The 60948-nt window shown below is 41.3% G+C and overlaps 17 non-coding genes across 17 annotated transcripts; 8 read left to right on the plus strand and 9 right to left on the minus strand.

The window, feature by feature from the left end:
- The first annotated feature begins 14330 nt into the window (after nt 1-14330).
- On the plus strand, nt 14331-14403 carry TRNAR-CCG. Its single transcript has one exon. It is a non-coding gene; the product is annotated as a tRNA-Arg (tRNA).
- Nucleotides 14404-16201: 1798 nt separating this feature from the next.
- TRNAM-CAU lies at nt 16202-16273 on the minus strand. The gene has a single exon. It is a non-coding gene; the product is annotated as a tRNA-Met (tRNA).
- Nucleotides 16274-19203: 2930 nt separating this feature from the next.
- TRNAM-CAU lies at nt 19204-19276 on the minus strand. Its single transcript has one exon. It is a non-coding gene; the product is annotated as a tRNA-Met (tRNA).
- Nucleotides 19277-30859: 11583 nt separating this feature from the next.
- On the minus strand, nt 30860-30932 carry TRNAM-CAU. Its single transcript has one exon. It is a non-coding gene; the product is annotated as a tRNA-Met (tRNA).
- A 1179-nt stretch (nt 30933-32111) lies between these two features.
- Nucleotides 32112-32184, minus strand: TRNAK-UUU. The gene has a single exon. It is a non-coding gene; the product is annotated as a tRNA-Lys (tRNA).
- A 1808-nt stretch (nt 32185-33992) lies between these two features.
- On the plus strand, nt 33993-34065 carry TRNAF-GAA. The gene has a single exon. It is a non-coding gene; the product is annotated as a tRNA-Phe (tRNA).
- Nucleotides 34066-37169: 3104 nt separating this feature from the next.
- On the plus strand, nt 37170-37241 carry TRNAE-UUC. Its single transcript has one exon. It is a non-coding gene; the product is annotated as a tRNA-Glu (tRNA).
- A 1867-nt stretch (nt 37242-39108) lies between these two features.
- TRNAK-UUU lies at nt 39109-39181 on the plus strand. Its single transcript has one exon. It is a non-coding gene; the product is annotated as a tRNA-Lys (tRNA).
- Nucleotides 39182-39686: 505 nt separating this feature from the next.
- TRNAR-ACG lies at nt 39687-39759 on the plus strand. Its single transcript has one exon. It is a non-coding gene; the product is annotated as a tRNA-Arg (tRNA).
- A 2861-nt stretch (nt 39760-42620) lies between these two features.
- Nucleotides 42621-42693, minus strand: TRNAR-ACG. Its single transcript has one exon. It is a non-coding gene; the product is annotated as a tRNA-Arg (tRNA).
- A 505-nt stretch (nt 42694-43198) lies between these two features.
- TRNAK-UUU lies at nt 43199-43271 on the minus strand. The gene has a single exon. It is a non-coding gene; the product is annotated as a tRNA-Lys (tRNA).
- A 1867-nt stretch (nt 43272-45138) lies between these two features.
- On the minus strand, nt 45139-45210 carry TRNAE-UUC. The gene has a single exon. It is a non-coding gene; the product is annotated as a tRNA-Glu (tRNA).
- A 3104-nt stretch (nt 45211-48314) lies between these two features.
- TRNAF-GAA lies at nt 48315-48387 on the minus strand. The gene has a single exon. It is a non-coding gene; the product is annotated as a tRNA-Phe (tRNA).
- Nucleotides 48388-50200: 1813 nt separating this feature from the next.
- On the plus strand, nt 50201-50273 carry TRNAK-UUU. Its single transcript has one exon. It is a non-coding gene; the product is annotated as a tRNA-Lys (tRNA).
- Nucleotides 50274-51455: 1182 nt separating this feature from the next.
- TRNAM-CAU lies at nt 51456-51528 on the plus strand. Its single transcript has one exon. It is a non-coding gene; the product is annotated as a tRNA-Met (tRNA).
- Nucleotides 51529-57735: 6207 nt separating this feature from the next.
- TRNAA-CGC lies at nt 57736-57807 on the plus strand. Its single transcript has one exon. It is a non-coding gene; the product is annotated as a tRNA-Ala (tRNA).
- Nucleotides 57808-60552: 2745 nt separating this feature from the next.
- On the minus strand, nt 60553-60634 carry TRNAS-GCU. Its single transcript has one exon. It is a non-coding gene; the product is annotated as a tRNA-Ser (tRNA).
- Nucleotides 60635-60948: the final 314 nt, after the last annotated feature.

Below are 60948 nucleotides of genomic sequence, written 5' to 3' on the forward strand. Positions count from 1 at the left end.
GAGAAATACCATAGTGAAAGATTGTGACATGAATTGATGAGTCTGTAAATGAAACTGAGATGGAATGATCAGTCAGAAAGAAGGCCAGGAGAGAGTAATGTGACATCCATATGGCCAACAGTCTAAGGGAAGTGTTTCTCCTTCTCTTGAGCCCTCGGTGCCCTTGATATAGATACAGAGACTAGACCTGTGATTTCATTGGCATAGGGAAATTCCTAATGAGGAAATGTTCCTAATACTTCTCTGCCAGTTATAGTCTAATAGAGTTTCCTATAGCAGGGTTTCTTAAACTTTTTCCACTCATGACCCCTTTTGGCCCTAGGAATTTTTACTCGACCCCCAGAATATAGGTATGTAAAATAGGTATACATAACCTTTTAGTGTTGTCAAATTTTTTGCCACCCCCACATTCGGTTATACAAGCCCATATGGGATCAAGACCCACAGTTTAGGAAGCTTTGTGCTAGAGAGTTAAGTGACTTGCCCAGGTTTATATGGCCCATGGTTGTCAGAGAGAGGACCAGAATTGAACTTTTCCTGACTTTGAGGTTAAATTTCCTATCACTTAACCATGCTGTGTCTCTCCTATAAAAGGAACTCCTTAAAAGCTTGTGGTAGTTATTGTTGATGGTGATAATCTACAGGGTGGGCTGACAGTCATGAATATTTTAATAACTCCTTTATTTGTTTTAAATTTATAATACCATAGCATCATATACAGTATATAATAGGAAAAGAAATAACATTCCATGTGAAAAACCAAATCTCATAAGTGAAAAAAAAAAGAAAAAAGAATTTTAAACAATTTTAAACAATTATTAAAACAACCCCCTTAGTGACTTTTGGTACACCTTGCATATCTCACAACTCCCTCAACTTCACAAGGTATCAAATGGTGTCAAACTTTCAAGACATAGAAAGTCCATTCTTAAAGACTCTTGCCTTTGCTCAGAAAAAGAAACTGTGAGAACCAGGGGCCCCTGCCCCCTGCAGAGAAAGAATTCAACTTTTGTGAGGTTTCTAAGGTTGAATTGGTGTCCCAGAAGTTGCCTCGTATTCATGGACCAACTTTAAGTCATGTCAATCAATGGACTTGAATGCTACCAGTCAATTAGCTTGGAGCTGTGTGTGGGGACTACCCCTCTTCCTGTTCCACAGGGAGCTTCTGGTCAAAACTGCAAAGATTTATTTTATTTTTCCAGTTACATATAAGGGTAGTTTTCTTTCTTTCTTTTCTTTTCTTTTTTGGTGAGGCAATTGGGGTTAAGTGACTTGCCCAGGGTCACACAGCTAGTAAGTGTTAAGTGTCTGAGGCTGGATTTGAACTCAGGTCCTCCTGAATCCAGGGCCAGTGCTCTATCTACTGTGCAACCTAGCTGCCCCCTAGGGTAGTTTTCAAAAATTCATTTTCATAAGATTTAAGAGTTCCAAATTTTTCTCCCTCCCTTTCCTGCCCCTGCGACAAGATTGCAACCAGGTTATATATGTACAATCCACAAGTGCTCTTTTTATCAGTTCTTTCTATGGGGGTGGATAGTAAGCTTTCTCATTAGTTCCTTGGGATTGTCTTGGGTCGTTGCCTTGCTGAGAGTAGTTAAGTCATTCACAATTGCTCATTGAACAATACTGCTGTCACTATGCACAATGTCCTCCCAATTCTGCTCACTTCACTATATATCAGTTCATGAGTATTTCCAGGTTTTTCTGGAATCATCCTGTTTGTCATTTCCTATAGCAAAAGACCATTCCACCACAATCATATAGCACAGCTTCTTCCATCATTCCTCAATTGATGGACATTCCCTTGATTCTCAATTCTTAGCCTCCACCAAGAGCTGCTATAAATAATGTTTGTACAATTTCCCCCCCTTTTCTCTTTTTCATGATTACTATTGTTGACTGTTTCCCTTCCATCCTATTCCCTTCCCCATGATATTTATTCTATTATCTATCTTCTTTCATCCTATCACTCTTCCAAAGGGATTTGCTTCTGTCTGTCCCCTCCCCCACTCTGCCCTTCCTTCTTTTGCCCCTCTCTCTTTATCCCCTTCCCCTCCTATTTTCCTGCTGGGTTAGAGAGATTACTCCACCCAACATTATTCCCTCCTTGAGCCAATTCTAATGAGATTGAGGTCTTTGAGCCAATTCTGATGAGTGTTAGGCTCATTTACTGCCCAGATTAAATAGATTACTCCATCCAGTTAGGTGTGTCTGTTAGTCCCTCCTTGAGGCAACTCTGATGAGTTTAAGGTCTTTGAGCCTTTTCTGATAAGTGTAAAATTCATTTATTGCCCTGCTCCTCCCCCATCTCTTCCCCTACTCCATAAGCCCTTTCCTATTACTTTCATGTAGGATTTCACCTCATGCTACCTCTGCCCTTCCCCCTCCCCCAGTGTATTCCTCTTCCCCCTCAATTTAACCCTAAAGATGTCATCATGGGTCAGCTAGGTGACACAGTGGACAAAGTGTCACCCCTGGGTCCCAGCCAAAACCCAGCTACAGACACAAGATAGTCACTCACTGCACGACCCCAGGTATGTCCCCCAATTCCAATTTTTTATAGTTCTCTAGGGTCTTGCATTTGAAAGTCAAATTTGCCATTCAATTCAGGTCTTTTCATCACAAATACCTGAAAGCCCTCTTTTTCATTAAAGTCCCATTTTTTCCTTTGCAAGATTACGATCAGTTTTGCTGGGTAGGTGATTCTTGGTTGTAATCCCAATTCCTTTGCCCTCTGGAATATCATGCCCTCAGGTCCTTTAATGTAGAAGCTGCTAGATCTTGTGCTATCTTGACTGGGGCTCCACAGTACTTGAATTCTTTCTTTTTGGCAGCTTGCAGTATTTTCTCCTTAACCTGAGAGCTCTGGAATTTGGCTATAATATTCCTAGGAGTTTTCCTTTTGGGATCTCTTTCTGGAGGTGATTAGTGGATTCTTTCAATTTCTATTTTAGCTTATTCTTCTAGAATTTCAGGGCAATTTTCCCTGAGAATATCTTGGAAGATGATGTCTAAGCTCTTTCCTTGATCATGGTTTTCAGGTAGACCAATAATTTTCAAATGATCTCTCCTAGATCTATTTTCCAGGTCAGCAGTTTTTCCCAGAAGATATTTCACATTGCCCTCTATTTTTTAAAATTCATTTGGATTTGCTTTATTGTGTCTTGGTTTCTCATAAAGTCACTGGCTTCCATTTGTTCAATCCTAATTTTTAGGCAATTATTTTCATCAGAGAGCTTTTGTACCTCCTTTTCCATTTGGCCAATTTGACTTTTCAAGCTATTGACTTTTTTCTCATGTCTTTCCTGCATCACCCTCATTTCTCCTTCTATTTTTTCCTCTACCTCTCTAACTTTATCTTTAAAGTCCTTTTTGAGTGCCTCTATGGCCTGAGACCAATTCATATTTTTCTTGGAAGCTTTAGATATAGGGGCCCTGATGTTGACATCTTCCTCTGAGGGTGCACCTCATTCTTCCTTGTTACTGAAGAAACTTTCTATGGTCCTCACCTTTCTCTGTCTGCTCATCTTGTCTTTCTTTTACTTGACTTTTAGCTCCTTAAAGTGGGGCACTGTTTCCAGGTTGCGGTATCCCAAGCTTCAGAAGGCCCAGGTGGTATGATTTAAGGAGGATCAGGTTCTTCACTCACCTGGCCTGTTCCCTGGTCCATATATGACCCCAGACCAACTTGCTAATCAACCAGCTTTGTGTGTTGTGGTTGTTAGCTCTGACAAGCCTGTGCCCCTCCTCCACCTGGGCCACTGCTACTTGAGCCTACCTCCTGGTTCCCAGGAGGGGTGAAAAATCCAAGTTCTGCCTCAGTACCAGCATAGACACTTGTAGTCTCCCCCCTGCCCAGGGCTTAGCCCTCTCACCAGACTGTGAGCTTAGTTCCAGATGACACTGGTGCTTCAGCTGATTCAGAGGCTCTGGGAGGTCTCCTTCTCTGGCGAGGCCTTCCTGGGACTGGATCTGTGTCAGGGTGACTGTGGGGTTGGGCTCCACTCCTGTATCAGCACAGTAGCTCCCTTCTTCTGACCTTCCAAGCTGTTCTTGGTTAGCGGATTATTTCAACACATTCTTCTGTGAGGTTTGCTGCTCCAGGAATTTTCCTATGGTATTATTTGGATGTTTTTTGGAGCAATTGTGTCATGAGTTCGAGAGCTCACTGCCTTTCCTCTGCCATCTTGGCTCTGCCCCCTTATTGATTCTATTCTGCACCAACCCCAACATATTGTAGAATCTCTTAAACCATGTTTTTGTTTTTGTTGTTTTTATTGTTGTTTTGTTTGTTTGTTTTTGCCTCTGAGTTAAGTTCAAAAGTTCAACTTTCCTATCTGAGCTAAGTGGTCTCACCAATCACCTTAATTCAAAGAAATATATTGTCTCTACACATTTTACTGCCCATGCACAATTAAGGAAGACCTGTTACCTCATTATATAGCCTTGCATATATATGTACAATTAAGGGAGCTCTATGATCTTACTAATAAGCCCTATAGAATGCAAGTGGACACCAAGATGTCTGTTATCTCTCTTCAACAAGCAAATGGACTCTATCAATCAACTTTTCCTGAGAGCCAGATGCAAAGAGGGGTTGTTGCTAGCTCCAAATGTCCAGCCAATCATGTGTTGTTGTTTTTTTAAAATCAGCTATGATACTTCAGACTTTGTAATGTAACGATTGGAATGACGCCACCTGCTGGATACTTACTGTAGAAGAGTTCTTGGCAGGAGGAAGTGACGCAGACTAGTGGGAGGAGGAAGGAAGAGACTGGCGCTGACTCTGGGGCTCTTTCCTCTGGACTCTGGCGGAGAAGGGAGCTAGAAATGTGCTCTCCCTTTAATAGATAGGAATCTAGGCCTTTTTCTCTCTCTTTACCAAATTCTTATTCTCCTTAATAAATGCTTAAAAGTCTAACTCTTGCTAAAGCTTATAATTTATTGGCGACCACTCATTAGATATTTTAGACAGTTTAGCTAGAATTTTAGCCCTTAACAGATGGCTGACCACGAAGAGGAAAGCTAACCCTCAGTCTTCTTCTGATCTTCTGGTTGGGTAAGAAATTTCCCCTCCCTCTCCCTTTAACTGCTGAGTACTGGCACACTGGCTGTGTTTTCCCTTTAAAATTTTTCGAATGGACCTTTTAAACTCCCTAATTATCCTATTTTTGATTTTAGTCTGTTTAACCAGACAAATGGGAGCTAAGAACATGTTAATGCTTTGTTTTTGTGGATTTTCTATTTTTCTTTTTATTTTTGTTAAAAGAGCCAGCAACTTACTCACACAAGGAAATATCTCTCCCTCTCCCAACCATGCTTTTTCAGAGAAACCTGAAGAGATTCCTGCAGCTTTTCCCAGTTCTAACACTAATTGTTGCTCTAATTTTGCATGCCTGGAGGCAATGACCCACCCTCTAGAAGTTTTTAATCCCCTAGCACCTGGAGGCAAAGTGGGGGAAGAGGAATCCAGGCCTGAGTTCAAAATCAAGTCTGATTCAAATTGCGCTGGTCCCTCCCCTCCTCTCCAAACCCCACCCTCTACTCCTCCCATGGCCAAGCCCATTGCTTCCCCTGCCTGGGAAGTCCAGAGAACTGATGCGCATGCTCAACTTTCTCTAACTACATTTGCAGCTTCAGGCTCAGCCCTTCCCTGGCCTGGCTGTGCTTTTGAGACAATCTTAGAAAACTCTTTAAATTCCAGATATGCTCGTTTTGTTCATAATTTTGCTAACCTGCTTTTGTCTTTAATTAGTAATCTTATAAAGCATTTGTATGGTGAAAAGGCTGACAGACAATATAGAGGGGTTAAAGAAGAAAAACTTAAGCTGAATAAGAATGACAATCAACATAGTTCAAGACTCTGCTTCTTTTGCCATGGAAGGGTATATATTTTACAGAAATGTAGAAGTAAGCAGCAAGGTATTGATATGAGTGTTGGGGATTTTAGATATCGGAATCAAAAGTGTTCTGAATTCACTCAGAGTAATAGTATCAGTTCAGAGGTTACATAGGATTTCTATGCTATTATATATACATTTTGAAATTAATGGTATGGGTTTATTTTCGTAGAGATTTTCCTGCTTTTGAGATTGTGTTTTATACTTAGTTTTTAAAACAAGGAGAATATTTGTAAAAGCTTTTTATAGTCATGTGATCAGGTTTATATTTTATAATACTCTTGTTAATATTAAGTTCATATTCATTTAGATTTCCTTAGTTTGAATTTCACTGTCTTTTATTGTTCCACGTGTATTTTCTTCTATTCATTCATCTATCTAATTTTGAAACATGGTTTTGATTTCATAATACAATGTTAATTCTAGGAGTATTGTGCTCCCATATTCTGAGTTGTTTGTTTTTGTTATTTTTTCTCAACTGATTATTTGATCAAACTCTTTAAAGCATTTCCCTGGCAAATTGTTTGCTATGGCAAGTGTAAATTGATTCTAGAAGTATTATTTTTGATAAGCATATTCCAAAAAAAAAGAGGGGAACATTTGTAAAAGTTTTCTTTGAGATTGTGTTGTGCTTTAACTTTTATTTAAATATGTTCAGATTTTTCAAAAAAGTAATTGTATACTAAGTTAAAAAAAAGGGGGTATTATTTGAAATTGTTGCATAATTATATATTGTGTTCTGAGTCAAGATGTATTCACATTTTTTGCAATCATTTATTATCCTCAATTTTTAAATCCATATGAGACTTGGATTATGGGAACTTATCATTTAAGACATTAATTGCCTTTATTCTGAGTTATCAGATGCCAGTTGGCCAAGATGCCATCCAATCACAAGAGGAATACATGCAAGAGCAGACACTGAACTGTCACATGAGGGGAGACATGCATGAAGTCAAGGTATGGCCGAGGGAACGGCTTTTGACAAATGTTGAGGTTGGATTCTCTTGGTTTAATATTTTATTTTATTTTTCCCCACAATATTGTACAGATGGCTGGAAGTATTCATCCCACCCATCTCACTTCTACACCTGGCTTCCATGCTCCCTCCTATATGCCTGATGCCATGGACATCTCAGTCCCATGCATCTGATTAAGTCTGACTCAGTTTCTTCCAATATGTTCGGTGGCATGGACATATATTCCATCCACCTATTTTAAGCCTGGCATACTGTATGGGCAGTACATATTGCTCAAGTGTGGGAATGCTCATATCCCATCATTTCTCTGTTCTTTTATGGTAACCCCCATAATTATCTCAGGTGTCATGATAAATACAGTGTTGAATTTGGCCTTGACACCTGTTATCAATTATATTAGATTTTTTAATTTCTCATAATGGCATGAGGATAATTAGGCAGATGATGCAAAAAGTGATGAAACAAAGATAAAAATTATTTTTAAAAAATTAATATCGCAGCAATTGTCTTCTCAATTACTCCCCATAAGGGGGGACTATAATAATAATATAATTTTAAAGAATGGTTCAATTTTTGTTTTATTGTATGTTTCACGTGTTAACAACTAAGATTCTGAATTCCCTTAGACATGTTTTTGAGAACTTTCATTGTTTGATTTCATTATTGACAAAGCTATTTTAAAGTTGTGTTAAGCTCAATTTTGTAGGAAATTTTCCTGGCTGATTACCAGCATCCACACATCAACCCCTGAAAAGACTTCCATTCCACGACTACACCTAGAGGACATCTGAGAAAAGACTTTCAGAGACTTTAAATGAACAGTTTTGATTTGTTGTTTTTTTTTTCTCTTTCTGTTATAATATACACCATCTGTAACGTATTCTCTGCAGAGGCCCTCCCTTTGCAAGACTAATGTCAAAGCGTCGGTTCATGAGGACAAAAAAAAAATCGCCCCTCTGGACAAAACTTTCCTCTCTTCCTTTTCTATATTGTTGTTCACATATTATTAGTTAGCAATAGTTATTATATTGTTTTTACTGTTCCGTCAAGGAAACATTTTGTTTCTTGAGGAACAACAGGGGGGACTGTAACGATTGGAATGACGCCACCTGCTGGATACTTACTGTAGAAGAGTTCTTGGCGGGAGGAAGTGACGCAGACTAGTGGGAGGAGGAAGGAAGAGACTGGCACTGACTCTGGGGCTCTTTCCTCTGGACTCTGGCGGAGAAGGGAGCTAGAAATGTGCTCTCCCTTTAATAGATAGGAATCTAGGCCTTTTTCTCTCTCTTTACCAAATTCTTATTCTCCTTAATAAATGCTTAAAAGTCTAACTCTTGCTAAAGCTTATAATTTATTGGCGACCACTCATTAGATATTTTAGACAGTTTAGCTAGAATTTTAGCCTTAACAGAAACCACATTGTTTTCCATCTGTGATGCTTTCTATTCTTTGTTTTATTATACTTCCCCAAACTGTATGACAGTTAGTAAGGCCCACCTTGTAGTTTTGACTTACTGAGGAGTCCAGGAACCATTTTGCTTTTGACTATTAGTCTCACCAATAAAATAAATGTACTTGGAACTTTATTGCCTCTATTAACCTTAATTTTCAAACATAATAATAGTGAGAAAACCAAACCAACTCCAATTTTTATTATCTCCCACATTTTGTACAGCTGCTGGAGTTATCTTGTTTTCTTTTTATTTATTTATTTAAAGTTATGAGTTCCAAATTCTATCCCTTTCTCATTCCTTTCCTCCCTCCCTTCCCCCCCTCCCTGAGGTGGTAAGCAATCAGATATAGGTTACACGTGTGTAATTATGTAAAACAGTTGTCTTATTTTCTAGAGTTAAGTTTAATTTTTAGGTAAGTCATGTAATTTTCCAGGAAGTCATTTTATCATTATTTTGCTAACTGTTTTGCAGGATACAGGTGGATGCAACCAGTCAGAGTCCCCAAACTCTGGAAAGTCCCTAAATCTAAAAATAGTAACTGTACTTCACTGTAAAAACCTTTGTAATTCTCTCTTCAGGGTCCCTGTGCCAAGGGAAGGGGCCCTGGACCCAATTTGTTCTGTAACTGCTTATCTTACAAATAAATAACATAGTTTGGACTTTGTTTCCTCAGTTATTCTAAAACTACTCTTGACAATTGGATTCAATGTCAGGAGACATCTTGGACTTCTACAAGTGAGCAGCTACTTGCCATTAAGGAATGTCCATTTCTGTGACATTTTTTTCACTGCCTGGGTTCTGGAAAGGCTCTCTGACATCTTTAGCTTTCAGCCCCCAACCTTGGAAACCCTATGGGAACAAGAAAGTGGAAGCAGTATTTGAAAGGCAGATTCACTTACCCTTTACTAGGATCTTAGTAAGGCAGGTTCCCTGTTCATGAGGTATCTCCAGGACATATCCAATATAGTCCCAGTTAAGCATTTTATCCTCTCCATTTTAAGTGGCCAGAACAGTGACAAATTGTGATCTGTTGGCAACTTTAGATACACCAATAATTCCAAGTAATTCACTTACAGCTTCCTGTATTTCATATCCTTTGTCTAACCCTGGAAAGATCCAGGAAATTGTAGAAGAAAAAATATCTATGCCTTTTAAAAAATAAGTTACAGATTTTATTTGCATATACTTATACTTATACATAGAGATACTCTTCCCCTCTCCTTGCTCTTCCCCACAATAGAATGTAAACACCTTAAGGACACTGGCTGTTTCACTTTTTACCTTTGTATTCTCACTATCTAGAGCAAAACTTCTTAAACTGTGGGTCATGACCCCATATGGGCGTAACTGAATATGGTAGTGGCAAAAAAAAAAAATCTAGCAACAGTAAAAGGCTATGTATGTGTATTTTATATATCTAGATGCCTGAGGTCAAGTAAAAACTCCTTGGGTGAAAAGGGGTTGCAAGTGGAAAAAGTTTAAGAAGCCCTGACCCACAGAGAGCATTGCCGGGCACAAAATAGATACTTAAATAAATACCTGTCTGGTGGAGTTGAATTTGAAAGCTGTATGATCTTCAATGATAGAGCATGTCTTTTTTTTTTTCCATCTCTTGTACCCAGAAATGTGCCTTTCAGTGTTTTTGAGCCAGTGTTTTTGAAAAGTTTAATTGAATGGAACAAATTTGTTTCCACTTGAGTCCTTGCTGTAACTCAGGAGACTAACCTTATCTCCAAATATACTCATAAAGGCCTCACAGAACATAGAACATGATTAGAATATGAAGAACAGGATTTTCTGGTAATAAAAATATGTGCAATTGCTAGGAGTAATTAACTTAGATATTTACTCCCCCAGGTAATCTTTAAGGCTGCAAATTACAAAGGAATGGCCTAAATGTTTAGGTGGAGGGATTTCCCCAAACTTGAAGCATCCTATGCCAATTAACACAGAGATCTAGATGAAAATATTTGAAAAGAAAAAAAAAGTCATATTCTAAAGTGTCCCTTGCTATGCCTTCCCCCTGTGTTGTGACCTTAGTCACCTACCCATAGTTCTGATTTCTTTCCATTGTAAAAAGATTATCCTGATGCAGAAATGGGGTCATTGGTCTCTTTAAAAAGTTGTCTGGGGGGCAGCTAGGTGGTGCAGCGGATAAAGCACTGGCCCTAGATTCAGGAGGACCTGAATTCAAATCTAGCCTCAGACACTTGACACTTACTAGCTGCGTGACCCTGGGCAAGGCACTTAACCCCCATTGCCCTGCAAAAAAAAAAAAAAAGTTGTCTGAACCAGCTCATTTGGAACAGCGTAAGTATGAAGAGAAATAGATCACAAATTTCCCAATGGTTATTAGTCATATTTGTATGGTTTTTCTCCCCACATTTTCCTCTTCTGCTCTTCAAATATCCAGGAAACTGGGATAAGATACAACATAGCCTAAGTATAGCATTAGGACCCATAGTCCCTGACCCCTTCTATGAGGAAAATGTCCTATTGTAGATCTATGTCAAGGACTAGGAGGAAAAATTAAAGGGCAGGATCAGACAGTGAGAAAATCAAGAGAGCTGCTTATCATTTTGCATTAGCCTTCATCTTTCCCGGTCATTTATTTATTAGGATCTGGCACTTTCGGATCAGTGACTTGGATTTAGGTTTTTATTGGGAATGATGTTTTTGTGTAATGCTATTATCTTGTGTTCATGCCAAGGGCTTAAAATATAAGAGAGACAGGTTTTTTGCATTTTCTTTTATATTGCCAACAGAATTTCAGAGGAGGAAGGATGCAGATCACCTTAGCCTGTGAACTCTTCATTCTGCCATCATTATATGGAAGCTTATTTCTTTCTGTCTCCTATGCCAGGAGAAATCTGTCTCTGAAGGACTTGAGAGGGCTTATTGTGTCATTGTGGGCTCAAAATTGATAAGCGTATTCAAGGAACAAATTCTGTCTCAACAACTTACTAGATATATGACTCTGGGCAAACCACAACTTCTCTCAGCTTCAGTTTCTTCCTCTGTTAAATGGGGATAATGTACCCCACAGGGTTCATGTGAAGATCAAATGAGGTAATAGAGGTAAAATGCCTTGTAAACTTTAAAGAGCTAGACACAAGTTAGCTGCTATTATATTATTGATTAGTTGACTCAGACTTTAGAGAATCGAACCTCTCCATAGTCTATATAAACTTTCCACTAGTGTTCTCATAAGGCTTTCTCTCTAAATCCATCTTTCTTGGTTAAAAATAACAGCAGTTGCCATTTATATAAGGCTTCAAGGTTTGCAGACTTATTACACGTCCCTCTGAAATGATTTTTGAAAGTCTCATTTTCCCTGGAAAGTTGGGAGCCTCTGGGGTGGTTAACTACTCTTCTCTTCTGGGTTAAGACTGGCAGTGGTTTTCTAGTACTATACTTACTAGCCCTCAAGCAGTGCCCTTAAGGAGTACTACCTAGCCCATCTTAATTAGTTTTATTGTTGTTTGTTTGTTTTTTCGGGGCAAAGAAGGTTAAGTGACTTGCCCAGGGGCACACAGCTAGTGTTAAGTGTCTGAGGCCAGATTTGTACTCAGGTTCTCCTGACTCCAGGGCCAGTGCTCTATCCACTGCGCCACCTAGCTGCCCCCCCCCCAATTAGTTTTTAAAAGAGGATACAGTATAGTGGTACAGAAAGAACAGGGTAGAAATTTATGTCCCCCAAAAGCCTGACTTATAGTGTCTCACATGTACATACAGTCCAGGGAAAAGTGGGCTCAGGCTCTTGACAAGGTGGTAACAGCTCCTGGTTAGACGGGATGTTCTTTTCTCCCATTCTGGAATCTTCTTGAAGTTCCTCTTAAAGTGTTTCTGGGTTTGTTTTTGTTGGGCCCTGATAGAGTCATGACAGTGCAATTTACTATACCCCTGAAGCTACCTTACTTCTGTGGGACTAGTCTGTTCTCATTGTCTAGCTGGATGGAATGTTTGTTACTGATGCAGTCTCTCTATGACATGGTCTATGAGGGTGAAGGGGAGATAGGAATGTATCACTCCTTTTGAGTTTACTCCTTCTCCCAGGTACAAGATGTCCATATCCTCAGAGAATATGCTTAAATCTGATATACCTTGGTCCAGTGGTACATCTAACTGTTTCAGTTAATTCCCATACATTTCCTCATGTGATTTCATGCAATGGCTAGAAGCACTTAATTTCTAGAATCTATGTTACACCTTTGATTGATTTAATAAAAGTTGCCTAGGGATTGTTCACAATTAGTTTATACTTTTGATTGATTCAGTAGAAACCTGTAGTGATTGTTCCAGGATAGTTTACACATTGGGTAGATTGATTCCTAAATTCAAAGAGGCATTCTCATCTGATGAAGGAATCAGGTCTTGAGGCATTGTGTTATTTACAATAACTGGGTGAGGGAGTGAAGCTTCCCCTCTTAAACTTTAGATACATTATCTTACCTTACTGGAACAGGCTACCTCTCCCAAAATTTTTGTTGTCTTTTTTAGGAAAGTAAATTCTTCTAGGAGATTATCAGTCTTAGCTATTGGCAAATAATACTTAATACATGTATTTATATAATAATGTACTTAATAGTAGTAGTAGTAGGCTTCTGCCAGTCGGGGACGACCATGGATCAGCGCCTTGAAGAGCCACAGGCCACAGTGTGGCATGTTGTATCTACCCCATGAGGAGTAGCTGGAGTGTCCTCTCCAGGGCGCTGGCCTGGGTGGATCAATATGGAAAACAAGCTGTTGCTCATGCAGCAGGTTTTCCCTCTCCTAGACATTGGTGGATCCAAAGGAGAGGCAGAGCTAATACAGTTTGGCACCAGTGCCGCCACAGGAGTTGCCAGAGGGATGTGATGTCCAACATCCAATTGCCTAATGGACTCCGACTCCTGATTTTTCCTCGGGGTTAACTCCCGAAGCCTTTCCCATATATGGGTATAGCCGCAAGGCATCGGAGGTTTAAAAATCAGGGTTTCCTTCCCTGCCAAGGCTGATGAGCCCCACCTGCCCGAAGCGGCTGGTTTTAAGGCGCTAGTGACTCGCCTTCGCCCCTTCTCCTGTTAGTGGAAACAGTTCCACTACGAGAAGGCCAGGAGTTGGGCTTCAGTTGTCAGTGGCTATTTGAGCCCCACGCCACTGGAGTATTTTATAGAGAGTGGGAGCTTATCCCCCACTCCCACCCCGGCATGATAACCTTTGAAACCAATGTACTTAATAAATGTATTTATATCCCTTTATTAATTAGTTTTCTTACAATGTTTCAGTAAAGTACCAGTTATTGTCCTTATAGTTGAGGAATTTGTAACTCGACGAAGCTAAATGACTTTCCCAAGATCTCAAAGTTAGTGTCAGAGGTTGGATTGGGAACTGACATCTCCCCTATAAATCCTGCCCTCTTTCCTGTCTATATGTCTTTCTCCTCGGCCTCCCCGCCCACCTCCACCCCCCCATCCCCATCTGGGTATTGAAAACATTAGTCACCGCTAGCCCACAAGAGAAGGTTTGCTGCTGGGTATAGCTTTACACTAAAATCTTTCCACGGAATGAATTTTAGAAACTAAATTTGGTTTAAGGTGATTGTACATATACAACCTATATCAGACTGCTTTCCGTCCTGGGGAGAAGGGAAGGAAGGGAGGGTGGGAGAAAAAAATTTGGAACAAAAAATCCTGTGAAAACAAATGTTGAGGGGCAGCTAGGTGGTGCAGTGGATAAAGCACTGGCCCTGGATTTAGGAGGACCTGAGTTCAAATCTTGCTCAGACACTTGATACTTACCTGTGTGACCCTACACAAGTCACTTATCCCTAATTGCCTCACCAAAAAAGAAAAAGAAAACAAATGTTGAAAAGTGTCCTTATAAATAACGGGAAAATAATAAAATACTTTAAAAAATCCTCCATTTGAAGAATAAATTCCATATCCAAAATAATTTTCTTGTTTGTCTTTCCTAGAAAGAACAGAGAAAAATAAAAAAAAGCTTTTATTGCAGGTGGCCGCGTGGCCTAATGGATAAGGCGCCTGATTCCGGATCAGGAGATTGAGGGTTCGAATCCCTTCGTGGTCGTGTGAGGTGCATGTTTTATAGTGAGCAATTTAATTCTCTACCACATGAGGTGAAATGTTTAAACTCGTTGTTAACCAGCCCCAGTTTACCTCTAAGGGTAAACCCATCCTAATTTAGCTGCTTGGGAAGACATTAGTAACGTGGGTTCCTCGCAGCGTCCTAAGGCAAAGATGGTACAATCTCATCTCTGATCTAGGGAATAGGTGTTCCCCCATACCTCATACCAACAATCTCGCCAGTCCCAGCAACACAACTTGGCTGAGACAAAGGAGATTTAACATGGAGTCAATGGGTTAATCCAGCGTGGAAGCTATTCCTGTAGCTTCAGAGAAGGTAGCCCCTAAGGATGCTGAGGATTCGGGAGACAAGGAGGGAGGGCCAGAGTCTCAGACCACCTCCAGCTTTCGGAAAAAGAGCCTGTGGTGTTTCCCAGTCTTCCCTCTCGGTCCGCTCCTCGGCGCCTCGGACCCCCAACCCCGAACCCTATGCTCCCTTCAAGGAGGCAGCTCTGCAGCTTGCTGAGAGCCCACGGCTAGCCTTTCTGTGGCAAGCCTTTGCTTTCTTTCCTGCTATCCATAGCCTGACTATGGCTATTTAGGTGAACGAGAGGTAAGGTACCGTGCTTGTGTTTCCACATGGTAGTCTTGGCCCTTCTAGACTCTAAGGTTTTTATCTTTCGATGATTAAACAGGATTAAATAGGGAACAAAGTCCTGCATTGTGAAGTATTTTCAATTCCCAGTGAAAAAGACTTGGCTCCTTCTTAATGTTAGATGTTACAGAGGAAAGAATGAGAAGAAAGTCAGAAGAGGACCGTGTTGGCCTTTAGAAGAGACGTTTTTAACCCGAGGTTCAGATTTTTGAGGATCCATGAACTGGGATGGGAAAAAACCCCACACCTTTGATTTCCTTTGCAATCCTATATATTTTATTTTAGGCATTTAAAAATATGATAGGGGCGGCTAGGTGGCGCAGTGGATAAAGCACCGGCCCTGGAGTCAGGAGTGCCTGAGTTCAAATCCGGCCTCAGACACTTAACACTTACTTGCTGTGTGACCCTGGGCAAGTCACTTAACCCCAATTGCCTCACTAAAAAAAAAATATATATACCTAAAAATATGATTCTGTGAAGCAGTCCATGGACTCCTCCAGCGTGCCAAAGGAGTCATGGAAGGAACAAGGTTAAGAATCCTTGCTTTATAAGCAGTCCCCTCTCTGCTTTCATCTCAGGGCCGGGAGGTCCCTGTACAAAGCTTAGTACCGTGTCTTGAACACAGTAGGCGCTTAAAAAAAACCCGTCTCTTGGCAGTCCTGTGGCTCTTCTACAGAAATAAGCGGATAGATCCCTCTTTTTCTCTACACCCAACACTTCCCCTCCCTATCCCTAATCCTAGATTATCCCTAGTCGTACCTCCCCTTGGCAATGACCCTTTCTCCTTGGATCGGTCCGAGGTCTTTTTGTCTGCTTTCATCATTTTGGATTAATTTATTATTATTATTATTAATTTCTTTTGCGGGGCAATGAGGGTTAAGTGACTTGCCCAGAGTCACACAGCTAGTAAGTGTGCATCCATCATTTTGGCTAAAGAAAACGGATTTGAGTTTTGAATCTTGTGCCCCTTGGCACTTTTTCCGTGTTCGGGTGTCATCTGAAGTCTCGACCCTTTTCTGGGAATGGAGTGGAAAGCTTGAATGATTTGAGGAAGTTCCCCGATTCCCAGTCCAGCGATTGCTCAGCATCCTTTAACACTGCTGACACCAGCGTAACTTCTATTTATAAAAATGATAATAAACTTTGCTAGCAGAGGATGGTTTCGATCCATCGACCTCTGGGTTATGGGCCCAGCACGCTTCCGCTGCGCCACTCTGCTACAAGAAAGGAAGCTACGAGAGGTACTTTTAATAGGTATGGTTTTCCTTCAGGCATTGGTCTCAGGAGGTATCTCTGAGTTTTCCTATGGGGTCGTTGTCTAAATCATTCCCCCAGGCTTTTAAAAACGTCTTTCTTAAACATGTATTTTATTATTTAGTTTCCCAGAAAATGAAAGATGCTGAGATATAGATAGATAGAGTTTTGACATCTCTTATTTTTAAATTCAAGTTATTTCTCCATTCCACCTATTCTCACTATCTTCCTTTGCCATTTTTTTTTCCGTGTAAAATATTCGATGGGGACTAGGGAAGGAGAATTGTGAGTGAAGAAGAAAAGAGAAATGGGGAGAGAAGAAAATCTGGAGAGTCAAGGTATCACCCCTCAGGGGTTTAGTTTTGTTCCTCCTTAATGTCTTCATTGCTTTCATCCCCTGTGGTCCACCTCCTCTCCTGATCTCCTGCTCTCGGATCTTCATTCTTATCTCCCTCTTGCTGGAACCTTGTATTTTGTCACAGTGAGCCTCATTTTGGTGAAAAGTTACAATCATTAATCATAGAATTATAAAGCAGGCCCAATTAAGAAATGGTCAAAGGATATGAACAGGCAGTTTTCTGATGAAGAAATCAAAGCTATCTATTCCCATATGAAAAAATGCTCTAAATCACTATTGATTAGAGAGGTGCAAATTAAAACAACTCTGTGGTACCACCTGACACCTATCAGATTGGCTAATATGACAAAAAAGGAAAATAATAAATGTTGGAGAAACTGTGCGAAAATTGGAACACTAATGCATTGTTGGTCGAGCTGTGAACTGATCCAACCATTCTGGAGAGCAATCTGGAATTATGCCCAAAGGGCTATAAAGCTATGCATACCCTTTGACCCACCAATACCACTTTTGGGTCTTTTCCCCAAAGAGATAATAAAAAAGGGAAAAGGACCCACATGTACAAAAAATATTTATAGCTGCTCTTTTTGTGGTGGCAAGGAATTGGAAATTGAGGGGTTACCCATCAATTGGGGAATGGCTGAACAAGTTGTGGTATATGAATGCAATAGAATTCTATTGTGCTGTAAGAAACAATGAGCAGGAGGAGTTCAGAGAAATCTGGAAAGACTTGCATAAACTGATGATGATTGAGATGAACAGAACCAGAAGAACATTGTACACAGTATCATCAACGTTGTGTGTTGATCAGCTGTGATGGACTAGATTCTTCTCACCAATGCAATGGTACAGGAGAGTTCCAGGAGACTCATGATGGAAGGGGATCTCCAAATCCAGAAAAAAAAAAAAAAGAACTGTGGAGTATGGATGCTGATTGAACAATACTATTTCTTTTGTTTTGGGGGTTGTTGTTTTTCTATTTTGAGGTTTTTCCTTATTGCTCTGATTCTTCTCTTATAACATGACTAATGCAGAAATATGTTTAATGCTACTATATATATGTATATATCATCTATATCTATAATCTATATCTATATCATCTATATCTATATCTATATCTATATCTATATCTATATCTATATCTATATATATCTGATTACCTGCTAGCTAGGGGAAGGGGGAGGGAGAAAAATTTGAAATTGGAAATCTTATATAAACAAATGTTGAAAACTATCTTTACATGTAACTGGAAAAAATAAAATACTTTTATAAGAAAAAAATTATAAAGCAGGGAAACAGCCTCAAAAAGCATCTAGTCTTTGTCTATTAAGGAATCTCCTCGCCGATATCCTTAGTAGTTGAACATTCAGTTTCTGCAGTACATAGAGAGTTGAATCTGGAGTCAGGAAGACTTGAATTCAAACCCAGCCTCAGACACCATCTGAGGGCATGATCCAGGGCAAATCACTTAACCACTTTTTGCCTCAGTTTCCTTGTCAGTAAAATGGAGATAATAGCACCTACCTCCCTGGGTTGTTGTGAGAATCAAATGAGATATAATAATTGTAAAGTATTTAGCACAGTGCCTGACACAGTAATCCTATGTAAATATTAGTTATTATTTTTATTAATCACATAATCACCCCGTTTTATTATTTGATGCCCTGCTTTCCACCTGTGCTCCCACGTTCGCTTTATTTCTGCTACCCTTGGAAGACTAAGTTCAAAGAGTTCCCTGAGCAATCCCGGAGTTCTATTACGTGTGTGTGTGTAGTCACCTCTAGTGGTCTTAGAACAGACATAGGCTACTCATTCAAATCCTTAACGAGTATTCTATAAGCTCGTTGTCCTAAATTTCCACCAGATGGCAGTGTTTTCCCTTTAAACTAAATAGAGCATTTGCTTTGAATCTCTTTTTCTTCGGCCAGGCAAGAAGGCAAACTGTTATTAGAAGGCTTAATTCAATTTACAAAAAGAAGCGTTTTTTTTTCCCCTCCATTCCATTCTCCGGGAGGGTGTAATTTATCAAACCTTAAAACAGATGTTTGTAATGATTGTTCTCAGGTATTTCCGGGGAAGAGAGAGATTAAGGTCTGGCCCTTGATTGCGCCTTGGAGTTAAATCGGTCACTTAGCTTGTGAAAAGTTGAGAGGCAGCCTCTTTCATTCTCTTTTCTTTCAATCATTTTGGAATGGATACCAGGCTGTTTTTCCTACTGCACATTTGTGTACGTGTTGGCGAAGGTGGAGGGGGGAGTGGTGGGGTTAGTTAGCGTCCTATTGAAGAAGATTCAAAGAGTTAAGATCTGTAATCTCAACCAGAAGCATTTTTCCCCCTATGGAAACTAAAGTTTTAATTATATTTTCGAATATTCACAGATTCTCTTTCCTTTCCGAGGGGCTCAGAGACCTTTCCTCCTCCTTCTCTTGGTTACAAGTAACACAAGAAATCAATTTATTTATTTAATTTCCTTGTCCCGTAACTCTGATACGGTTTGGGGAAAGGTGAGGAATTTTTTTTCTATTTAAAAAGCACTGTGCCCTCTCTGAGGCTCGAACTCAGGACCTTCAGATTATGAGACTGACGCGCTGCCTACTGCGCTAAGAAGGCTTCGGAAGAACTTGCTGAACTGGAAATTCTTGAGTAAGAAGCTTCCTCGCTCTCAATTAACAGATGAATTATTGTTTTGTTTTTCGTCATTTTCTTTGACATAAAATATATTTTCCCGGAAATTTTAGAAGGAGATTCTTAGGCCTTTCCTTGTCTGTCCATCTCTCGCATTATTTCCTGGTTTCTTGCTACTAAGGAGACAATTCATACCAAGCGCTTCCTACCCGCAGCAAAGGAGATGACACGTGATCGCAGAGATCTCCTGGGATCATTGTATAGGACTCGGATGAAGGGAAATGTACTCCACAATTTGGATCCAATTTTTCTCCCTAACCTGAACTCCCCAACAGAATGTAAGTTCCTTGAAGGCAGGTACTCTCCTTTTTTATCTAACAGTGCCTAGGTAGTCAGCCAACAAGCATTTATTAAGTGCTTACTATATGCCAGTCACTTTGCTAGGCGCCGGGATACAGAGAAATACATACAGCCCCTGCCTTCAAGGGTAATAACATGTAAAATAGCTACGTACATACAAGATATATATAATGTAAATGAACCGTAATCTCAAAAGGAAAACACTGGGAGGGGTAGGGGGTGGCGTACAGGGAAAGGCAAAAATACAGAAGATAGTATTTTAGGCAAACCATGAAGGATGGAAAAGCCAGATGACAGAGGTGGGGAGGAAAAACATATAAGACATTGGAAAAGAGAAATGGAGAGAGAGAGGTTAGAGGAAGAGCAAGAAGGGTAGTGTTATGGGAACATAGGGTACGTAAAGGAGAGTAAAACGTCAGACACCTGAAAAGGTAGGGAGGATTCAGGTTGTGAAGGGCTTTAAAAGCCAGCTGATGTTTGATCCTTGAAGCAATAAGGAGTCATTGGAGTTTAGGGGTAAGGGGTGGTTACACTTGGTGCTTTTAAAAAACCAGTTTGACCTCCAAGTGGAGGATAGATTAGCGTGGGAAGAAATTTGAAGTGGAGAGATTAACCAAAAGGCTATTGAACAGTCTGTGGGAGAGGTAAGGAGAATCTGCACCAAAAAGCCTTTCTATTTTCTCTAGACAGTATTTATTATTATCATTACTATTATTATTATTATTATTATTACTTAGAGTAGTATAATTGAAGAGGTTTCATTATTTCTAAATAGCTGTGGAGAGTAGGTTTGAACTTAGAGCATACATCTGTTCATCTCCCTATTTCTTCTCTTCCTCCTCCTTCTTCTGGAAATTATGACAAGTGTGGAAGGTGACTAAAATCTCCTCCAACTTCCCCTTCCACTTTTAGAAATATTAAGAAACATGGAATTAATCTGATTAATCAGTCTTTCTTTGGTTATCTATTCCTTCCCTTAAAAGTCTATTTTCCCACTCTCCAGATCAGCCAAAGAGAGGACCCTGACTCAGGGTGAAATAAGTAACCAGTATGGTGATTGGACCAGGTCTGGACCCTCTGAAGGAGCCACATTGATGGGATTAGGTCAAACATTCACTTAAGATTGTCTTTGATTACCTTGGTTAATGAATGTGTTTCTTGAACACTGGTTTTGATGGACTGGAAAGAAGAATCCTTGAAGGGAGTGGTCAAAGAGTGATAGAATAGGTTGTTTTTTTTTAATTACATTTTGTTTATCCAGTTAGCAAATATCTTTTTTCTCCTTCCTACCAACCTTCTGATTGAAAAAAATGCAAATCCCTTGTCACAAATATGCTTAGTCAAACAACATGAATCCCAGAACTGTCCAAGTCTTTCAAAATATATGCTTCAATCTCCACCTTGACTCTGTCATCTCTGGGTTGGGAGGTGGTGGATAGCATGTTGTGTTTCATCATGGATCCTCTGAAATCAGGGTTGGTCACCTCACTGATTAGAGTTTTTAATTCTTTCAAAATTATTTGTCTTTGCAATGTTCTTGTTCCTGCATAATAACAACATCCTGGTTCTGCTCACTTCACTCTATTAGGTCATATAAGCCTCCCCAGGTTTCTTTGAAATTATCCCCTTCATCATTTCTTATGACAATACAATAGCATTCCATTACAGTCATAAACTATTATTTATTCAGTCATTCTCCAAATGACGGGCATCCCCTTAGTTTTCAATTCTTTACCACCACAAAAAGAGTTGCTATAATTTTTTTTAACACATGTCCTTTTTTCTTTCTGTCTTACTTTGATCTCTTTGGGTCATAAACCTGCTAGTGGCACTATTGGGTCAAAGAGTATGCACTAGTTTAGCAACCAGGCATAGTTCTAAATTGTTTTCTATAATGGTTGTACTATAGCTCCACCAACAGTGACTAGTATCCTTATTGTTCTCTCAACATTTGTCACTTTCCAATTTTGTCAACTTTGCCAATTTGATTAGTTTGGAATGAAACCTGAGAGTTGTTTTAATTTGAATTTCTATATTTACTAGCTATTAAGAGCATTTCTAAATAGTTACTCTACCTTGGATTTCTTCCTTTTAAAACTGCATATTCATATCCTTTGAACATTTGCCAACTGGGGAATGGTTTTAATTCTTACAAATTTGAATCAGTTCCTTATATATCTTGGATATGTGGATGGTCTTAGAAAAGTGATTCATCAAGGACATGCTGAAAGTTAAGTGACTATTGATTTTTCTTTGATGAAGCAAACAAAACATCCAACTTAATATTACCTTTAGTTTCTTATTGAATTCTACTATATTGATCCTACAATGAAATTTATTTTATGCTGTATTACTTTTATAATTGAGTGTGCATCTGCCTAAAGCCTTCTTTCTAGATCCTTGCATTGACCTCAGGAAATCAGTTTTCCCTTTGAGTTAAATGTATAATTAAAAAGAAAAGTTGTTATCTTTTTTTTTTCAGATAATCCCCGGGACATCTGCTTGTTATCCTTAATCCTCAATAAATTAACTGGTACCATGCCCCAAAAGATATGTCATCTGTCCTTGCCTTTCCTAGGGCAATTAAGGAAGATTTTATCTCTTCCAGAGGGACAGAAAGTCTAGTAGCTCTGATCTCCTAGCAAAGATTACAAGATATGGGTATAGCGAGGAGAAAGAAATCTAGGTGGTGCAGTGGATAAAGCACCAGCCCTGGATTCAGGAGAACCTGAGTTTATATCCGGCCTCAGACACTTGACATTTACTAGCTGTGTGGCCCTGAACAAGTCAGTTAACCCCAATTGCCTCACCGAGAGAGAGAGAGAGAGAGAGAGAGAGAGAGAGAGAGAGAGAGAGAGAGAGAGAGAGAGAAATCAAGGATGACATCCAAGTTTTGAGCCTGGGTGACTGTGGATGGTGGTGCCCTCCATGGTAAAAAGGAAGTTAGGAAGAGGTGGAGAACTCTAGGGAAAAGATAAAGAACTAGGTTTTGGACATTTGGGGTTCAAGATGTCTATGGAACATTCAGTTTGAGATGTCTAATAATTACTTGGATATGGGAGCCTAGAGGTCAGGAGAAAGGTTAGGGATGGATAAGTAGATTAGAATATCACTAGCATAGAGAGAATAATTGAATCTAGGGAGCTGATGAGAACTAGTATAGAGGGAGAAGAGATGGCCCAGGATACACCCCTGTGGGACACTCACAGTTAGTGTATGACCTGAATGAAGATCCAGCAAAGGATACGGAGAAGGATCAATCATACAGCTAGGAGAAGAATCAGGATAGAGCATTGTTACAGAAACATAGAGAGAAGAAGAAAATAGTAATTAGTAGTGTCAAAGGTTTTAGAGATATCTAGAAATATGAGGATTGAGGGGAAAAAACATTAAATTTGGCAGTTATGAAGGAGGTTCTGAAGAAGTCAATCCCATCTGTAGTCTCGGGGTTTTTAAGTGAAGCCTGAGTTAGAAATGCCACCGTTGTTCCTAGTAACAGAAAATGAAGTGTTCTGGGAAAGTGTCATCATATGTACATTCCCCATCCAAATACTGGTGTCTCAAATGATTAAGTCACTTTCAGAAAATCATAGAATGTTAGGAATATTCAACCATCTTCAACTCTTACAAATAAGGGAACTAGGGGCAGCTAGGTTACAGTGGATAGAGCACTGGTCCTGGATTCAGGAGGACCTGAATTCAAATCCGGCCTTAGACCTTTGACACTTACTAGCTGTGTGACCCTGGGCAAGTCATTTAACACCAATTGCCTCAAAAAAAAAACCCCAAAACAAAACAACAACCAAAAAACCCAAACAAAAACACATAAGGGAACTAAGTAAGCTTGTATTTATCTCTAGGTTAATGTGACCTACATATGATAGGAAATAAGTAAGGACATCTTATATTTGAAGATGATAAAAACTATTGATATTGCCTCCCCCTCTTTCCAATTCATCCTACTGAGACATAAGAAAGGGTACACAAACAAAGCAAAGAGTGGATCCTCCACAGAATAGTTCACCGCATAAAAGAGCGATGCCATTTGCTGTTGCTGAATAGAAGTTTAAGAGATAAGGGAAATGAACTTTGGTGTGTTTTCTTCATTGTTTATATTGTCCTCAGAACTTTTGCACCATCTGCAATTTCTCTCTCTCTCTCTCTCTCTCTCTCTCTCTCTCTCTCTCTCTCTTGGTGGGGCAATGAGGTTAAGAGACTTGCTCAGGGTCACACAGCTAGTAAGTGTCAAGTGTCTGAGATCAAATTTGAACTCAGGTCCTTCTGAATCCAGGGCCGGTGCTTTATCCACTGCGTCACCTAGCTGCCATCAGAAATCTGCAATTTCTGATGGAGAAGCATTGGTTGTTCTGTAAGCAATGTGTGTTTGTTACTTTGACTACTTGAGTCAGGCTGTTTTGCACATTTATGGAAACCTAGACAAGAATTATTCATTAACTATATTCAGAGATTTCCCAGAATAAACATTGGTTTCAAATATAAAAAATTCATAGAAATAAATGGTGATCTCTTGAGTAGTACCAGAGATTAGACCTAGTGAGTGTATCAGAACGGACCCATCAATTAGATCATGATGTGAGATTCAAAATATCACAGTCCAGAAGAAATGCCTTAACCCAAAATATTATGGTACAAAAACTGGGATATTTCCTGGCTGTTCTTCCTCCTGTTTGGGGTACAACCTAGAATTACACTGCAGAGATTTGCCTTCAAGGAAGAACTGGGAAAGCACACAAGTATTGAGGAGTAAAGAGAATCACCCTTTCCCTTAATGAAGAACCTTACACGGTGGAGGGTGTATTCCTGATGTTTTGCTGAATTAAAACAAGTAAAGAAATAATAAATGCTTGCCTCTCTTTTATTGCCCTACTTGAAAAGAGCACTATGTTTTTCAGTGAGTTACGAGATTTAGGGGTAGGAACAAATGACTATGCTGCTCACCATTTCAAGACAGGAATATTCAGCAGCCCATACAACACGTTTTCCCAATCCAGCAGAGCCCCCAGCTCCGGACCCCAAGTTATTAAGCACCCCCTTCTGCACCCAACAGTCACTAAGCGGCACTACTCTGGGCATAGCCAATTAGAGATGATTCCCAAGGTCCCCGTACAATCGCAGCTACCCTTCCTCCGTCTTTGCTCTGCCTTTGCACTGACTAGAAGCAGGCGGAAGGAGATGAGGTTGAAGTATTTATAGGCACGGAACTCTCTAGGATCAAAGATACTTGCTTCAGAATTTATCTAGCCTCGGAGGTGAAACCGAAAAACACGGAGCCTGGAGGAAAGTTAGGAACTAATGTAGTGTCCTACCATCATTCTAGATAATTCCGTTTATTTCTAAATTTTTCTTAGGCCCTGGAGGAAAATAACAGCCTCCCTTTCACCTAGTTTTTATTCTTGCTTTCTTCAGGAGTCAACCCAGATACCATTTCCTTTGGAGAGATTTTTAGGTATAATTTTTTATTTCTTGTTGTTTTTCTCTTTTCTTCTGATTCTTCTTTCATAATATGACCCATGTGGAAATATGTTTAACATGATTGTAATGTACAACCTATACCAAATTGCTTACTGTCTTGGGGAGGGGGAAGGGAACAGAGGAAGGGAGAGAAATTTGGGACTCAAAATCTTACAACAATGAGTGTTGAAAACTATCTTTACAAGTAATTGGAAAATAAAACAAAAGACTATTTTTTAAAAGTAATAAGTATATATTTTATAGTTTTGGGTTCCAATTTTTATCTCTCCTTCTTTCCCTTCCCTTTCTGATCCCTGAGGTGATAAGTAATCAGATAATGTAAAACATTAACATATCAGTCATTTTGTACAAGAAAACTTGAATAAAAGAAAAAATAATGAAAGAAAGTGAAAAATAGCATGCTGCAGTCTGTGTTCCATCAATATCAGTTCTTTGGAGGTGGATAGTATGTTTCATCAATAGTCCTTTGGGATTGTCTTGGATTATTGTATGGTTGAGAGCGTTAAGTCATTCATAGTTCTTCATCAAACAATAGTGCTGTCTCTGTGCACAATGTGCTCTTGGTTCTGCTCACTTCACTATACATAAGTTCATACAAATCTTTCCAGGTTTTTCTGAACTCATCCTGCTTGTCATTTCTTATAGCACAATAATATTCCATCAGCATCATATACCACAGCTTGTTTAGCCATTCCCCAAATGATGGGCATTCCTTTGATTTCCAATTCTTAGCCACCACAAAATGAGCTGCTATAAATATTTTGGTACAAATAGGTCTTTTTCTCTTTTGGGGGATTTCTTTGGGATATAAACCTAGCAGTGGTATTGCTGGATCAAAGGGTATGCACAGTTCTATAGCCCTTGGGCATAGTTCCAAATTGCTCTCTAGAATGGTTGGATCTTTTCACAATTCCAACAGTGGATTAGTGTCCCAGTTTTCCCACAAGAACATCCAATCTTTTCCATTTTTGTTATATTTGCCACTCTGATAGGTGTGAGGTGATACTTCAGAATTGTTTTAATTTGCATTTCTCTGATCAATAGTGATTTAGAGCATTTTTTTTTCATATGATTATAGAAAGCTTTGATTTCTTTGTCTGAAAACTGCCTGTTCATATCCTTTGATCATTTATCAATTGGAGAATGACTTGTATTTTTATACATTTGAATCAGTTCTCTATATAATTGAGAAACAAGGTCTTTATCTGATATATTTGTTTCAAAAATTCTTTCCCATTTTCTGCTTCCCTTGTAATCTTGGTGACATTAGTTTTGTTTGTGCAAAAGCTTTTTAATTTTATATAATCAAAATTATCTATTTTAAATTTTGTTTTACTCTCTATGTCTTTTTTGGTCCTAAATTCTTCCTCTGTCCATAAATCTGACAGATAAGCGATTCCATACTCTTTCAATTTGCTTATGGTATCATCCTTTATGTGTAAATCATGTACCCATTTTGATCTTATTTTAATATACAGTGTGAGATCTTGGTCTATACCTAGTTTCAGCTATACTGTATTCCAGTTTTCCTAGCAGTTTTTGTCAAATAATGAGTTTTTGTTTCAAAAGCTTGGATCTTTGGGTTTATCATATACTAGATTACTATAGTCATTTACTATAGTGTAATTTGTACTTATTCTATTCCACTGATTCACCTCTCTATTTCTTAGCCAGTACCAGATTGCTTTGATAATTACTACTTTATAATACAGTTTGAGAGCTGGTACTGCTAGACAACTTTCTTTTGTATTTTTTTAAAAATTGAATCCCATGATATCCTCGACCTTTTTTGTTTTTTTTTCAGATGAATTTTGTTATTATTTTTTCTAGATCTATACAATATTTTTTGATACTTTGGTATATAGCATTAAATAACTAAATTAACCTATGTAGGATTGTCATTTTTATAATATTGACTTTGCCTACCTGTGAGTAATTAATATTTTCCCAATTGTTTAGAACTGACTTTATTTGTGTGAAAAGTGTTTTGTAGTTCTGGTCATATAGTTCCTGTGTTTGTCTTGTCAGATAGACTCCCAAGGATCTTATGTTCGCTGCAGTTATTTTACATAGAATTTGTTTTTCTATCTCTTGTTGCTGGACTTTGTTGGTAATATATAGAAATGCTGATGATTTATGTGGGTTTATTTTGTATACTACAACTTTGCTAAAGTTGTTAACAATTTCAAGTAGCTTTTTAGTTGATTCTCAAGGATTTTCTAAGTATAACATCATATCATCTGCAATGAGTGGTAGTTTTGTTTCCTCATTGCCTATTCTAATTCCTTTAATTTCTTTTTCTTCTCTTATTGCTATAGAGGACATTTTTAGTACAGTATTAAATAATAAAGGTGATAATGGGCATCCTTGCTTCACCCCTGATTGCATTGGGAAGGCTTTTAGGTTATCCCCATTACAGATAATGCTTGCTGATGGTTTTAGATAAATAGTACTTATCATTTTAAGGTAAGCTCTTTTTATTCCTATGCTCTCTAATGTTTTTATTAGGCATGGGTGCTGTATTTTGTCAAAGGCCTTTTCTGAATCTATTGAGTTAATCATATGATTTCTGTTGCTTCTGTTATTGAATTTTTTTTCCAGTGCTGTGGGGGTTAAGTGACTTGCCCAGGGTCACACAGCTAGTAAGTGTCAAGTGTCTGAGGCCGGATTTGAACTCAGGTACTCCTGAATCCAGGACCGGTGCTCTATCCACTGCACCACCTAGCTGCTCCCCTTGTACTCTTGAGAAGAAGGTATATTCCTTTCTATTCCTATTCAATTTTCTAACTTTCTGAGAATTTTATTCATTTCCTTAACTTTTTGGTTAGATTTATCCAGTTCTGAGAGGGGAATGTTAAGGTCCCCCAATAGCATAGTTTTATTATCTATTGTCTCCTGTAACTCATTCAACTTCCCCTTCAAAAATTTAGATGCTATACCATTTGGTGCATATATGTTAAATATTGATATGACTTCATTGTCTATGGTACCTTTCAGCAAAGTATAGTTTCCTTCTTTATCTCTTTTAACTAGATCTATTTTTGGTTTTGCTTCATCTGAAATCACGATTGCTACCCCTGATTTCTTTGCTTCAGCTGAAGCATAATAGATTCTGTCCCAACCCTTATGCCTACTCTGTGTGTATCTCTGCTTCAAATATATTTCTTGTTTGTTTTTTAATAATTGTTTTTGGTGTGAGGCAATTGGGGTTAAGTGACTTGCCCAGGGTCACACAGCTAGTAAATGTTAAGTGTCTGAGGTCAGATTTGAACTCAGGTACTCCTGACTCCAGGGCCAGTGCTCTATCCACTGCGCCACCTAGCTGCCCCCCAAATATATTTCTTGTAAACGACATATAATAGGATTTTGGTTTTTAATCCATTCTTCTATCCACTTGCATTTAATGGGTGGGTTCATCCCATTCACCAAGGCCAGTGCTTTATCCACTGCACCACCCTGTTCACATTATGATGACTATTTATAGTTATGATGACTGTTTACTGTGGTGTTTTTTGCTTTTTTGCTTTTGTTTTTTTTAAAGGAAAGACTTTTACAGATCTTGTTAGAAGTTAGTGTCGCTTTCCTTCTCAAATTCTGTTGCATTTATGTGACTTGTTCAAGTTGTAACAGGCACCCCGCTAACAGCCCACATTTTAGTTAGAAAGTGCTTGAGAACTTGGTGTCTCCTAGCACATGTCAGTAAATGAGTGCCTAATAAAGTGCTTGTTGGGTTGAATTGTCGAATGATTCCATCTCCTCACCTTTTACCCTGGTGCCAGCTCATTCTAGCCCTTCAACACCTTTGAGGTGCCTGTGTGGTGTCACCTGCCCCAGTGCAGCTTATGAAGTGTTGGGGCTGATAAACATTCTCTTAACCCTTCTCAGCCTCCCAGGACTCTTTGAAGGCCGCTCTTCTTTTAAACGGGTCCCACCAAACTGGCAAGCAGGAGATTGTGACACTAGGCCCCTGCCTGTGAGATTTCTGCTTGGTGGGGCTGATTTCCTCCAGCATTTCTCTCCAAGCACCTCTGAGAGTTCACGATCCTAAAGGGCCCTAGGGAGTCCTAGCACACAACTGGGCCAAGTAAGTGAGTGCGAAAGCACTCTGCTCCTGGAGATCTCAGTATATTACTTGTGTATAAGGATACAGAAGCCACTCTCAAGCTTCTTGCAAACTCAGTTTTGTCACTGAATATGGCACGTTGTTGTGTTTTTGTCAGTCTGCGACCAGGAGGAGAGGGAGCAAACTTCACAGTAGTTTTAATTAATAGTCAGTCCTAATAGATGTGGTCATTAACCCAATTCAACAACAAATTGGATATTTAAAAAAGGCATTTGAAAGCTGTGCTTACTATTCCAGATGCTTCCTCTCCAACCCCCTTTCCTCTCCTATTATCCCTAACAACTATAGGCAGAAAGCAAATATTAGAACTAGAAGGGACATTAATGACCATCACATGCAACCTCTTCATTGTATATCTATGAACATCCTATGTGGTACAGATGCAAAAAGCTTGAAAGAAAGGACTTGCTCATTTACTTCAATAACATTAATTTTATCCTTACTGTGAATAATCAGAACCATAACCAGCAATTTTTACAGGTAGAGAAAAAGACGAGGGTGGGGAGAGGTGGGAATTCACCTGGTGTTACAACTATTAAAGAGAATAAATCTCTCTCCCTCTCCAGCTCCCCCTCTCCTTCCCTTTCCCCCTCCAAATAGAAATTTATGCTTTACTTGGACTTGTGATTTCACTGATATATTGAACTCCCAGAACACTAAACTTAAACTCTGAAGTGACTTCCCCAGCATCACATAGCCAGTTTAAATACCCCTCAGTAAAACATTTTGTCATCTATTGCTACCCCTGGAAGACGGAGACAAGGGCTCTGTCCAACTAATTTATCCAAATGACAAGAAGGAGAAAGGAAGAAAGGAGTCTCCTCTTTTTCTTGAGAAATTAAATCAGTCATTGAAGTTAAGTCAAGGAGCGTTCCTGAATCGCTTGCTGTGTGCTTGCAAACGTGCCAAGAGCTGGCAAAAGCACTGGAATTCCTCGCATTACTTTCGATCTTTTCAAAATGGAAATCCCACCTCTGTTCCTACAGCAAATCTCTGTGACTCAGTCCACGTCCAAAAGACTAAATGTCAGCTTATAAGATGGTTTGCATCCAAACCATTGTACCTTACATAGTTCCATTCCAGATGTTTTTTTGTTTTGTTTTGTTCTTGTGTGTGTGTGTGTGTGTGTGTGTGTGTGTGTGTGTGTGTGTGTTTGGTAAACGATGTTTTAATAATAAGCTTGTACATAGTTACGGGCCTGTACACAGATTTCAAACCCCCCCCCTCCCCTCCGCCCCGCTCCTCCCTGTCTCCTTAGACTCTGAGCTCCTTGAGAGCAGAAACTGGCTTTTGCCTTTCCCCAGAGTTCAGCCCAGTACCTGACGCGTGGTAAGTGCTCAATAAATGCTTGTTAACTTGACATTATTTGATATTTTCAAGCAAGTGCACACTCCTTTACTCTTCTGGGAGTCGAGGGTGTTGCCAAAATTTCTTTTTGGCGGAGATAAGTAGCAGCATTGAAGATTTCCGCATTGTTCCATTCCCTTATCCATTTTTCGATTGATTTGGAAATCTCTCATTTTACCTTTAAAGATGTATTAGAGACGTATACACTAAGGTTGATTACTAGGCTAGAACAGAAAAACACAACTTGCCCTCTCTGAGGCTCGAACTGAGGACCTTCAGATTATGAGACTGACGCGCTGCCTACTGCGCTAAGAAGGCAACTGCGGAGCTCGCTTTACTTTAAATTAAAGAAGGAAGAAGCCATATGTATGTTGTAAACAATTTTGTGTAAGTTCTATATCCATAAGAACGTATGTACTGAGGAAATGTCATTTCCTGGGGGTTTTGGGGTAAATATTAACTGAAACCTAAATAAAACATGAAGAAAGTTCTTCATCAAATTAAAAGAACGAAAACATAATTGATATTAGGGATTTTTAAAATTAACAATGAAACTTGGCTTTAACACACACACACACACACACACACACACACACACACACACACACAAATGAGACACAAAGCAGCAATTTTGGAGTTACTAGAATATTCCCCAGGCATTAGCTAAAGTCTCAAGGCACCCTGAGTAACAGACAAGAGCTAGTATATATCAGGCAAATCAAACCTCCACCACTGCTTTGACCACCATTTCCCCATATACCCTGATGGAGACGACTATGTTGCTGAACGAGACTCTTAAATGTTTCCCAAAAAGGGGGGGGGGGAGAGGAAGAAGGAGGGACGGTCACTACATAAATAATGGAAAACGCTGGCCTGCGGTTTATGTAAATACAGGCCTGAGGAAACAGAGGACTGCCTCCCTTAAGCAAACGGTTGATTTCTAGAGGAAGAGAGAAGTAAGTCTTTTTTCCATGTATTTAGTATTTTATCCCCCCCCAATTATATGTAAAACTATTTTTTAAACATTCGTTTTTAAAATTTTGAGTTCCAAATTCTCTCCCTTCCCTTCCCTCTTCCCTCTTTCCCCCATTGATAAGGCTAGCAATTCGATATAGGTTATGCATGTGTAGTCAAGCAAAACATTGCCATATTAGTCATGTTGTGAAAGAAAACAGAAAAACTCAAGAAAAATAAAGAAAGTTTTTTTAAGTATCTTTCAATCTGTATTCAGACACCATCAGTTCTTTCTCTGGGGTTGATAACATTTTTCATCATAAGTCGAAAAGTAAGTCTCTGGGTAACTGATATTTCTGTGATAATCATAATTACAATCTTCACATCCAACCCAGAAGAGATTTGTTTGCAGCCTACTCAAAGAAGAGGCCCTACAGTGATAAAAAAGACAACTCGAGATCCCCTTTGACATAAGAAAAACGGCAAGAAGTGTAATTAGTAGGAAAGGAAACAAGGTGTCCATAAAAAAAAAAAAAAAAGCAACGCCTAGACAGGGACTTGAACCCTGGACCCTCAGATTAAAAGTCTGATGCTCTACCGACTGAGCTACCCAGGCTCTTAAGAAAGTGGCTCACTCCCCCCCTCCCCCATTCGCCAAGGAACCAGAGGTAGGCCAACCAAATATTATCCCAGTCTATAAAGTAGAGCTAAATTTGAAGTAAATGAGGTAGAGTGCCCAAACTGATGTTTCCCTTTTAAGGATAAAAATGGAAGAAGGACCAGAAGCAGAAGAACAATGGAAAAGAAAATAACACATGTTGGCAGAGTTGTGGGAAGGCAGCACCTATCAGTGTCCTGTTGATAAAGTTATGAACTGGTACAGACAGCTATTTTGGAAAGCCATTTCAAAATGTGACCCTGAAAGTTCCTCAACTTTGACCTAGTGGTACCTCTACTAGGCTTACACTTGAAAGGGATCAAAGAAAGAGGAAAAGGACTTATATTAAAAACAAACAAACAAACAAACAAACATTTTAGCAGCTCTATTTGTGGTTGCATTCGTGGTCTATTTGTGGAAGGTGCCTATCAAATGGGGAATGACTGAAGAAATTATGGTATAGCTATCTCATGGAATACTATTGCATTGTAAGAAATGACAAAAAGGATGATTTCAGGGAAACCTGGGAAGATTTGTTGGAGTAAAAGGACCAGATCTAGGAGAACAATCTATGGTAGGACAATATTGTAAAAAGAAAGAAAGAAAGAAAGAAAGAAAGAAAGAAAGAAAGAAAGAAAGAAAGAAAGAAAGAAACCAAACCAAACCAAACAGCTTAAAAATAAAAATCTCCTGATAGAGAGGTGGTGGACCAAATATGCAGAATATGTCACATTCTCGGACATAGAAAATGTGAAAATTTGTTTTGCTTGACTAGAAATATTTGTTACAAGGGTTTTGTTTTTCTTTTGCGGGTAAGTCTGAGGAAAGCAGGGAAAGAGAATGAATCTTTGTTCATTGAAGAAAGTAAAATGTAATAAAAATTGTCGTGGAAAATATTTGTAAAAATCATTATAGCAAACTGTTTTCTGCATGAGGGATAATAGACTGCTACACTTGGACCCTGATTTCATAGTCTCAGATAGCTGGTAAGAGTAGGTAGAAGTTAGGAATAATTTCTTATGGGAGGAAGATTCTTCATTCTTTCAATTTCTATTTTACCTTCTGCTTCTACAATATCAAGACAAATTTCCCTGCCAATCTCTTGGAAGATGATGTCTATACTCTTATTTTGATCATGGTTGAGGAACCTAATTATTATCAGACCTAACTATTATTAATACACGCTTAGGTGACACAGTGTATGTACTTAGCGGGGGGAGACTGCAAGCTTTGTGGACCAGAAATGGGGAAATCACATAGATATCCTTCGGGTTTGCTCGCATCATATAATCGTTCGCTGATCGGGTCTGAAGTAACTCTAGGGGTTCCCTAGTGTAGAATCTGAGATCCGCTACGATAATGTTCCACGACACCTTTTGTCTGTGGCTGCAACAAAACGATGTGTTTCCAGATCCCTTGGTCTTATTGATGGTAATTAGATAGATTTTCTCCCCCCCACCCCCACCCCAGAGAAATAACACATTTTCTCCGAAAACCGTCGTCTGTGCCTCAGTGGCAGACTAAAGCAATTCTATTTCTTCCCCATTTAGAGAAGGAAAGGCTAGGGTAACGCCCACAGTCCTCGGTAGGATAGCGTAATCACGTCTGCGTGTCATTTTTTTTTCCTCTTCCCAAAACTTTTCTTTAAATTTGGGACCTGCACATTTGACCCTTTCAAGAACAAGAAACAACAACAAAATCGTTTTAGGAATGCGAATATGAAAAAAAGAAAACGGGAAAAAAAGAAGGCCGCAGGTCGCTAGGAGGCTGAAATAGCTCAGTTGGGAGAGCGTTAGACTGAAGATCTAAAGGTCCCTGGTTCAATCCCGGGTTTCAGCATGTTTTAGAATTTAGGTGCCTCTTTCAGTTTAGCAATTCAATTCTCTCTGTCTCTTTCTGTCTCTCTCTTTTAATGTAACTAGCTCATCATTTGGGATATAAGATATAATGGGAACCCCTTCATGCCATTGTGAGATCCATCACCTCTCCCACTGCTCAGTTTTTCCTGTAGCCAACCAATCTGTTAAATAGGAATTTAGTTCAGCCCCTCCTTTGGCGATTCCCTGAAATATTGTACAGTGACTGCTCACCTGAAGGAAGATGCGATTCCTGATTCACTGATGACTGACTTCTGAGAGAGAAGCAAAGGAGAGAAAGAGAGATAAGTAAGGCATGGATCTGGAACGGCATACGGTAGATATCCCCTACCCCCTCCAAAGACCTGGGTGAAAAGCTAGTTCCCCAGCCTGCGTCTCACTTCGAAGCTCCTGGTAAGCAGGTAGATAGATATAGAGTTATACTGATATATACATATAGAAAGGTATAGCTTAGACACTTCTATCGGGGTGGGTTGCCAGTTCCTTCTCTAGCTCATTTTGCAGATGAGGGAACTGAGGCAAACAGGGTTAAGTGACTTGCCCAGGGTCACACAGCTAGTAAGTATTCGAGGTCAAATTTGAACTCAGATCACCTCTCCCATCACACGGCCATATTTTATGATCCTTGAGGACACATATTATTTCATTTTTGTATTTGCACCCTCAGAATCTAGCAGAATGCGTGGAATGTAATCGATGCTTAGTAAGTCCTTCTTGACTGATTGGGGGTGGGGGTGGGATTCTATCCCAGAATCTAATATTTTGGGCAGAAAACAGAGATTCCTTGGCTATCTTTGAAGTCTTGGGGGTTGCTTTCAGAGTAACCTTAAGTTCAAGAGTTGAGAGAGCTGACTTTCAAGAAAAGGGAAATTCTTGAGCCTCTTGGAAAGAAAAGAAAACTCATCCACCTGCCATCATCCTCACCCAACTAGAAGATCAATAAGGGATTAAAGACATGCCCCAAATAGCAGAAAACTTGCACACTGCCATCCCAAATTATGGTGCATTCTCGGAGACTGTCGTTCTGATTGGAAGGGGTGACCTGTGTAGAAGTTCCAAAGTCCATTTCCCTTCCTCGGGTTGGAGATGGGAGACTCAAAGCACATGACGTTACTAAGTCTTGCTAAAACTGGACAGGACCGTGAGGAGAGAAGTACTTCCCTAGAAAGACAGGGTGTTGCCCATGGCAGCCCCATGTTGAGATCTGTCTGAGCGGAGTCCAACTGAGAGGTCATTAGGACTCACTAAAGAGAAAATCCTTTTAAATGCATAGGAACTTCTGTGAGTCCCTTCTACCTTTGCTACACTGTTTATGCAAATTCATCAGCTCCTGTGCACCCTCTGCAATTTTTAAGGGGTGAAACGAAGGCTATCCTGTACCCAATGTATGCTTATTACATCGAGAACTTTGTTGAGAGGTGGAGCATCAGTTCCCCACGTTTATGGAAACCTAGACGAGAACTATGCATAAACTATATTCATCGATTTCCCAGAGTAAACACTGATTGAGAGCATCATGAGTGACAGCAACAGTGAACTTTTGGGTAGATAAAGAGAATGGATCCGGTCCTAGTATCATAGTGGGCTCATCTTACCTTGGGATGTGGCTACAATCTATCACAATCCAGAAGCAGTACCCCGACCCAGAAGACAAGAGTGCAAAGAGTGGTACATACCCTGGTTCTCCTTGTTTTAAGGGACAGTCTTAAATAATAGGAGGCAGAGAAGACTTGTCCCAAGAGAGAATGGGAAAAGCACACAAGGGATTGAGGAGCAAAGACAACCAGCCCTTACCTTAATTTAGAACGCCAGGCCCGTGGAGGAGGTATTCGCATGTTATTTTGCTGAATTGAAATAAACCAAGAGCTGAAAGGCATGAGACTTGCTTTTATTTCCTGACTTAAAAAGATCACTGTACTTTTCACTGTTAACATACTTTGGAGATGAGAGTGATTGATCATGTCACTCACCCTTTTGAAGGGTCAGAAATATAGTGCCTTACCATGGTAGTCGACACAACACCTTTTCCCAGTCCAGCAGAACCCCAACCTCCGCCCAGGGATATTCCAGGGTCCAGGTCACTAAGCAACCTCTTCTGCAACCATATACCATTAACCTACCCTGCTCTGGGCATAGTCATTTAGAGACGATGATTCCCAAGGCCCCTGTACCATCACAGCTGCCCTTGCCACGCATTCTGTTCCTCTGTCCTGACTAGGAGCAGGAGGGAGGAGAGAGGTCGAGGTATTTATATGCACCGAACGCTCGACTCAAAGAAGCTTGTCTCTCCATCTATCTTGCCTCGGAGATGAAACTGAAAAGCATGGAGCCCGGACTGATATGGTCTTCTACCACAAAGCTTCTTAAACTGTGGGTCGTGTAACTGAATGTGGGGGTGGCGAAAAAATTTGGCAGTCAATGTTTGATTTGTATACCCATTTTATATACCTATATAGCCGGGGTCTCGTAAAAACTTCTCGGGCGAAAAGGGGTCGTGAGTGAAAAAAATGTTAAGAAGCCCCGGCCTACCAACAGGCCACATAATCTCACGTAATGTTAAATGTCCTTTAGGCCTTGGACACCGAGGTTTTTGACGAGAGTCCCTGAAGCGCCCGCCGGGTCCTACTGGGATTGGGGGTGGGGTGGGGAAGAGGAGGAGGGGTAGGAGGTGTTCGTCGTTCACGAAGGCCTTGTGTGACGCGGTCTGGCTGCAGGTGTCCGTGCCTTCGGCGGGTGGGAATTGCGTCGCCTTTACTGTGCGGGTGGTTCTGTAAGTAGCTGTTGTTTGTGGGCCAAAAAATCAGGTTTCTCGGAGGGCAGGGATTGTTTGATTTTCTGGTTTAAATGCGGAGCGGCCAAGGTATAGGGTGGACAGTTAATCGATGCGTGTCGATTGAGTGGCTGGACAGATATGATGGAAGAGTGGATGGATGGCGAAAAGGAGATACCTGAGACGACTTAAAATAAGATACCTTACTTCTTCAAGAGAAGCGGAAAAGAAAGGAGAAGCGTCAAACAAACAAAGAAGACATACAACTAGAAGGTTGAGAGGCCCCTTTGCAGCTGTCCCTGGTGGTCTAGTGGTTAGGATTCGGCGCTTTCACCGCCGCGGCCCGGGTTCGATTCCCGGTCAGGGAACTTCCCTTTTGTATTTGCCGAACTTCATTACTCATTGACTCGCTCGGGAATTAAATCTATCTAACCAAGACAGCCAGCCCCATCCACACCTGATGTAACATTTACTCCCTCGACCCACTTATGAATTTAGACTATTGTTCGTATTGATAAACACCTCAACTACTACCTATATACCACCACCACCCTTTTATTAGAGAATAAATAGTTTCTCACAATGGATGACTCCCTAGGTAGGGGAGAGAGGAAGGATACACTGGAAGAGGGAAAAGTAGCAACAAGGTTCTTTTCTTTCTCCTCCTCCTCCTCCTCCTCCTCCTCCTCCTCCTCCTCCTCCTCCTCCTCCTCCTCCTCCTCCTCCTCCTCCTCCTCCTCCTCCTCCTCCTCCTCCTCCTCCTCCTCCTCTTCCTCCGCCTCCCCCTTGCTCCGAAACATGAATTTCCGCCTCCACTGGCTGTGGACCCCTCACTCCTATTAGTAGCTGCCGTGGACCTTCTACCCACACCAACCGAGCGAGGAAACTGAGACAGAGGGTTGGGAAGGTAGCAGGGGAAAGAACCAAGATGCCGTGAACAACGAGTGAGGAAGGGATGCTAAGATCGTCCTCCCATTTATTAAAAAAAATAATAATTTAAAAAAGGACATCCTGCACAAAACCGTTCGTGGCAAAAACAAACCAAAACAAAAAACTAGCGATAACATTTATTGTCATCCAAGGGAAATTTCTTTCAAAGATAAAGAAAATGGAGCAGAATGGAGTCTCTATTCCAGAAAAGCATTTCAGGAAGGACTCAGACGTGTCGGTCCCCGGACAAATGTGTGAACGATTTCTGACAGGAACACTTTTTGGGGTTCGAGAACTACATCACCAGGAAGGCGGAGAAGGAAGAGAGTATGGGAAAACCATCATTTCTATCTATCTGGTAACTAAAGGGAACGTCGGTGATTTTGGAGAGTGTAGTGAGGCAGGTGAATGATGTGGTCAGAAGCCAGATTACAGAATTTAGAAGAGAACAAGAAGAGAAGCGAGGGCGCCAATTTGGGGTGGGATTTCTATTCCTTCGTTTGTTTTTTTGGTGAGGAGCGACAGAGGATGGGAGTTACGCGGGATAGCAGGCTCTAGCGAGGGTTTTGGAAGTTTTCGTTTCACTCTCCTTCGCTGTTCTTCCAAGTGTAATGAATGGTCAAACTCAGCCAGAGCCAGTGCTTGAAAGAGACCATAGGCGCGCGAGCGGGAAGGCACCATCTAGTCCAAACTCGTGTGTTTTTATGATGGTGATCGGTGAGCGCTCGGCTATCAAGTAAGTAGCAGAATTCGAATCTCGACTCCCATCTTCTTCTCCAGGCCTAGGGTGATTTCCGCTACACTTCCTTACCGCATCCCGATTCTTCCCACTTCACCCCCTCGTCGTCCCCTCTGCCCTCGGCCCAGAAGCTGGGGGAAGCTGCCTTTGGAGCGGGCGAGGACGTCAGGACTTTTCCAGCTCCAAAGCAAGTCATCCATTAAACGAAGAGTTTGGAGGCCCGGGAAGTCTCGGTCGATGTCCGCGCCTAAAGGAGAAAGCGAGGCGCAAGGAGCCCAGGGAACCCAGGGACTCGGTTTCTTGGAACTTCCTGGCCGTGGAACCACCCCGCGTCTGGCCATCCACAGGCGCCTTTAGGTTTTCGTCTTAAAAGGGCAGCCTCTCGTCCCCGAGCCGGGAAATGTGCTTGTTTGTCAGCTACGTGGAACCAGTCCCAGGCTAAAACCAGTTGCATGCGAGCAAGCTTCCCTGAAGTTTTCCTTCACTTCTAAAAAGAAAAGAACCCAAAGGAGAAACCCACCTTGCCCATTTCCTTGTGAGATGCTCGGAGCAAACACTCTTTGTGGGCCCGGATAGCTCAGTCGGTAGAGCATCAGACTTTTAATCTGAGGGTCCAGGGTTCAAGTCCCTGTTCGGGCGAACTGCCACTCCCCTTTTTCTTTTCTTTTTTTTTTTTTCCCTCTCTCCAAATTTACTAACCCCTCTCAAACCGAAACACCCATTTCCCCGGACAGCCCCTTCGGTCCTGCAAGCTGCCTTCGTGCACTGAGGAACTACACGTAAAAATGACTGTGAAAGATACCTGGACGGGGATTTTCACTGCTGTTACCCAACTCCTCCCAACTCCACCCCACCTCCGGGCGGGTTAGAAAGGAAATAGGGTACGGTCCCTTGACAAAGTGCCCGGGCGGGATCCCGAGAGGAGAAATGGCCCCAGACGCACAGAGATCAAAGCAGTTTCTTGGCACGTTCCTGCAACAACCAGACTTAATTAATGCAGAGGCGGCAGCGGCGCGGCGTGGACTTGCGCTCCTTTTAGAAACGCCCCGTCAGAGAGAGAATGCTCACTAGCACAATAAAATTACCTCCAAAGAAATTCGGCTTAACTTCATTAAGTTTACGGGGTGGCTTACTTTTCAGCCAAGGGCCAGTGGCGCAACGGATAACGCGTCTGACTACGGATCAGAAGATTCTAGGTTCGAATCCTGGCTGGCTCGGCTTCACTTTTCCTAAAAATTGTGCGATTAAATTTTAGAAAAGTTGCGCTAAAAATCCGGGTGAACAAAGAAAACTAATCTATGGACATTTCCTAACTCGTATACAGGATGAGTAATGAGATGAAGTATATATTTTACTATAAATTCTTTGTAGAAGAAAGATTATTGACAATATCGGTAGCTAAGAGCCAAGAATAACCTTTCAGAATTGGAAGATAGACATTAGGACTCATGAACCAAATGCCATTTGTCATACTAAATCTATCTGAATCTTGGTATCGGTATTTATAGAATAGGGGAATTTGTAAATCTCGAGTTTCTTTCCCTGAGGGTTTGCAAAGTGTTTTGTGTTAATACACAAACCACCTCTTTCTTTTAGCAGATTGTCTTCCAGAGCTGCTTTGTATGCAGGAGTCAAATATACTATGAACAACTCGAGTAATACATGAATATCCTTAATATATCTCAAGATAGCCTCATGATCACCAGTCCAACCATGTATTACATAGTAGACAGCATATAAAATGATGGTGGGATTGAATCGAATTTTAAAAGAGGCAGGCTCCAATCACGTCGGACGAGTCTTCGATGAAAGCTTTTTGATAAAAAATGAACTGGAGTCTCATTGCATGAGAAGCCTGGAACGTTGTTGAGGCCTTGCAAACATGATTGTTCCTGGGTGATAAATTACTGGCATTTCCAATATTCAGACTCTTCCAAGTGCATGTTCACTGGGTGGATTCTTAAACTTCTGGAAACGTTAATAGTTTCCCCAGTACATAAAAGTCATTCAGGGTGGAAAGGGAACTGGGCGGTGGGAGTTGAAAGTGTTGGCTTTCATCAACAATTTCAGAGTCTGCTTAGAACGCGGTGTTTAGGATCCTTTATTAGCTGTCAGGAAGGATGGGGAATGAAAAAATTATGCCAGTGATGATGCTCTCAAGAATTTTATAACCTTTCGAATTTCACATTATCTAATCTGTAGCCGAAACCATTGCATGTCAACTAAAGAGCGAATCCTGTCGTGGTCAACGCTAAGACGAATGCATCTGAGGATTCCTCCCGGGCCTATCTCCAGGACAAGGAGAGCTTCAGCAGAACATAACAAAGACTTGCAATTTCGTGTACGATTTTCTTTTTATTGTTCTACTATGCATACGGCAAAACCCATTTTATATGGTGTTTGTTACGTTCAGAACAAAAATAAATATAAAAGTAAAAATAAATTTGAAAAATATTTTCCATATTCCCCAAAAGTCAATTCCTGGTTTTTTCCCTTCCCTTCCCTTCCCTTCCCTTCCCTTCCCTTCCCTTCCTTCCCTTCCCTTCCTTCCCTTCCCTTCCCTTCCCTTCCCTTCCCTTCCCTTCCCTTCCCTTCCCTTCCCTTCCCTTCCCTTCCCTTCCCTTCCCTTCCCTTCCCTTCCCTTCCCTTCCCTTCCCTTCCCTTCCCTTCCCTTCCCTTCCCTTCCCTTCCCTTCCCTTCCCTTCCCTTCCCTTCCCTTCCCTTCCCTTCCCTTCCCTTCCCTTCCCTTCCCTTCCCTTCCCTTCCTTCCCTTCCCTTCCCTTCCCTTCCCTTCCCTTCCCTTCCCTTCCCTTCCCTTCCCTTCCCTTCCCTTCCTTCCCTTCCCTTCCCTTCCCTTCCCTTCCCTTCCCTTCCCTTCCCTTCCCTTCCCTTCCCTTCCCTTCCCTTCCCTTCCCTTCCCTTCCCTTCCCTTCCCTTCCCTTCCCTTCCCTTCCCTTCCCTTCCCTTCCCTTCCCTTCCCTTCCCTTCCCTTCCCTTCCCTTCCCTTCCCTTCCCTTCCCTTCCCTTCCCTTCCCTTCCCTTCCCTTCCCTTCCCTTCCCTTCCCTTCCCTTCCCTTCCCTTCCCTTCCCTTCCCTTCCCTTCCCTTCCCTTCCCTTCCCTTCCCTTCCCTTCCCTTCCCTTCCCTTCCCTTCCCTTCCCTTCCCTTCCCTTCCCTTCCCTTCCCTTCCTTCCCTTCCCTTCCCTTCCCTTCCCTTCCCTTCCCTTCCCTTCCCTTCCCTTCCCTTCCCTTCCCTTCCCTTCCCTTCCCTTCCCTTCCCTTCCCTTCCCTTCCCTTCCCTTCCCTTCCCTTCCCTTCCCTTCCCTTCCCTTCCCTTCCCTTCCCTTCCCTTCCCTTCCCTTCCCTTCCCTTCCCTTCCCTTCCCTTCCCTTCCCTTCCCTTCCCTTCCCTTCCCTTCCCTTCCCTTCCCTTCCCTTCCCTTCCCTTCCCTTCCCTTCCCTTCCCTTCCCTTCCCTTCCCTTCCCTTCCCTTCCCTTCCCTTCCCTTCCCTTCCCTTCCCTTCCCTTCCCTTCCCTTCCCTTCCCTTCCCTTCCCTTCCCTTCCCTTCCCTTCCCTTCCCTTCCCTTCCCTTCCCTTCCCTTCCCTTCCCTTCCCTTCCCTTCCCTTCCCTTCCCTTCCCTTCCCTTCCCTTCCCTTCCCTTCCCTTCCCTTCCCTTCCCTTCCCTTCCCTTCCCTTCCCTTCCCTTCCCCTTTCTCTCTCTCTTTTTTAAACATCCTCAGAATTCCTTTTCGCCTGTGAGCAACCTGCCTTATTCCCTCAATAGGCCAAAATTTTGTGGCGCAGTAGATAGAGTGTTGGACCTGGAGTCAGGAAGGTACCTCTTCTTGAGTTCGAATCTAGCCTCGGACACTTAGTCACTCTAACCTTGGGCAAGTCACTTAACCCTGTTTGCCTCAGTTCTCGTCTGTAAAAGGAGCTGGATAATAAAATGCCCAGGACTCCAGCATGTTAGTCAAGAGAGTCCAAGTGGGATCAACGAAAGGTGGGACACCACTGAAAGAAATGGGTAAGTGAGGGGTCTTTTATACCTGAAACCGTTTTTTAGGAAAAGTGAAGCCGAGCCAGCCAGGATTCGAACCTAGAATCTTCTGATCCGTAGTCAGACGCGTTATCCGTTGCGCCACTGGCCCTTGGCTGAAAAGTAAGCCACCCCGTAAACTTAATGAAGTTAAGCCGAATTTCTTTGGAGGTAATTTTATTGTGCTAGTGAGCATTCTCTCTCTGACGGGGCGTTTCTAAAAGGAGCGCAAGTCCACGCCGCGCCGCTGCCGCCTCTGCATTAATTAAGTCTGGTTGTTGCAGGAACGTGCCAAGAAACTGCTTTGATCTCTGTGCGTCTGGGGCCATTTCTCCTCTCGGGATCCCGCCCGGGCACTTTGTCAAGGGACCGTACCCTATTTCCTTTCTAACCCGCCCGGAGGTGGGGTGGAGTTGGGAGGAGTTGGGTAACAGCAGTGAAAATCCCCGTCCAGGTATCTTTCACAGTCATTTTTACGTGTAGTTCCTCAGTGCACGAAGGCAGCTTGCAGGACCGAAGGGGCTGTCCGGGGAAATGGGTGTTTCGGTTTGAGAGGGGTTAGTAAATTTGGAGAGAGGGAAAAAAAAAAAAAGAAAAGAAAAAGGGGAGTGGCAGTTCGCCCGAACAGGGACTTGAACCCTGGACCCTCAGATTAAAAGTCTGATGCTCTACCGACTGAGCTATCCGGGCCCACAAAGAGTGTTTGCTCCGAGCATCTCACAAGGAAATGGGCAAGGTGGGTTTCTCCTTTGGGTTCTTTTCTTTTTAGAAGTGAAGGAAAACTTCAGGGAAGCTTGCTCGCATGCAACTGGTTTTAGCCTGGGACTGGTTCCACGTAGCTGACAAACAAGCACATTTCCCGGCTCGGGGACGAGAGGCTGCCCTTTTAAGACGAAAACCTAAAGGCGCCTGTGGATGGCCAGACGCGGGGTGGTTCCACGGCCAGGAAGTTCCAAGAAACCGAGTCCCTGGGTTCCCTGGGCTCCTTGCGCCTCGCTTTCTCCTTTAGGCGCGGACATCGACCGAGACTTCCCGGGCCTCCAAACTCTTCGTTTAATGGATGGCTTGCTTTGGAGCTGGAAAAGTCCTGACGTCCTCGCCCGCTCCAAAGGCAGCTTCCCCCAGCTTCTGGGCCGAGGGCAGAGGGGACGACGAGGGGGTGAAGTGGGAAGAATCGGGATGCGGTAAGGAAGTGTAGCGGAAATCACCCTAGGCCTGGAGAAGAAGATGGGAGTCGAGATTCGAATTCTGCTACTTACTTGATAGCCGAGCGCTCACCGATCACCATCATAAAAACACACGAGTTTGGACTAGATGGTGCCTTCCCGCTCGCGCGCCTATGGTCTCTTTCAAGCACTGGCTCTGGCTGAGTTTGACCATTCATTACACTTGGAAGAACAGCGAAGGAGAGTGAAACGAAAACTTCCAAAACCCTCGCTAGAGCCTGCTATCCCGCGTAACTCCCATCCTCTGTCGCTCCTCACCAAAAAAACAAACGAAGGAATAGAAATCCCACCCCAAATTGGCGCCCTCGCTTCTCTTCTTGTTCTCTTCTAAATTCTGTAATCTGGCTTCTGACCACATCATTCACCTGCCTCACTACACTCTCCAAAATCACCGACGTTCCCTTTAGTTACCAGATAGATAGAAATGATGGTTTTCCCATACTCTCTTCCTTCTCCGCCTTCCTGGTGATGTAGTTCTCGAACCCCAAAAAGTGTTCCTGTCAGAAATCGTTCACACATTTGTCCGGGGACCGACACGTCTGAGTCCTTCCTGAAATGCTTTTCTGGAATAGAGACTCCATTCTGCTCCATTTTCTTTATCTTTGAAAGAAATTTCCCTTGGATGACAATAAATGTTATCGCTAGTTTTTTGTTTTGGTTTGTTTTTGCCACGAACGGTTTTGTGCAGGATGTCCTTTTTTAAATTATTATTTTTTTTAATAAATGGGAGGACGATCTTAGCATCCCTTCCTCACTCGTTGTTCACGGCATCTTGGTTCTTTCCCCTGCTACCTTCCCAACCCTCTGTCTCAGTTTCCTCGCTCGGTTGGTGTGGGTAGAAGGTCCACGGCAGCTACTAATAGGAGTGAGGGGTCCACAGCCAGTGGAGGCGGAAATTCATGTTTCGGAGCAAGGGGGAGGCGGAGGAAGAGGAGGAGGAGGAGGAGGAGGAGGAGGAGGAGGAGGAGGAGGAGGAGGAGGAGGAGGAGGAGGAGGAGGAGGAGGAGGAGGAGGAGGAGGAGGAGGAGGAGGAGGAGGAGAAAGAAAAGAACCTTGTTGCTACTTTTCCCTCTTCCAGTGTATCCTTCCTCTCTCCCCTACCTAGGGAGTCATCCATTGTGAGAAACTATTTATTCTCTAATAAAAGGGTGGTGGTGGTATATAGGTAGTAGTTGAGGTGTTTATCAATACGAACAATAGTCTAAATTCATAAGTGGGTCGAGGGAGTAAATGTTACATCAGGTGTGGATGGGGCTGGCTGTCTTGGTTAGATAGATTTAATTCCCGAGCGAGTCAATGAGTAATGAAGTTCGGCAAATACAAAAGGGAAGTTCCCTGACCGGGAATCGAACCCGGGCCGCGGCGGTGAAAGCGCCGAATCCTAACCACTAGACCACCAGGGACAGCTGCAAAGGGGCCTCTCAACCTTCTAGTTGTATGTCTTCTTTGTTTGTTTGACGCTTCTCCTTTCTTTTCCGCTTCTCTTGAAGAAGTAAGGTATCTTATTTTAAGTCGTCTCAGGTATCTCCTTTTCGCCATCCATCCACTCTTCCATCATATCTGTCCAGCCACTCAATCGACACGCATCGATTAACTGTCCACCCTATACCTTGGCCGCTCCGCATTTAAACCAGAAAATCAAACAATCCCTGCCCTCCGAGAAACCTGATTTTTTGGCCCACAAACAACAGCTACTTACAGAACCACCCGCACAGTAAAGGCGACGCAATTCCCACCCGCCGAAGGCACGGACACCTGCAGCCAGACCGCGTCACACAAGGCCTTCGTGAACGACGAACACCTCCTACCCCTCCTCCTCTTCCCCACCCCACCCCCAATCCCAGTAGGACCCGGCGGGCGCTTCAGGGACTCTCGTCAAAAACCTCGGTGTCCAAGGCCTAAAGGACATTTAACATTACGTGAGATTATGTGGCCTGTTGGTAGGCCGGGGCTTCTTAACATTTTTTTCACTCACGACCCCTTTTCGCCCGAGAAGTTTTTACGAGACCCCGGCTATATAGGTATATAAAATGGGTATACAACTCAAACATTGACTGCCAAATTTTTTCGCCACCCCCACATTCAGTTACACGACCCACAGTTTAAGAAGCTTTGTGGTAGAAGACCATATCAGTCCGGGCTCCATGCTTTTCAGTTTCATCTCCGAGGCAAGATAGATGGAGAGACAAGCTTCTTTGAGTCGAGCGTTCGGTGCATATAAATACCTCGACCTCTCTCCTCCCTCCTGCTCCTAGTCAGGACAGAGGAACAGAATGCGTGGCAAGGGCAGCTGTGATGGTACAGGGGCCTTGGGAATCATCGTCTCTAAATGACTATGCCCAGAGCAGGGTAGGTTAATGGTATATGGTTGCAGAAGAGGTTGCTTAGTGACCTGGACCCTGGAATATCCCTGGGCGGAGGTTGGGGTTCTGCTGGACTGGGAAAAGGTGTTGTGTCGACTACCATGGTAAGGCACTATATTTCTGACCCTTCAAAAGGGTGAGTGACATGATCAATCACTCTCATCTCCAAAGTATGTTAACAGTGAAAAGTACAGTGATCTTTTTAAGTCAGGAAATAAAAGCAAGTCTCATGCCTTTCAGCTCTTGGTTTATTTCAATTCAGCAAAATAACATGCGAATACCTCCTCCACGGGCCTGGCGTTCTAAATTAAGGTAAGGGCTGGTTGTCTTTGCTCCTCAATCCCTTGTGTGCTTTTCCCATTCTCTCTTGGGACAAGTCTTCTCTGCCTCCTATTATTTAAGACTGTCCCTTAAAACAAGGAGAACCAGGGTATGTACCACTCTTTGCACTCTTGTCTTCTGGGTCGGGGTACTGCTTCTGGATTGTGATAGATTGTAGCCACATCCCAAGGTAAGATGAGCCCACTATGATACTAGGACCGGATCCATTCTCTTTATCTACCCAAAAGTTCACTGTTGCTGTCACTCATGATGCTCTCAATCAGTGTTTACTCTGGGAAATCGATGAATATAGTTTATGCATAGTTCTCGTCTAGGTTTCCATAAACGTGGGGAACTGATGCTCCACCTCTCAACAAAGTTCTCGATGTAATAAGCATACATTGGGTACAGGATAGCCTTCGTTTCACCCCTTAAAAATTGCAGAGGGTGCACAGGAGCTGATGAATTTGCATAAACAGTGTAGCAAAGGTAGAAGGGACTCACAGAAGTTCCTATGCATTTAAAAGGATTTTCTCTTTAGTGAGTCCTAATGACCTCTCAGTTGGACTCCGCTCAGACAGATCTCAACATGGGGCTGCCATGGGCAACACCCTGTCTTTCTAGGGAAGTACTTCTCTCCTCACGGTCCTGTCCAGTTTTAGCAAGACTTAGTAACGTCATGTGCTTTGAGTCTCCCATCTCCAACCCGAGGAAGGGAAATGGACTTTGGAACTTCTACACAGGTCACCCCTTCCAATCAGAACGACAGTCTCCGAGAATGCACCATAATTTGGGATGGCAGTGTGCAAGTTTTCTGCTATTTGGGGCATGTCTTTAATCCCTTATTGATCTTCTAGTTGGGTGAGGATGATGGCAGGTGGATGAGTTTTCTTTTCTTTCCAAGAGGCTCAAGAATTTCCCTTTTCTTGAAAGTCAGCTCTCTCAACTCTTGAACTTAAGGTTACTCTGAAAGCAACCCCCAAGACTTCAAAGATAGCCAAGGAATCTCTGTTTTCTGCCCAAAATATTAGATTCTGGGATAGAATCCCACCCCCACCCCCAATCAGTCAAGAAGGACTTACTAAGCATCGATTACATTCCACGCATTCTGCTAGATTCTGAGGGTGCAAATACAAAAATGAAATAATATGTGTCCTCAAGGATCATAAAATATGGCCGTGTGATGGGAGAGGTGATCTGAGTTCAAATTTGACCTCGAATACTTACTAGCTGTGTGACCCTGGGCAAGTCACTTAACCCTGTTTGCCTCAGTTCCCTCATCTGCAAAATGAGCTAGAGAAGGAACTGGCAACCCACCCCGATAGAAGTGTCTAAGCTATACCTTTCTATATGTATATATCAGTATAACTCTATATCTATCTACCTGCTTACCAGGAGCTTCGAAGTGAGACGCAGGCTGGGGAACTAGCTTTTCACCCAGGTCTTTGGAGGGGGTAGGGGATATCTACCGTATGCCGTTCCAGATCCATGCCTTACTTATCTCTCTTTCTCTCCTTTGCTTCTCTCTCAGAAGTCAGTCATCAGTGAATCAGGAATCGCATCTTCCTTCAGGTGAGCAGTCACTGTACAATATTTCAGGGAATCGCCAAAGGAGGGGCTGAACTAAATTCCTATTTAACAGATTGGTTGGCTACAGGAAAAACTGAGCAGTGGGAGAGGTGATGGATCTCACAATGGCATGAAGGGGTTCCCATTATATCTTATATCCCAAATGATGAGCTAGTTACATTAAAAGAGAGAGACAGAAAGAGACAGAGAGAATTGAATTGCTAAACTGAAAGAGGCACCTAAATTCTAAAACATGCTGAAACCCGGGATTGAACCAGGGACCTTTAGATCTTCAGTCTAACGCTCTCCCAACTGAGCTATTTCAGCCTCCTAGCGACCTGCGGCCTTCTTTTTTTCCCGTTTTCTTTTTTTCATATTCGCATTCCTAAAACGATTTTGTTGTTGTTTCTTGTTCTTGAAAGGGTCAAATGTGCAGGTCCCAAATTTAAAGAAAAGTTTTGGGAAGAGGAAAAAAAAATGACACGCAGACGTGATTACGCTATCCTACCGAGGACTGTGGGCGTTACCCTAGCCTTTCCTTCTCTAAATGGGGAAGAAATAGAATTGCTTTAGTCTGCCACTGAGGCACAGACGACGGTTTTCGGAGAAAATGTGTTATTTCTCTGGGGTGGGGGTGGGGGGGAGAAAATCTATCTAATTACCATCAATAAGACCAAGGGATCTGGAAACACATCGTTTTGTTGCAGCCACAGACAAAAGGTGTCGTGGAACATTATCGTAGCGGATCTCAGATTCTACACTAGGGAACCCCTAGAGTTACTTCAGACCCGATCAGCGAACGATTATATGATGCGAGCAAACCCGAAGGATATCTATGTGATTTCCCCATTTCTGGTCCACAAAGCTTGCAGTCTCCCCCCCGCTAAGTACATACACTGTGTCACCTAAGCGTGTATTAATAATAGTTAGGTCTGATAATAATTAGGTTCCTCAACCATGATCAAAATAAGAGTATAGACATCATCTTCCAAGAGATTGGCAGGGAAATTTGTCTTGATATTGTAGAAGCAGAAGGTAAAATAGAAATTGAAAGAATGAAGAATCTTCCTCCCATAAGAAATTATTCCTAACTTCTACCTACTCTTACCAGCTATCTGAGACTATGAAATCAGGGTCCAAGTGTAGCAGTCTATTATCCCTCATGCAGAAAACAGTTTGCTATAATGATTTTTACAAATATTTTCCACGACAATTTTTATTACATTTTACTTTCTTCAATGAACAAAGATTCATTCTCTTTCCCTGCTTTCCTCAGACTTACCCGCAAAAGAAAAACAAAACCCTTGTAACAAATATTTCTAGTCAAGCAAAACAAATTTTCACATTTTCTATGTCCGAGAATGTGACATATTCTGCATATTTGGTCCACCACCTCTCTATCAGGAGATTTTTATTTTTAAGCTGTTTGGTTTGGTTTGGTTTCTTTCTTTCTTTCTTTCTTTCTTTCTTTCTTTCTTTCTTTCTTTCTTTCTTTCTTTCTTTCTTTTTACAATATTGTCCTACCATAGATTGTTCTCCTAGATCTGGTCCTTTTACTCCAACAAATCTTCCCAGGTTTCCCTGAAATCATCCTTTTTGTCATTTCTTACAATGCAATAGTATTCCATGAGATAGCTATACCATAATTTCTTCAGTCATTCCCCATTTGATAGGCACCTTCCACAAATAGACCACGAATGCAACCACAAATAGAGCTGCTAAAATGTTTGTTTGTTTGTTTGTTTGTTTTTAATATAAGTCCTTTTCCTCTTTCTTTGATCCCTTTCAAGTGTAAGCCTAGTAGAGGTACCACTAGGTCAAAGTTGAGGAACTTTCAGGGTCACATTTTGAAATGGCTTTCCAAAATAGCTGTCTGTACCAGTTCATAACTTTATCAACAGGACACTGATAGGTGCTGCCTTCCCACAACTCTGCCAACATGTGTTATTTTCTTTTCCATTGTTCTTCTGCTTCTGGTCCTTCTTCCATTTTTATCCTTAAAAGGGAAACATCAGTTTGGGCACTCTACCTCATTTACTTCAAATTTAGCTCTACTTTATAGACTGGGATAATATTTGGTTGGCCTACCTCTGGTTCCTTGGCGAATGGGGGAGGGGGGGAGTGAGCCACTTTCTTAAGAGCCTGGGTAGCTCAGTCGGTAGAGCATCAGACTTTTAATCTGAGGGTCCAGGGTTCAAGTCCCTGTCTAGGCGTTGCTTTTTTTTTTTTTTTATGGACACCTTGTTTCCTTTCCTACTAATTACACTTCTTGCCGTTTTTCTTATGTCAAAGGGGATCTCGAGTTGTCTTTTTTATCACTGTAGGGCCTCTTCTTTGAGTAGGCTGCAAACAAATCTCTTCTGGGTTGGATGTGAAGATTGTAATTATGATTATCACAGAAATATCAGTTACCCAGAGACTTACTTTTCGACTTATGATGAAAAATGTTATCAACCCCAGAGAAAGAACTGATGGTGTCTGAATACAGATTGAAAGATACTTAAAAAAAACTTTCTTTATTTTTCTTGAGTTTTTCTGTTTTCTTTCACAACATGACTAATATGGCAATGTTTTGCTTGACTACACATGCATAACCTATATCGAATTGCTAGCCTTATCAATGGGGGAAAGAGGGAAGAGGGAAGGGAAGGGAGAGAATTTGGAACTCAAAATTTTAAAAACGAATGTTTAAAAAATAGTTTTACATATAATTGGGGGGGGGGGGATAAAATACTAAATACATGGAAAAAAGACTTACTTCTCTCTTCCTCTAGAAATCAACCGTTTGCTTAAGGGAGGCAGTCCTCTGTTTCCTCAGGCCTGTATTTACATAAACCGCAGGCCAGCGTTTTCCATTATTTATGTAGTGACCGTCCCTCCTTCTTCCTCTCCCCCCCCCCCCTTTTTGGGAAACATTTAAGAGTCTCGTTCAGCAACATAGTCGTCTCCATCAGGGTATATGGGGAAATGGTGGTCAAAGCAGTGGTGGAGGTTTGATTTGCCTGATATATACTAGCTCTTGTCTGTTACTCAGGGTGCCTTGAGACTTTAGCTAATGCCTGGGGAATATTCTAGTAACTCCAAAATTGCTGCTTTGTGTCTCATTTGTGTGTGTGTGTGTGTGTGTGTGTGTGTGTGTGTGTGTGTGTTAAAGCCAAGTTTCATTGTTAATTTTAAAAATCCCTAATATCAATTATGTTTTCGTTCTTTTAATTTGATGAAGAACTTTCTTCATGTTTTATTTAGGTTTCAGTTAATATTTACCCCAAAACCCCCAGGAAATGACATTTCCTCAGTACATACGTTCTTATGGATATAGAACTTACACAAAATTGTTTACAACATACATATGGCTTCTTCCTTCTTTAATTTAAAGTAAAGCGAGCTCCGCAGTTGCCTTCTTAGCGCAGTAGGCAGCGCGTCAGTCTCATAATCTGAAGGTCCTCAGTTCGAGCCTCAGAGAGGGCAAGTTGTGTTTTTCTGTTCTAGCCTAGTAATCAACCTTAGTGTATACGTCTCTAATACATCTTTAAAGGTAAAATGAGAGATTTCCAAATCAATCGAAAAATGGATAAGGGAATGGAACAATGCGGAAATCTTCAATGCTGCTACTTATCTCCGCCAAAAAGAAATTTTGGCAACACCCTCGACTCCCAGAAGAGTAAAGGAGTGTGCACTTGCTTGAAAATATCAAATAATGTCAAGTTAACAAGCATTTATTGAGCACTTACCACGCGTCAGGTACTGGGCTGAACTCTGGGGAAAGGCAAAAGCCAGTTTCTGCTCTCAAGGAGCTCAGAGTCTAAGGAGACAGGGAGGAGCGGGGCGGAGGGGAGGGGGGGGGGTTTGAAATCTGTGTACAGGCCCGTAACTATGTACAAGCTTATTATTAAAACATCGTTTACCAAACACACACACACACACACACACACACACACACACACACACAAGAACAAAACAAAACAAAAAAACATCTGGAATGGAACTATGTAAGGTACAATGGTTTGGATGCAAACCATCTTATAAGCTGACATTTAGTCTTTTGGACGTGGACTGAGTCACAGAGATTTGCTGTAGGAACAGAGGTGGGATTTCCATTTTGAAAAGATCGAAAGTAATGCGAGGAATTCCAGTGCTTTTGCCAGCTCTTGGCACGTTTGCAAGCACACAGCAAGCGATTCAGGAACGCTCCTTGACTTAACTTCAATGACTGATTTAATTTCTCAAGAAAAAGAGGAGACTCCTTTCTTCCTTTCTCCTTCTTGTCATTTGGATAAATTAGTTGGACAGAGCCCTTGTCTCCGTCTTCCAGGGGTAGCAATAGATGACAAAATGTTTTACTGAGGGGTATTTAAACTGGCTATGTGATGCTGGGGAAGTCACTTCAGAGTTTAAGTTTAGTGTTCTGGGAGTTCAATATATCAGTGAAATCACAAGTCCAAGTAAAGCATAAATTTCTATTTGGAGGGGGAAAGGGAAGGAGAGGGGGAGCTGGAGAGGGAGAGAGATTTATTCTCTTTAATAGTTGTAACACCAGGTGAATTCCCACCTCTCCCCACCCTCGTCTTTTTCTCTACCTGTAAAAATTGCTGGTTATGGTTCTGATTATTCACAGTAAGGATAAAATTAATGTTATTGAAGTAAATGAGCAAGTCCTTTCTTTCAAGCTTTTTGCATCTGTACCACATAGGATGTTCATAGATATACAATGAAGAGGTTGCATGTGATGGTCATTAATGTCCCTTCTAGTTCTAATATTTGCTTTCTGCCTATAGTTGTTAGGGATCATGTTTGGGGGTGGGGGTGGGGGGAGTGGACCAGGAACAGCAAGCACAGCATTTAAATGCTTTTTAAAAAAACCTAATTTGTTTTGAGGGGATGCCCATCAATTGGAGAATGGCTAAACAAGTTGTGGTATATGAATGTAATGGAATACTATTGTGCTGAAAGAAATGATAAGCAGATGGATTTCAGAAAAACCTGGAAAGACTTACATGAATTGATGCTGAGTGAAATGAGCAGAACCAAAAGAACATTGTACACAGCATCAACAACATGTCGTGAGGATCAACTGTGATAGACAACTCTTCCTAGCAATACAATGATCCAAGCCAATGACAAAAGACTTATGGTGGAAAATGCTCTCCACATCCAGAAAAAGAACTGTGGAGTCTTGAATGCAGACTGAAACATACTATTTTCACTTTTGTTGTTGCTTTTATGCTGTTGTTCTTGTTCTTCCTTGTATTTTTCCCCTTCTCTTTTGATTAATATGCAAATATATTTAATATGATTGTAATGTATACCCCATATTAATTGCTTGCTGGCCTTGGGAAGTGGGAGAGAAGGGAGGGAGGGAGAAAAATTGGGGACTCAAAAAATATCTTTACATGTAATTCAGAAAAATTAATTTTTTTTTGAGGCAAAGAAGGTTAAGTGACTTGCCCAGAGTCTCACACTTGATAAGTGTCTAATGTCTGAGGCTGGATTTGAACTCAGGTCCTCCTGAATCCAGGGCCGGTGCTTTATCCACTACAACACCTAGCTCCCCCTAAAAATTATAATCTTAAATTTAAAAAATCCAATATGCTGGGGAAATGATCATATCTATCAAGAATGACCATTAATTAAAACTATTGTGGAATTTGCTCCCTCTCCTCCCCTTGCTCCCACCTTTCCTATTACTCTAGAAGGCAACACCATCCTCCCAGTCCCTCAGGCTCTCAATCTAGGAATCACCCTGGATTCTTCCACATCCAAGCTGTGCCAAGGCCTATCAATTTCACCTTAGCAACCTCTCTGCAATATATGCCCTTCTCCCCTCTAACACTGCCCCCATTAGTGCAAACCCTCATCACCTCAGGCCTTGATTACTGAAATATCTGGCTGGTGGATCTGCCTGCCTCAAGTCTCTCCCCGCTTCAATTCATTTTCCATTCAGTCACTAAAGTAATTTCCTAAAATGCAGGTCCAAGTATGTCATACCCTTAGTCAATAAGTTCCAGTGACTTCCTCTTACCTCCAGCAGCAAATACAAAATGTTCTATTTGTCCTTCAAAGCCCTTCATAATCTAGCTCCCACCTATTTTTCCAATCTCCTTAAAATTTATTCCCCAACACATACTCCTTCATCCAGTGACACTAGCTTCCTAGCTGTTCCACAAACAAGACAGTCCACAGATTTTTCCCCTGGCTGTCACCCCATGCCTGAAACTGATGCCCTCCTCTGTTCTTACTACTGACCTCCTTGGCTTACTTTAAATCCCAACTAAAATTCCATGATCTGTTGTTGTTTTGTTGTTTTCAGTCACGTCCAACTCTTTGTGACCCCTTTTGGGATTTTCTTGGCAAAGATACTGAAGTGGTTTGCCATTTCCCACTCCAGCTCATTTCACAATGAAGAAACTGAGGCAAACAGGGTTAAGGACTTGCCCAGGATCACATAGCTACTAAGTATCTGAGGCCAGGTTTCAATTCAGAAAGATATGTTTTCTGACCCTAGTCCTGGTACTCTATCCACTTTGCCCTAATGCCTCTTAATTCCAGTTCCTTCACTCTTTCAATTATTTCCTATTTATGCTGTATATGGGTTGCTTTGTGCATAGTTATTTGTGTCTTCACCATTAGATTGTCAGCTCCTTGAGGGCAGGGACCATCTTTTGCTTCTTTTTCTTGGGATGCCTGGTACATAGAAAGCACTTAATAAATGCATACTGACTGATTTATCTAAAAATGCCTTTCTCTCTCATCCATTATCATTATCTCATTCACACTATCCATCCTATGAAGAGGGATGTCTTATTTTTTCTTCCTTCATATCATTAATTTATCACCAGACTGAACTCTGGAGTTCATCATGTCACAGAAATCTCTTCATTACGGAAGATCACTTCAGTCCTGGAATTTTAGCTCAAAGGTACCTTCATGATCTATGGATTAATTAAGATGACATTTATAAAGTGTTTACCACAGTGCCTGGCACAGAATAGGTGTTTAATAAATTCATGTCCTTCGGGCTCTCCCCTCTAATTGTATGACCATACAAGAACATCTATTAAAGGAGGACACTCAGGCTAGCCATCTCTTCATTTCTCGGCATGTCTTCTCCATCATGCTCCTGTTCAGGGTACCCCTTACTCCCTTTCAATTTCCTTTTCTATGCTATCTACCTCTCTTAGAATGTAATCTAAGTAAAAGCACAGACTCCTATTTGCTCCTATTTGTATTCCCAGACCTTAACATAGTACTTGTGCACATAGCAAATGCTTGTTAACAATTGACTGACTTCCTCTGAAGCCACATGGTGCTTTGTATCTTGTGCTATTTATTATATTCTTCCTAAATTCTAGCTATTTGAATATTTGTCTTATCTCCCTGGTAGATTATAACTCTCTTTCGTGCAAGAATTATGTTGTATTATATTCTTTGTATTCCACCATAATGCCTAGCATGGTTCCTTGAACATAGTAGGTGCTCAGTAAATGCTGTATTGATCCAAACATAGACTGCTGGTTTTGACCAAATCTGGCAAAGTCCAACCTATAACTGATGCTGTTTTGCAGTGTGTAGTTGTGTGTTTATTTCTTCTCAAAGACTGTCAAGAAACAGACTGAAACTGGAAAGAGCATGGGATTTGTGGTCAGAAGACCTAAGTATCTCTCAGTCCTGTTTAGCTATGTACTATCTTTGGAACTTTGAGCATTTTTCTCTTTGGTAAAATACAGGTGTTGGAACTAATTATCTCAAAGGTCCCTTCTAGCCTTGAATCTATGATTTCATTTTAGTAGTATCTTTTTGTCCATTGATGGATTAATAGGTGTTTAGATATATATGTTTTCATCACTGTTGAAGGCAAAATTTGTAATTCATATCATATTTGTAATTCATATCATATAAGTTCCAAGAGGAACTTATTAGTCTTTGACTTAGTTATTTTTAGTGGGGTGAAGGGGACCTGTCTTCTAGATGATTTAAGTATTCCACAATAATTAGGGCAAGGATGTGGTCAAAAAAGAGTTGTTGGGGGCAGCTAGGTGGCACAGTGGATAGAGCACCGGCCCTGGAGTCAGGAGTACCTGAGTTCAAATCTGGCCTCAGACACTTAACACTTACTAGCTGTGTGACCCTGGGCAAGTCACTTAGCCCCCATTGCCCTGCCAAAAAAAAAAAAAAAGATTTGGAGTCACTTGAGTTTGCTGGTAGTTTTGTTGATTTTCATATTGACTTCTCAAAATGTTGTAGTTAGAAAAGAAATTGTAGATTCCTGCTTCGATGAGGAAAATAGGGTTGCCTGACATGTTGGTCTGGCCTTGGGAAGTGCTGTGCCCTTTTCCACACCCTTTCATTTATATTTCATAGACTTCAAGAATTTTAGAATCGAAAGTTACTTCAGAGACTATTTCAATGTATACTTGAACAAGAATCCCTTCTAAAACATAGTCAATTCTGTAATTGTTCTTTTAAAAAAACTGTCAATTTGGGTCAGCTAGGTGTCGCAGTGGATAGAGCACTGGAGCTGGATTCAGGAGGACCTGAGTTCAAATCTGGCCTCAGACGCTTAACACTTACTAGCTGTGTGACCCTGGGTAAGTCACTTAACCCCAATTGCCTCACTTAAAAAAAAAAACAAAAAAAACCCTGTCAATTTGATCATTGTTCTTTTCTCCCCTTGTCAACATTAGCCAGTTTCAGTCTCTGATACTTACTATGAGATTAAACTTTCTGATCCCCATTTTCCTTATCTATGAGATGGAGAGAATAGTATCTGTTCTACCTACCTAAAAAGGCCCTGTAAATCTTAAAGTACTATGTAAATGTGTTATTATTACTATTATTCTTATTACAAATGAAATATGATTAAGACTCCTTTGCCTTTCAATGGTGTTTATTGGAGATGAATTGAAGAGAGAACTAAGGAGCTTAGGGTGCTCAATTTATATTTATTTGAGCTAAGATTACTGTAAATATAAACCAAGATACATGTTATCTGGAATATATGTGTTTCTGGACACGATGGCTTTTAGGAAGATGATTTTACTCAAAAATCCTCAAGAAAAGAAGTTTTGCTTCTACTTAAACACTTGTCTAGATTAATGTATTTGGTAAACACGTGTATTATACTATAAAATAGCACAATATATTATACTGGTTTTCTTATTCAAGAAAATCTACAACATATTTTCGAATTTAATCATATCAAGGACAACAAAAAGTGCAATTTAATGAATTCTTTAGGCCCTGTTTACTTTGGATAGGAATTTACAGGCTCCAGTGTTGGCACAAGCCAATGGATTTGTGGTTGGCATGAGAATTCCTCACAATAATAAACAGAAATGAAATGGGTTGAATGACCAATTATTGGGGATTTCCCCCATACTGGAGGTCTTGAAACAAGGACTGGATTCCCAAATTTTGGAGATGAGAGATTTCTTGCTCAGGTATGTGTTGGATTAGACAGGCCTTGAAATCCTTTTCAATATTGAGACTCTGAATTTGTGAAAATGGGAATAGCTTCAAACAGGATTTTTTTTTTCTTTTGGTAATGGACAAAAAGATGAAACCTAGCTTTCTGCTCCCTTCTCTCCGCTTCCCTCAACCCCACCGAATTCTCTCCCCCCCCCCCCCCCCCCCATTCCTTTCCTCCATTATAATTGAACTGGAAGTCTTCGTAGAGGTGGGGATGTAGCTCAGTGGTAGAGCGCATGCTTCGCATGTATGAGGTCCCGGGTTCGATCCCCGGCATCTCCAGGGGTAATTGGATTTTTCTTTTGTCTCATAAAGATGTGTAACTCATTGTGACTCTACCTTATAAATTAACTACTTGGAATGAGTTCTGACCTGTACCAATAGCGTCCGTGAGTTTCATCTTAGAGTTGGCAACATGAGGCAAAATGATTACTAAGAGAGTACTTCTAGACTAGAGAGTGCATTGAGGAGAAAAAGTATAGTTTGCCTATATAAATAATGATCCTCCTACTTGTAATCAATTTAATTCTAATCAACAAACATTATTGAAGTGCCTTCTTTGTTATACGGCACTTTTCCAGGGCACCGGAGATGGAAGAACAAAACCTCAACAGTCCCAGCCTTCAAGAACCTAGCGTTTTATGAGTGGACACATACAATTTAATTCAAGGAGGGAGCACTAACCACTAAGAAAGGCGGGAAAGATCTGATATATAAGTTGTCATCTGCTCGATCTTAAAGGAATTCTGCTGGGCAAAAGTGAAGAGGGAGTGTATCCCTGTCTTAGGGGACTGCACATTTTTCTTGGAGCTCAGACTGGAGCCAGTACAAGAACAGAATTGGAAAGCGATCTAACTCCAGGATGCGAGCTCCATGAAGATTTTATTTGACTCTTGCATCTTGTTTAGCAAGTGCAATGCTCTCGGCACATAGTAGGCATTTAGGAAATGATAGTTGAATAAATGAATAAATGATCTAGGCTGAGGAGGACAGATACTGAGATTAGGGGGAAAAAAGTACAGGAGTGAAGGATCCATGCCCCACGTTTTCTGAGTTAAAGTTAGAACTCTAATGAATGTACAGCTTTCATAATTAAGGATAGGTTCTCTGGTGCTTACACTAAGGACTGAATATAAAGTTACCTGCAAATTTTATTATTTTAGGTAAGACAGATGGCGTGCTTGTTTGTTTGTTTACTGACATTAACTGAAAATCTCCTTGATTGAAAATTCACTAGACTCTAGTTTCTTAAGGACAGAATCTTGTCTTATTCACTTTGATAGCCCCAGTTATAGCCTTTCCCCTGATATTCAGCCCTCAGTAAATATTTCTTAAATAAATGAAGAGAGAAAGAGAGGTTTTACTTGAATAGGAATTTTTACTGGAGTAAGAAAGATGTCCTAATTCTTAATTGGCATTCATTGTTCTTTTAAACTCTTTTATTGCCCTGTTCTGTGTAGTCAATGGGAATAGTAATGCCAAAGGAACTCAGTATAATGGGGGAAACAACATGCAAACCACTATGCCCCAAAACCTGATATATATACACAGAATAAATTGGAGATAATCAACATACTGAAGTCACTAGCATTAATGGGAATCAGGAAAGGCTTTTTGCAGAAGGCGGTATTTTAAGTGGGACTTGGAGGAAGTCAGGAGGCAGGCATGAAGAATGAGAGAACTCCAGATATTGGGGAAGGCTGATGAGTATGCCCAGATTAGGGAGATGAAGAGTCTTGTGGCACAAACTGCAAGGAGGCCTGTATCATTGGAATTGAGCAAAGTGCTACAGGACTGGAAAGGTAGAAGTGGGCCAAGTTATGAAGGCTTCAGAATACCAGAGAATTATATATGGATGTAAACAGAGGATCCTGTTAATATTCACTAAATCTTGGATATAATAGGGAGCTACTGGAATTTATTGAAAAGGAGTGTGACAGATCTTAATTTTAGGAAGATCACTTTGTCAGCTGATTGGAGGGTGGACTGGAGAGAGACTTGAGTCAGAGACTAACCAGAAGGCTATTGTAATAGTACAGGCATGAGGTGATGAAGGCCTGTATCAGGGTAGCAGTGGTGTCAGAGAGAAGATGTAATATCTGAAATACTTTACAAAGATAAAATCTACTTGGCAACAGATTGTTTGGGAGGGTGTGAAAGTGAGTGAGAAGTCGTGTTGGACACCTGGTTTAGGAGCCTGGGTAACCAGAAGGAACGTGGTGTCCTCCACAGTAATAGGAAAAATAAGAGGGGAACGACCTGGGGTAGGAGGAGGGGTGGGGAGAGATGAGTCCAGTTTTGGACAGGTTAAGTTTGGGATGTCTGATTGGGGTTAAAAGGAGGTGGAAGAAGTAGAGGGAGGCAGGGTTGGGGATTGGGGTTTGGGGAATGTGTGTAATGAGAATCAGAGAAGAGAGGAAAGCCCATTTGAATGGGAAAAAAATAGCAAGAGCAAAGTGTTATAGGAAATTCTGGCTGATCTGGTTAGAGAAAAGGGATGTCAAGTTGGGAAGAATAGACTGCCCTCCCATATTTAATTTTTGCATCTGCTCCCATAGCTCCTTACTGTGCTCAGTATGAGGTGTCATTGGGTATTCTCATTGTCGGGGCTGACATACTGGGTTAAATTAAGGAATAGGAGAGTATAATTTCCGAGGAAAAGAGCATGACTTCCTCTGAGAAATTCACTGGTTACTAGTGTTGGGCGTTTGTTGTCTGTAGCAACCCCAAGGTGAGGTAGATGGCTTCATGAATAGAGTTCTGTCAGCCTGTCAGCCCGCACTTAAGGCAAGTTACTTAGACCTGTTTGCCTCAGTTTTCTCATCTGTAAAATGGCCTGGAGAAGGAAATGTCAAATTATTCCAGTGTCTTTGCCAAGAAAACCCCAGAAAGAGTCATAAAGAATGGGACAAGGCTGAAATGGCCGAAAAATACCATCAAGTCAGCAGCCTTCTAGCGAGTTGCGACATTTAATCACCTCTAAGTTATTTAATCTCCCAAGCAAAAACACGTAACGTTTCCAAAACTCGACGAGGATGGGATTCGAACCCACGCGTGCAGAGCACAATGGATTAGCAGTCCATCGCCTTAACCACTCGGCCACCTCGTCCTGAAGAAACCTGTGCCTTAGTGTTTCTTTCAATGGTTATTGCAGTGATTTTTTTTTTTTTAGGAGGGGAGCGGAGGCGGGGAGAGACGGGGAATTTATAATATAAGGATATCTGTATCTATCTGGATTCGTTTACATACATATATAATTTGACTTAGGATAATGTTCTTGTTTATTATAAAGAATTGGCAGAGGATTTTGGAAACACATTTGTAAAATTATTGTTCTCCAATTTCATATTTGCAAAGCCTTCTTTGAGGCTTTGTCTTCCTCATATCTGATGCCTTTCCCCTCACTCTGGAGTAAAGCTATTG

The sequence above is a fragment of the Dromiciops gliroides genome, chromosome 1 (genome assembly GCF_019393635.1).
Source record: "Dromiciops gliroides isolate mDroGli1 chromosome 1, mDroGli1.pri, whole genome shotgun sequence".
Classification (NCBI taxonomy): Eukaryota; Metazoa; Chordata; class Mammalia; order Microbiotheria; family Microbiotheriidae; genus Dromiciops; species Dromiciops gliroides.